We start from the raw sequence: 70749 nt of genomic DNA on the forward strand, positions 1-70749 counted from the left end.
CTCTTTTTTCAGTGTGTCATGGATTGTGTGTATGTCTGTGTGCATTTTTCAGAGATGCACAGATGTCTCTGTGTCTCAGATTATGCATGTATCTGTCATACATATCTGCTTCTGATTTTCTTTGTGTCTGGTGAAAGTGTGTGTGTGTGTGTATGTGAGTGTGTGTGTGTGTGTATGTGTGTGTGTGTGTGTGACAGTATCTGTCTCTGTGTTTCTATGTCTGATGGATGTTTTTGTACCACAGTGTGTGTGTTTTTTCTATTTTAATGAGTTGTATATGTGTTTTGCAGGCTGATAGTTCTCTATATTACTGTAGGTGGACTGGACATGTTGCATTGTGTCTCTCTGGGTGCGTGTGTGCAGTGTTAAAATGCTTCTATGAGTTGTGAATTGTGCATCTCTGTTAGAGAGTGGGTGTCCATTTCTGTCTAGTGGAGAATTGTGTGTCTAGGTACTTCTGTGTGTCAGGGAGTGTTGTGCACTGGCAAGTGCTTGTCTCTATTTTGGGGGGGTCCAATTGTGTGGGGGGTACTTGTTGCCTGGTGTATCTGTCCCTGTTTCTGGGTTCTGGTGCCTTGTGTAGCATGTGTGTGACTTTCAGGTTGAGTGCTTGAGTTGATATTTCTGTGTGTCCAGTGGTAAATGTGCATTTTTCAGGACAAGCAGCTGCTGGTTTGGCTGTGTGCATGTGCACAGCCTGGACCCTTTGTGTAACGTGTGCCGTGTCCCTGCTGGAAACCAGACTGGGCCTAGGCCCTTTTCCAGTCCCCACATTCCTTTGTGCTCTGTGCTACAAAAAAATATTTGCATTTTCCACGACTCATAATTTTTCTTCCTCAATCGCTACCAGATGTGGGTCCTGTGGTCCCCATCCCCATGGCAACGGAGGTTCCAGCAGCCGCGGTTCTCTTTTGTGGCGCCTGCCCTGGGAGCTGGCACTCCTGCAAGCCCCAAGGGGGTGGGGAGGAACCTATTGCAGTGAGGGCTGAAGACAGTTGAGGGGAACTTCCTGGGGGGCAAGGAGCAGGGGCTGCCCACTGGAAGGGGAGAGGTCCCTGCTCTGTGAGGTGCCTACAGAAGGGCTCCTGTATATTGGTCCTCAGATGCTTGGAGGCTCCTAGGGCAAGCAGAAGAGAGAGACCCCAGAAAAGTCTAATCACTGAGACACCCTGGTTTCCCCAGATCATGCTAGTTCAGGCTAGAGGGGAGGGAGAGCTTGAGATAGGGGTTGGGAGGTCAGGGAGTGGCAGGGTGCTTAGCATTATGGTTCTGGTTGAGGGCACAGCATAGGCAAGAGTGTGACCTAAACTACTGCCCTGCCCCCCTCTCACAGTCACTGTCCTGTCCTTGCTGGGCCCCACTGGGCATTTGTCCTCTCTGGTCAACTTTGAGACTGTGTTCTCAACCCCAGCAGCCAGCATGACCTGGTGCCTGAATGGGTCAGAGGCCAGCTAGCTTCAGGCCACAGCTGGGCTGGTGTCCAGCTGGACTGAAGGAAGCATTGTGGCCCAGAGACAGGGAGCCTGCATTCCACGTGTGGCCTGACCAGGTCAGACACAAGAACGGTGTTCCCATCAGCTGCTCTGGATACACGCTGGTGGCAGGAGGCCATCTCTGTTCAGGTGGCTGAGCCCCTATATGGGTGACCAGAGTTGACTTCAATGTGGTATCTGGCCAAAGGGCAAGAGTACTGCCAGAGAAAGATCCCTGCCAGCGTTAGATGAAGCCTCCTGTGGGCTGCAGGGTGGGTTCAGGGAGTTGGTTGGAGGATCTTGGCAGAATAAGAAGCCTCTGAGCTGGGCATCAAAAAATGGGGGAGAACAGGAAGAGGCCTGATAGACAGAGGCAGGGAGATGAGAGGAATCCAGAGAGACATAACTTTTAAAACTTAGGGAACACAGTAGGAACTATGGAAAAGTCAGGGTCTGTGGCTCAGGAAGGCCACCTAGAAGGCTTGCATGGAGCAGTGAAGGTGTTGGGGGGACAAATTGTTCCAGATGGAAGGCCAGGCCAGCAGGCAGAGGTCAGGAGCTCCGGGCCAGACAGCTGCCTCTCCAGCTCCCCACCACCTCTCAGGGTGGGTGGGGCAAGCGGGTGAGTTGTTTCCGGCTGAGGACAAGGAGCCCATTGAGGCGGACAGCAGGGCTCTATACAGCAGCAGACTGTCGTTTGTGCCAGAGGAGGCCCTGCTGGAGGCTGCATTAGCAGCCCACTAGCCCCTTGGCCCCAGCCTCTGGAGCACCCCAAACATCTCTGACCTTCAAGTTTAATAGCATAGGCCCGTAGAAAAGGCACGGATCAGAGGCAAGCCCTGTGATCTGACCAGTCAAGACACATACCCCATCTGTCTCTGGAGACACACACCTTGGCTCCAAGGCTTAGCTTAGGTGGAGGGGGTCCTGCCAGTGTGAGTGCAGGCTAAAAGGGGTCACATTCAATTTCTTTAGAGAAATATCTCTTTTGCTCGCGGGGATTGAACCCAGAGGCGCTTTACCACTTAGCTACATCCCTTCCTTTTTATTTTTTTAAGACAGGGCCTCACTAAGCCTCGAACTTGCAATCCTCCTGCCTCAGCCTCCAGAGCCGCTAGGATTAAAGGCCTGGGCCACCGTGTCAACCAGAGGGAGAATTTTGTCAAAGATCCGCAGACAGGAAGTAAAGCACAGGAGATGGTGGGGAAAGGCACTTTATTAAGAAAGCTTTGGCCAAGCCCCTGCCAGAAGGAACCCATCCTGGGGTTCCCAGGGCAGAGTGGGAGTAGCCCTGCCGGGGGCCTATAAATACATCTCCTCAGGCCATTGGAATCACCCCTGGGGTTCCCACAGCATGTAGGGTAGTGGGAGGCCATCAAAACCAGCTCGACAGCTCAGGGGCCAGGGTTGGGAGGCAGGAGCTGGGGGTGAACAGGGGAGCCCAACACCCTGAGGAGCAGACCAGCCCTCCCCAGCTTGGGTCAACCAGATACCCAGCAGGGGGTAGTGGAAGTGCCCTCAAGCTACCCACAAGGAAGGGAACCTTCAGCCAAAGGCTCCAGGCCCTGGCCAATGAGAAGCAGCCAAGGCAGAAGTTAATTCTGTCTTCAGCCATTTAGAAAGTACCCCCAGTTAAGTGCACTCTTGGCCAGTAAGAGGAGGTCTCCAGGCGGAATCCTCCTGGCTTTGGCCAATGAGACGCAGGTAGGTCGGAGAGCTCAATAACCCGCCAATGACGAAGGAATTGTCTTCTATGGGCTTGTCTATGGGGAACTTCGTGCCTGAGCGCTCTTCGATCGATGGGCGGCTGCTGGAGCCTGAACCAATCAGGCATAGCCTCCTGCTGTGAGGCTAGGGGGCGTGGCCAATGGGAGGCCTCGGTGCACCAGCTGGGCCGAAGAAACGGAGGGTTGGGCGGGGGACGCGGAAGGCTGGGTGGCAAGCTATGCGGCTAAACCCGGGAAGCTGCGGGTGTTGTGGGGCCGCTCCTACTACAGGGTGGGAGCTCCCACCCTGCTCAGCTCGCCCGCCGCCTCCCGGCTCTTCTTGCGTGGCGGTTTTTGGATAGGGGTCTTCTTCCGAGGGGTCTCGGGCGCCAGCGCTCCGGCCACCGCCTTCTCTGGCCCAGTTACCTCCGGCACAAGGGATCCTCGGGCCGGCGAGGCGGGCAGCACAGAGCGCTTGGCCTTCTGCGGCGGCGTCGGCTTCTCCCGGGGACTCTGTGCGCCTAGGGCCCCCTCGACGCGGCCCAAGCTTCGAGTCTTGCCACGCAGTTCTGCCGCCAGCATAGATGCGGCCTCGGGAGCGCTGCGTGGGGGACCAACGGCGTCCGTAGGCTCCAAGAGGCCGGGGCCGCGGCCCCGCGCTCGGGCCTGGGGCGGCGAGGGAGTGACTAGGGCTGAAGCCTCCTGGGTCAGCCCGGGGGGCCTTGGCGTCGGGTCGCGGGCCCGTGGGCTGCCGGGCTCTTCAGGCCGCGCCGACGTGTCGCTGGGTGTCCGTTTTCTTTTGCTGGGGCTGGGCGCAGTCTCGGGGCCCTGAGGTGGTGGCGAGGACGCTCGGGCCGCGGCGGCTGCGCCATGCTTGCGGTGGATCCAGGACACCTTGGGCTTGGTGGCGGGGTCAGGTGGCGGCGGCTTTCTGCGCTCGGGCGATGGCGACAGGGACAAGCCCCCAGCCTCGGCCCGGGCCCGGGCCGGCCGGGCCTCGCGCCGGGCCACGCGAGCGTATAGCGCCCCGCCCGGCCCTTCCACGCTGGAAGCTGACCGCTCGCTGTCGGAAGATGCAGGGAGGGGAGTTGCTTCCTCTGCTGATGCGGGAGTGCTCAAGGGTGCAGGAGAAGGTGCCAGAGCCTCGGCAGGAGCAATGGGGGCCTCTGAGTCTCGGCTGTCAGCTGCAACCTCTGACAAGAGCAGGCCTGTCACACCTCCAGAAGTAGCCAGCTGGTCCAATCTCCAGGGCATAAACCTTTCCCTTCACCTGGCCTGGGACCCTGCCTACACCGGGCTGTAGTGGTGTTGCCCTGGCATCCAGGTGTGCCCTGCACATTCATAGCACCAACCACAAACAGTTCAGAACCCTAGGATGTGTGGCTGACTACTGGAGAGTGAAGGGCATGTTTGGGGGGATTTACCCCAACTCTGGTTGGTTGTTGCCCCCCTTCCTCACCATACCCCCACACTGGGAGCCACCATCATCAAATCTGACACCCCAATATCTCTAAGGGATTCCATTATCCTTCTTGAAGAAGTAAGGCTTCTGAGGCTCAGAGGTTAGTCACCCACCCAAAGTCACCCAGGGGAATGGTCAAGGCAGAAGGGAGGCCAGCATCCCAACCATTCAGGCTCCTTCCTGCTGTCTGGGAGCCCTAGGCCCATATCCTATGAATCCTCTCTTCTGTCTCCTCTGCCTCTCCCAACCCAGGTCCAGAAATTTCCTCTGCCTGGTCCATCCTCCCCCAATCCTGGGAGGTGAACTTGCCCCACAACTTATAATAGGAGAGCCCACTGTCTCCACACCCCTTCAGCCAGCACTGATTGGCAGAGTCCACCTTTTCAGTTTCAGCTTTGTCACCAACTCCCAGTTAAATAGTGTCACTATGCATTTGCTCCCTATACTGCATGCCCCACATCTCCATTTCACTGGGCTGGAGGGACGCCCTGGCAAGACCATACTCACCCTCATGGGGTACACAGTACACAGGGCCTTCATCTGTGGTATCAAAGGAGGAGAAGGAGGCCCTGGAAGACCATGATGGTGAGGGCTGCTCCAGTCCTGAGGGAGGTTCCAGGAAGCTGCAGTTGAGGGTGTTGTCCAGGTCGTGATGGGCCACTGGGGAAGGAGTGAGGCAGAGCTGCCAGGGGCTCTCCTTTCACCCAGCCTCATTAGCCAAATGTGAAAGGAGTGATCAACACCAGCCCTATCCTAAGACTGTGGATGGGACAAGATTCAACAGGTAGAATGACACTGGACCAGCGTAGCAACGAACCCAGCAAAGAGAAACAAGAAGGAACACTATGTAAGAGATGCAAAGCAAGTGTGTATAGCCAGGGAGCTGAAAAGTTTGCCATAAAGTGTTGGGCAAGGTCAGAAAGAGATAGCTAGAGAGACCACTTTGCTGGGACAGGCCACCAGGACTTCCAAGCCATGCTTTGAACCCTACCTCATGGGACCCAGGTAGTCTTGGAGTGCTTTTGAGACCAGTGGCAAGACCACCTTTTGGCTCAGCCCATCTCAGCAACCTGTATCCCACCAGGCCTGGCCTCCAGGGATACAAGACACTACAATGGGGAATCCCAGAGACTGGCTGGCTGGTATCCATTCCACACCTGTGTCCACTGATACTATGCTGCTGCATGGACCAAAGGGTTTTCTCATATGTCTCCTTTTATCTATCAAGAATCTGATCCTCTCCCACCAATTTTTAGAAAAGAGAATTGTGTCAGCACAGGCAGATGAGCAGCAGCAGGACGTGAAACCTCCAGAGCCCTTGGGGCATTGAGGAGAGGGACCAGCCTTCTCTTTCCAGGAAGAGTGAAGGGCATTGCTGAAGATCCAAGCAGGAAGGTGGATCTTCTCCTTGGGGCAGAACATTCCCACGCCCACAGGCCCATATGTCCCCCTGCAGTTCCACATATGGACACAGTAATAGTCCAACAGACTGAGGGGCCCGACGGGCTGAGATGTCATCCATATAACCCTGATGCAATTACTCACAGGACCCAAGCCTTCCACACACGCCCCCACATCTACTCCTGCCTTCCTCACCCAAAGCAATATCCTCTTTCCTTCCCTCTGGTCGCACCTCCCTCCTCACCTCCACGCACATCAAAACTCAAAAAAAGTTTTGCACTGAGCCCTGAATGCTTTCGACCAATTTCCCCGTAGTTTCCTTTGCGAGAAAGTGTTTCTCCCAGCGACCTTGCGCCTTTATTCTTACCTACGACTTTGGGCAGTTTCTGCCTGCGGAGTGGGATCCGGGGCAGCTTCATGCTAATACGGCTGAAGCGCCCACATAGGCGTTGAGGCGCCTTCTTCCTTCCAAGCGAGAGCTCCCTGCGGGAGAGGGGCCTGAGCGAAGGGATCTGGAGGGGCGGGTAGATCTCCGCAGGAGCCGAAAGGCTGACTGGGCGTGGGGGCGTGGTGACGATCCCGGGGCGGGACTGGGCTGGGGAAGAGCTCGGGTCTAGGCCCAGGTGATCGGGACAGCGCTACAGAGGGTACGCCGGAAACACGGGGAGAGCGGGAGGGGACTCTGACCTTACCTGCGGGAGGGTTCCTTGCCTCGGCATGCGCAGCAGCAGCCTAGCAGAGAGAGCAGCAGGCCGAGGAGAAGGGCGAGCAGCGCTCCTGCGCCCATTACACCCTTGCGCTGGTTGGTCTCTATGGGGGACACTGGGTCAACGCGAATGCCCTCAGTTCCCCACGTTCTCTAACCCGACGTTCATCACCTACTCACCCAGGCGGCAGGCACCGGTAACCGGGTCACACGAGTCCTCGTGGCAGCTGCAGGCTTGGGCGCAGTCCACGCCGTGGAGCCCAGGCGGGCACGTCACATTACAGCTGCGGGGTCGTGGGATCAGGGCAGGCCACAGCAACCCTCCCTGATGCCTCTCCCTCCCTCTTCCAGGCCACCAAGATCAGAATCCAGTCCCACAGCCAGGATGTCTAGCTCAATTCTCTACAGTTTGAAGCCTACCCCACCTGTGGACAGGCACACACTGGGTGTCAATATTTTGGAACTGAACGTGTGCACCATCTGCTGAGGGGGTCTGGAGGATTCTTGTTCACTGGACCTTTTCCTGGGGCTGACTTTTGTGTGTGGGTAGGAGGAGGAGCTCCCTCCAGTAACAGACCCTTGACTGTAAATGGAGGTCCCTACACTGGCTAGGGTCACCTCGGGAACCCACTGACCACAGATTAGTTGGTGGCAAGATCCTAGTCTGAGCGCAAGCTCCACACCTGGGTACAATTCTCCTCAAAGAAGCTGTTACCACTCCCTAGCTGGAGTGAGGGGCCAAGACTGAGGTGATAGCCCAGTCTAGAGCTGAAAGACCAGCCCGGATCTTAAGACCCACCCCTGTTAGGTCTGGCTGGAGGGCCTCGTGTTGGCTACATAACCCTTTAACCCTCTCCAGGGCCCAGGGCACTCACTGGGGCCCGTGGACTCCAGGACTGCAAAGGCAGCGCCCCGACTGAAAGTCACAGTGACCGCTTCCGCAATCGGCGCACACGAAAGCACAATCCTCGCCATAAGTGCCATTGCTGCACTTGGTCTCGCACCTTGGAAAGAGGGCAGGAGGCAACAGTGGAAATGGAGTCAAATCTACACATAGCTTACAGAACACTCTGCAGAGATCCTTGAGGTGGGGGGAGTTACGACGGAGCGCTGCGTGTCTGGGCCCACGCAGGCACTGGCTGCTCACCTGTCACCTATCCAGCCCGCGTTGCAGCGCGTACACTTGCCGGTGACATGGTTGCAGGCATGGCCATCGCGGCAGGGAGGGCAGCGATGGCCGCAGCCCTCGCCATAGAAGCCCGTGGCACAAGGCTGGTCGCATTTGGTTCCATTCCAGCCGGGCTCGCACGTCAGGCAGCGGCCCTCGGCGACGGTGCATGGCTGCTGGCCCTTGCATTGGCCGCACCTAGGGAAGGGTCAGGAAACCAGGCGGAGCCAGGACCCGCCTAACCCCCGCCTCCATTAAGTGGCTCGCCCTTCTCCCTCTCCCTTCCCCTGCTCTGGCCCCGTGCTTACCGGCGGCGACAGCCCAGGCCATAGAAGCCGGCGGGGCACGGCTCGCGACAGTACTTGCCGCGGTAGCCCGGGTCGCAGGCGCACGTGCCGTCCACAGGGTGGCAGCGGCCGCGGAAGCACTGGCAATAACGATCGCAACGCGCGCCGAACGTGCGTTCGCGGCACTGGCAGCGGCCGCTCTGCTGCTCGCAGGGCGACGAGTTACAGGCGCACTGATTGTTGCAGCTGCGGCCCCACCAGCCTGCATGGCACAGGCAGGCTCCTGTCTGTGGGTCGCAGCGCGATGTGGCACTGCAGTAGCACGCACTAGCGCACTGAGAGCCCCACCAGCCGGGTTCACACCGGCACGCGCCGCTCCGCGGGTGGCACGTGCCATGCTGGCACTGACACGCATGCTCGCAGCGCGCACCCCAGCGCCGCGCGTGACACGTACACTGGCCGGTCACGTCTTCACACTGCCCATGCGGGTGGCAGCTACATCGCTCCTTGCAGTCTGGGCCCCAGAACTGGCGCGGGCACTCTGCAGGAACGAGGGGGTAGGAGGCTCGAGTGTCTGGGTGCCCACTCCCAATCCCTGCCTTAGGCGACCCATCACCTAGACTGATCCAATCTAGGATCAGACCTGGCTCCACCCCCAACTCTACTCCTGGCTTATTCCCCCCACCCCAGCTCTCCAGCTTCATCTCCTGTACCCAACCCCGCCCGCGCTCACTAGTGTCGCAGTTGGCACCGAAGTAGCCATGGCGGCAGCGGCACTCGCCCGGTCGCACGCACACCTCGTTCTCTGAACACGTGGAATTGCCTTCACAAACCGCTGCGGACAAGAGGGGCTGAGCTGCCACAACTGTTCTCTCCACTTCCGTCCCCCCACCCTCCTACCCGGACCACTGGGATGTCCCACTCACCGATCCCACATTCATCCCCCTGCTGCCTCCAGCCAGCGCAGCACGTGGGCACCTGAGAGCTGAGAGTAGAAGGACTACTGAATCTGAGGCTCCTTCCTTCATCTGCATCCCTTCCCTAATCCCTACAAGGATTCCCCAGCAGCCTCCCCTACTTCCCTGGGAAGTGGTTATTTGTTGGAAGTATGGGAGATGGCAGTGGATAAGACACAAATTCCAGCCTTTGGTAGGAAGCAAAGGGTACACCACCAACAGCTAACCTCTAAGAACTTCCCAGCCCTCCCACCCACAAGGACTCCCCCATCCCTCCCATCCCACCCTCCAATGCCCTCCTCACCAGCCACTAAGTCTGAGAAAAGAGGCCCTATGAGGTGGGGGCTAGAGCAAACCTTGGGCTTCCAGGACCCCTGCCAAGACAGGGGTCTAGGACATCTCAGGATGGAGGGCCTGGCTGGATCAGTGACAGGATCCAGATGTGATATGACTGGGCCAGCACCAAGATCAGCTGGACCAGTTGGTCACACTTGAATGCCCAGTTAGGGATAAGCACCAAGGTTGGATGCGCAGTCTCTGGGTGAAGTGGGTTGTGGACACAGGAGTCCACTTGGCAGGACTCCTAGAGGAAGGCAGGGTGGGGCCTGCCTCTCTACTAGGAGTGGAGCAGAGCACAAAGGGGGTTCTCCATGTTCATAAGAAAAGTAAAACTTCAGAGCTCTCGGATGCTGGCAAGACATGGAGTGGAGGAAGAAAACATCAGTGCATCTACTTATACTTACTGTTTTACTCATGTTTAATTTTATTTGGATTTAAAAAAGTGATTTTTTAAAACTTGGACAGTACCAGAGTTCAAACACAGGGCCTTGCACAGCTAGTGCTCCAGAACTGAGCTACACCTCCAATCCCTAGAAAGTAATTTCTTTCAGGATGGTACCTAAACCTTGGGGTGGATGGGGTGTGTGAGGACAAAGGTGTGGAGGCCCTGCCCAGGTAAAGCCATGATGACTGGAAAGGATGCTCATGACAGCTGGAGAAGATGCCTAGGGGTGCCCATAGCTGGGGGTCAGAGGAGGCCTAAAAGGAACACCCACTGAGGCTGCTGTTTCCTAGAGTCCCAGCAAACCCAGATGTTTTTTTCTCAATTCTATAGCAGAAGATGCCCCCAACCATCCCCAGTTTAAGATAACTGCAACACCATGGATAGGGCTCCAAAGTCCCAAGGGAGTCCCCTTTCACTGAAAGACTGGTTGGGACCTGAGGAACAAGACTCATAAAATCCTGAATGAGGGGAACAGGCCCAGCATATTTTACACACACACACACACAAAAAAAAAAAAAAAAAAAAAAAAAAAAATGGAAACTACAAACAGGAATGCAAAACAGGCCTAGATTTTCCTGTCCCCATTTTCTGCCCTTGGATTTTCCTCCATCATCCAGTTCTGACCCAAGGGCTCCAAGGAACCCATCTACAGGGAGACCCAAGTACACCAGCCATCCTCCTCCAATTTCTGCTTAGTTCTAAACCCTGGTCTCTAGATGGAGATTCTCTCCTGCAAGTAGCCTTATTAGAAAGCCTGCTGGGATGTCTCCAGAAACACTGACCACACCTCTGTCTAGGACAGTCTGGCATTCTGGTGGCTCTGTGGCTAGGAGCCTGGTTTTAGAGCCACACTCAACAGGAATTGATGCTGGGTCTGCCACTTGCTGTGTGACCTCAGGCAAGGAGCTTCACATCTCTGAGCAGCAGGCTTCTTAGCTATAGTATGAAGCCCTTGGGTTTGGCAGGAGGATTAAGTGGGCCAAGATGTGTGCAATACTTAGCAAATACTAAGAGCTTTGCCTTAGGCTGTGGTTTATGTCCCTGCTCTCTGGGAGTAGGTTCCAGAAAGCCTCTGAGTCTAGTTGGTCATCTCCAGCACAGTAGGCACCCGGGACACACTGCAGCAAAGCCAATACCCATTGGCAGAACAAAGTTCATTTGGATTCACGGAGAACAAGAGTCCTTCCTTCTTGGAAGGGCTAGCAGAGAGGGGCAGGCTGGTTTGGCAAGGCCACATGCTTAAGATTTTAGAAAGATGAGGTGGAGAGAGACAGTTGGTACAAGGAGCAGTTCCTTTGCTTGCTCTACAGGTGGGCAAGACCTTGGGGAGCCAGGCCCCAGCAGCAAGCATGGCAAGCTGCAGGCTGCCCCAATTGGATATCATTATTTCTGCTGTGATACAAACTCACTGTGATTTTGCCCACCTTAAAGCCCACGCATGTACCTGTGCCTGACCCTGTTCTTCCCCAAATCCAGCCAGAGAAGATTTTCTACCTGCCATGGCACTACCTAGAATCTCCTTCCCTCAAGACACCTCTCCTCTGTTTTCTGTCCCTATCCTCAGGTCTTTCCTCTTCTCTGTTCTGTCACACTAGCTCCTTCAGGTTACTAACAATGCCTTGGCCTCCTCCCTCTTAATGCCAGACTTGTTAAATCCAACTGCTCACTGGAAAATATCACTACAGGGAGAACTCTTATCCAAAACTGAACTCCTGATGTCCTCGGGTCACCCTGTCCTTCCAGGTGGAGATATTTGAGACCTGATAGGCATCCCTGACTCCTCTCTAGTGGAAAATTAGGCCTTCTCTTCCAAACTACATTTAAATTGGGACCAATTTCCATTGGCCTGTCCCAGCCTCTAGAGAGCCATCTTGATTTCTGTAGTGTCTCCTGACTTCCTAGAAGACCCCAGCTTTGGCCTTGCTACCTCCCAGTGTATCTGCCACCTGGCAGCCAAACCTTCATCAGATCCCAACCCTTCCCTGTGCAAAGTTCCCTGGGTTCCCACTGCCCTCAGGGAAGTCCAAGTCCTCAGAACAGTAGCAAACCCCTTGTGGCCTGCCCAGTTCCATTCTCAGTATCTTCTTCACCATCACCATCCTGGGCTCTGCACAACCCAAAGTCTCCTTACTGTGTTTCCAACTTAACCTCTGGGTTCTGGGTCTTACCCCAGATACCTGCCTCACTACTATCTTCTCAGTAGGTCTCCACAGATCCGTCTAAAGGAAACTACCCCTAATTCAACCCTTCCTCCCCAGCACCTGCTAGATGTCTAGACCCACTTGCTTTCTAACTGTATGTCTCCACCACGTGCACAGAGGTGGCACAAGAATACTGGTGTCCGCTGTGTCCCTGGACCATCACCAGATAGGTGTGATCTTATTGGCTGAACACATACTCCCTCTCCTGGTCCTCTTTGGAGTGTAACAAAAGAGAAGGCCCCAGACCCCAGGAGGGCAGTGTTTAGAGTGACTGCCTTCCTATGAATCCTCCACACACATGATCACAGCAACTCCCCCCCAAAACAAAACAAAACAAAACATGAGGTGGGTCCCATCATCAACCTCATTTTACAGAGGTAGAGACAGGCCTACAAAGGTTATGGATTTGCTGTCTGCACAGCTGGGGATGGCTGTCACCAGGATCTACACTCAAACTTAGGCTTTTAGTTACAGAACCAGTCAGCCTCCTGGGAAGGGGACAAGGAGATTGGGAGCCAAGCGCCTTCCTGAAGCAGCTCCACAAGACCATCCTGCCACCGGATCCCCATCCCTGGACCGGGCCCCGCGAAGGGAAGAGGACTGGGGCAGTTAGACAGAGCCAGGCGGCGATCGTGCCCTCCCCCTTTCCACGCACCGTCCCGCCTGCAGCCGCCGCCTCTGCATTCCTGGGGTCGGGGAGGCCCGGGAGGCGGCAGCGGCGGCGTCGATGCGAAGCAGATGGCGGGCCAGGCCGGTCCCCGCCCCCAAGGCGGGCCTCGCAGCTGGGAGGGATCTGCGCGCCTTCTGATTGTAGTTCGGAAACCCCGCGCAGCCCCCTACAGCCCCTTGTCTTTAGCGACCCCTGAGCCCCTGGACTCGGCCTTCACCGGACCTGAGGCTCAGGGTGTCTCCAGGAGAACCCAACCCGGAACCCCATGGCTGCTTCCCCAGCTGCTCGCCAGTGCGGCAGCCCCCAATACCAGCCCAAGCGCCCCCACACGCCCGTTCCTCGCCCCTTTGCAGAGATGCCCTTGACCCCGCGTGGCCTTAGACAAGCCATCCAGGTACCTGGACTCCTGCGCCGTTCCTAGTGTCCTGTCCTTCTCTCTTCACCTTCCGCTTTTTTTTTTTTTTTTCAGGACCACGGGCGGGGCCTGTCCCTTACCTGTCCCACAAGGGGCCAGCTCCTGTTGATGCCCCAACTCTGCGCTGCCCCTCCGCGCACCACTATCGCTACCTGGGAGTCTCCAGGAGTTCCCACATCCTTTAGTCCCCCGCGCCCGTTATTGTCCTTTGTACTGCCTTATCTAGCCACTCTGAAGCCAGCTTTTCGGTACTCACCTCCATCACCATCCTCCCACAGCGTCCGCTCTAAGACAAATCTGTCCTTTAAAGTTTTGCCTGCCTCAAGACACCCCTGGCTGGAGCGTAGCTACTTTTTCTTTCTGCGACCCTCCTCCCCACCCCAGGTTCAAACCACTTGTGCTTGGGGCCTTTGCACATGCAGTTCCTTCTGCCTGGAATGCCATTCCTCGGCTTCTCCCTTAGGAGAAGGGTCTCTTCTTCGGAACTTTTCTTAAATTTCAGACACTGTGTGTCACTCCTCTGGGCACCCAAAACACTCTGTTATCCCCTCAGGTGACTCCTGGTATGGGGTATCCTGGGATGCCCAATCGTGGCCCGGGAGGCAAGCTCGGCCTGGAACGAAGCAGGCTTCAGCGAAAGCTGCCAAAGGGGCCCGCTCATTTGGCGTAGGGAGGTTGGGGGGGGGGGCCCTCCTCCAATGCTGGGCACCCCAGCTCACAGCCCCCATCGGCCCCCTAGATCCCCTCCCCCAACCAGGCCGGGCTCCTACCCCGGCGCGCGGCACACGTTGCGACCGCGCGGGTTCAGCTCCTGGGGCGTCGCGGTACGGGGCAGCAGCCAGAGCAGCAGTAGCAGCAGCGGAGGCAGAGGCAGCAGATTCACGGATCCCCGGCGCCGCACCGGCCAGGCCCCCCGGGACCCTGCGCCCTCCATGCGGCGCGGGGCAGGCACGGGTGGGCGCGGGTGCGGCCGCGACGAGAGCGGCCGGAAGCTGAGTGCGAGGCCGGGCGGGGGGCGGCAGGAGGGGCGCCGGGCCGGGCAGGAAATTCCACATCGGCTCCCTGATCCCGGGCCAGCCGCGGGCCGGCCAGGCGGCAGCGCCCGCCCAGTGCGCCAGACCCCACCCTCCGGCCGCGCCGCCGCCCCTCTGCGCGGCCCCCGCCCCCACCTGGCCACTCACAAACTTGGGGGACTAAGTTGAAGGAGGCCCGCCGAGCATTAGGGGAGGGAAGGGCCATGGGGCCAGCCAGAGGAGTCCTCCGTTCCCCTGCCTTTCCCTCCCCTCGTCAGACATCCACGGGAGCAGCTGCCCCTGCGTGCTCACTGCACAGCCAGGCCCAGGGCGGGAAGTGGGGTGAGGGATGTACAGCGCAACGCCCCAAATCATCCCCCACTCTAGCTCCTTGGTACCGGCCAGTGGAAGGGGATCGAGAGACAGCCCTGGGCCACAAGCCGGCATCACGGTTTGGGGAACTGGAAGCCCTTGTGCTAGTGTGCTGTCAGCACCTCTCACACTCCGAGCAATCCAAGAGCGCAAGAAACGGACTAAGCAGGATGCTCGAGGCCTGTGGGTAGCCTGCGTCTGGACGAGAGGCAGCTTTGCTGGGACAGATAGAAGAGAGGGTAAAATGGTCCAGACGTGGGCTGTAATAGAATGTGGAGGTAAAGGCAGAGGGAGGCAGCATGGACATGGGAGCTGAAATCCTGCAGCCCTTATCAAGGGGTGAAAGGAACTGGGGGAGCCTAGAAGATGGATTCTGCTTGAGAAGGCTGTTAGATCCCAGAGGAAAAAGTCTAGGAGTCGGGCCTGGAGAGTGGAAACCACATCAGGCCAGTAAAACCACTGACTCTCTCACTTCTCTCCTCTTCTAAATTAACTTCTCTTCTTTACTTTGCTTCCTCTGTATCTGACTCCCTAAATAATTGACTACTAAAGTCAGCTTTATCAGGAAAAGGAGAACAAGAAAATATCAATTATAAGACCCCCTTAATCAGTAGCCTTTCTTTAGATTTATAGGAACCAAGAATGTCTGGTGACTTTAAGATAGCAAGATAACATCAAGATGCTCCTCAGAAGAGCTGCTTGATGCAAAATTAATGACCAGCCCTGGTGCTCCCTTGACTATGGTTAAAAATATACTTCCTAAAAATCCCTATATAAGCTTAGGACCTGAGACTCCAAAGCAACATGGGACTTTAGGGTGAGAGCCCTCAATCCTCCAACTTGCTGATTTGCTGCCAATAAAGCTCTTTTCTCTCCCACCACTCTGTTCTCTTGTCATTGGCCTCATTGGGCAGCAAAGAAACCAAACCTTTCAATGTTTTGAGAGCACACAGCAAAGGGACAGTGCAGGAGGGGGGCAGAATGGAGCCACAGGGAGCTATGGAAAAAGCAGGAAAACTGGGTCTGAGGAGTACAGGGACAGACCCTACTCCAGGCCCAAGGAGCAGGGAGTGTGGGCAGGAAGCACAGTTATTCCTGATGGTCAACTAGGTTCTATCAAGAAAGTGTTTATCTTTTGAGTACTTAAAGTGGGAGGGCCTGAGCAATGAGAGGGCACCTGCTTTCTCTTGGTGGCAGGCACAGCAGCAGGCCAGAAGCTCCCTGGGGAAGGAGGGAACACAGGCAGTGTGGTGGGTGGAGCTGGAGGACTGGACTCAGAAACAGTCACTGACAGGCCCAAGGCCAGAGGCATCACCAGGCTGGCAGGCAGATGGTGGAGGTTAGGATGAGGAGGAGGAGAGTGGGGAATATGGGAACTGGGGCCTCTCAGCCCTCAGCTTTGCTGGTGCAGGAGAGAAGTAGGGTGGGTTCAAGGGGAAGTGCAATTAATGTGGTCACAAATGCAAACACTTCTGGGGACAAGCAAACATGCCAACCACTTCTGGGCAGATCAGCCTAGGCACTGCCCTGACCTCAGCAATGCCTTCCCAATGCTGAATGCCTGTCCCTTAGAGGTTCCCTATTGCTGCTGCCAATAGAGGATAGTAGAGTTCCCTGTCCTTCAGTGTTTGTCCCCAGCTAACTCCTGGCTTTATAAGCAGTGACCTTCTGGGATGGAGAGGATACTCACCTCAGCTGGGCCAAATTCATGAATAGGTTTCTCCACCTCCATCAACTTCTTTCCTCTTCCCCACATCTGTAAAGGGAAAATGCCTCCACCCCACACCCATTATCAGGACCTCCTAAATGTCTCAAATCTCTACCCAGCCCTGTATATGTGCCACCCAGACAGATGAGTGTGATCTTACATTGGTTTTGGGATGACTGTTCCCCACTGCCCTCAGGACAAGGACTATCCCTAGCCTTGTCTCAGCTCCCTAGCTTCCTCCATTGCAGATACCATGCAGTGGGTAGTGACTTTGGTGTTGCAAGCAGGTCCTTCATCTGTCCCAGCCACCATGGCACCCATCCCCTCAGCAGGAGACAAAGAAATATGGTTGAAATATGATTACCTTATTGCCAGGTCTGGTGCCAGGTGAACACTAGGATAAAGACAACATAGGTTCACAGGATCCCACAGATAAGGGCCAACCAAGAAGCCCAGTTCTGGCCATCTAGCTCTGGCCAGGGTGACTTCCTGAAGGAGGTGGACCTTGAGGGAGGGTTTTTCATGAGAGCAAATTCTAAAAGAGTATGGCCACAGGAGGGCCCAGCTAGACGGCCCAAGCCCACAGGCAGGACTGCTTAGATTCAAAGGCAGGAGAATGTGGTGCCCATGTATGCCAAGTGGACCTTTGAGGAGTGACAACTGTAGACTGGGCTACCACCCAGTCTTGCCAGAGTACACTCCACCCTCTTTATACTACCCAGAACTCAGCAGGCTCTTCTTGGACTTCTGCAGATCAGATACCTACTGCAAGCTTGTGGCCATGATTAGCTCGGGTGAGGACAGTGCTAGCAGGCTGGAGACATGTTACAGAGTGGCTAAACATTTCTGGCACTCTTCCTTTTCAGAAACCTCTGGGGTCCTGCAGGAACTGCTGCCCTGGCCTGCTAAATGGTGGCAGAGATGTAGGAAGCAGGGTCCGAGATGGACAGAGTAAGTTCCCTCACTGAGCCCATGTTCTTGCATCTCACCCTCAGGAGCAGGGGAGATGACACCACATATGGCCATCCTGCCCTATTGGAAGGGACCCACTTGAGGTCAACACTGGGTATGCCACACTGAGGTGTCTATGAGTAATGTCCTGTCTTCACAGGTCCCAAGATGAAGGTTACACAGGCAGCCCTGAGAGTAAATGTCAACTCCAAGGGCCCACAGTCCTCAGGGGGATCCCAAAAGGAGAATACAGAGCAACCCATCATCTGTACCTCTGCCACAATCCTCCCATCAAGTGAAATGTATTGTTTCTCCATTCTTTCCTCTTCCATGACAGGGTACTAGTGAGATGACCTGGTCATTCCCATGCTCTGCCCAGTTGCCTGCCCAACTCATTTGCACAACAATTTCCTTCAGGGAGGCCTGCAGTATGAACTTGAACGTGTAGAAGGAAACGTGTTCAAGTGGAAGAAAGCTTTGTGTATCCTGGAAGCTGGGCAGAGTGGCAAGGTTTGTGCCAGATCCCCAGTTGATCCGTTGTGGGCACAGGATGTGTCTGATAACTCCTAGATGGGAGGAGAGGCACTGGTGAAAATAGCCCAGGGTAGGTCTCATCTGTTGTACCAGCATGGTCGTTGAAACAAGATGTCTGAGGGTCATCTAGTGAATGTCTGAGAAATGCAGTCAGGAAGTGGGGAGGAGCTAGGCATAGGTGCCTCCAATTAGGACAGTGTCTCATGGTTCTTCCCTTGATGCCACTTCCCTCCCCAAGTGCTGAGGCCAGGACTTTATCTGCCTGCCCCCCACTGTTTGTTTATTTTTGCAGTGCTAGGGATCAAACTCCCAGGACCTTGCACATGCTAGGCAAGTGCTATACCACTGAACTGCACCCCCTATCCTAAGAGATTTCTAGTTGGAGCTGGACTAAAGTTCAACAGGCCTTGGATGGTAGACTTCACTAGAGAGGTTGTTCAAGCAGGTGAAACAGTCATCTGCCACAAGAGCAGGGCAGGCTCCCGGTTCCCTGATGACCACCCTGTCAGCTTGGAGAGTTTACTATGCCTCTCTGAGGGAGGACCATGATCTCCAGGTGTTGGATGGGGCCTCATCTCTTCCATGCCACAGCCCATCCTGCAAGGTAGCTCTGACCTTGCAAATCTATGCCTCCCTGGGATGCCACTGGGACACACTGGAAAGGAATTGAGTCTGGACACAGGAAAATAGTTAACACCTTTAGTATAATGCTTTATTTCATTTATCAACAACATGGGATCAGAAAAACAGCAGTAGGGGATTTTTTCATGGCTAGAACCAGTCCCAGGCAACTTTGAATCTGCTCCTTCTCTGTCCCCTGGGAGTTCCCAACTGCTCAAGGCCCTGGTTGCTACTAGGCAGCACTCAGGACTGCTCATCAAGCCCTACCCTGTTCATGGAAAGGGCACCATGTGCCTCAGCCCCTCTCACCTGGGTTGTTAGTCCTCAGGTCCTTTTGGATAAGGGATCTTCTTAGCCCAACAGGGACCAGATCCAGGGAAAGTGGGGGAAGGCCAAGACAGCTGGTGATGCCAGTACTCACTGAGGAGAACTGGGCCTGGTCACTCCCTCAGAGGACCACAGCTTTTTGGGAGCATTTCCCATGGTAACATAAACCATAGCCACAGAGTCTGCACCAGCCCCCCAAATGCTGTATAAGTCTGTCAAGGGGCTAGAGTGAAGAAGGGCATCAGAAGCCAGTGAGCCACAGGTACCAGGAGGATGGTCCTCCACCCTGGAGCCAGGCCCTGGCTCAGGCCCTATAAGTCTTACTACTCTTACAGTCCCTGCCACCCCACCCTCTGATGCTGGGAACTGGAGCCCTAGTCCTCACTAGAGTTGTCAAACTCCTCCCAATCTGACACACTCATCACCTCAGAGGCGAAGTCCGGGTCGGCCTGGCTGCGGTCGGGGGTCCCACGGGGTGGCTCAAGGAGCAGGGAGCGGGGCAGAGTGAGCACGCAGGCCGCCAGGCCAGAGATGGAGTTGTCCAGCTGGGGCCCCTCCTCCCAGCAGTCCTTCTCCACATCGTAGATGTGCACATAGCCTGTGCGGCTGCCACGGTTGTGAGAGCGGCCACCCAGCACATAAATCCTGCTGTCCAGCACGGCAATGCCAGGCTCGCCATGTCCAGCTGGGAGTGGGCAGACAGAAGACCATTGCCCAGATGTGCAGCTGTAGCAGGCTACCTGCAAAGCCAAAGCAAGGGTCAAGCCTGGGTGCCTGCTGGGAGAGGCTGCCAACCCATCCCTGACCAGCTGACCAATGCAGCCTTAGTTACCTGTCAATCTCTGATAGACATTGGAAGAATGATGCAGTGCCAAAGCTAAAACATCCTGCCCATGGGGCAACCTGATGCTGACCTGCCCAGAGATGGCCAGGTCTGCAGGAGGCCCACTCTTGGCCCCTTGTCTGGAATAGTATTGCTCTCTCTGACCTCACTTGGATATAGGCCTTCATCCAGATTACCCAACCCATGGCCAGCTTTTGCCTACCATATGTGCAGTTGTCTCCCCTTCAGCAGGCTGTCATTTTGCACATTCTGAGGTACTGCTTCTCTTCTCTCCATAACACTGAAGCTGACTGATGACAAGGATCCCACTTCTACATCTTTACCTCTCCCTACAGTAAAAATCACTAGCAGGTAGTGCAAAGTGAAAGCAGTTGCTTACTAATCATGACCATCAACATTCTCGTCTTCAAAATTATCCAAAACAGTAAACAAAGACATAGGAAAATGTTCCACCTAATGCAAGACATGCAAAACTGAAATGTCCCCCCTTTCTAGGGCAAGAAAAACAAAATCCAATTGTGCTGAAGGTGTGGTAAAGCCATACTACTTATAAGTCAGGAAAGGAATTTGTCAATATGTATTAAGAGCCATAAAAATCTTATCTTCTTGACTAACCACTGTGATTTACTAGCTTTAGTAGGCAGAGTAACAGTCCTCCAAATACATCCAGCCCCAATCTCTGGAACCTGTGAATATGTTACCTTATGTGGCAAAAGTAACTTTGCAGATGGGGTTAAAGGTGTAAACTTCAATGTGGGATTTTTTTTTTTTTTTGGGGGGGGTAGATTTATTTACAATATCGTACAGAGTAGTTTCACTGAGTCCACCAATTTAAGACGGTTCAATTTATGATTTTTCAACTTTATGATGGAAAAGTGATACACATTCTGTAGAAATCCTTTGAACTGTGACCTTTACAGGGATGAGGCATATGTGGTATGATTCTCTTTTGCAATGCTAGGCAGAGGGAGCAAGCTTCCAGTCAGTCACTCAATAACGAGAGTAAACAACCAGGTTGCTATAGTATATTGTGTGGCTAAACTGTGATGTTTGGTAGGTTAGGTGAATTAAATGCAGTTTTGACCTAGGATATTTTCAGTTTACTATGAGTTTATCAAAGACATAACCCCACTATAAATGGAAGAGCATTTGCACAAGTCCTCAAAAGTGGAAAGGGAGGGCTGGGGATGTGGCTCCAGCAGTAGCGCGCTCGCCTGGCATGCGTGCGGCCTGGGTTCGATCCTCAGCACCACATACAAACAAAGATGTTGTGTCCGCCGAAAACTAAAAAATAAATACTAATAAATAAATAAATAAAAAAGTGGAAAGGGAAAGCCAGACAGAAGAGAGAAATGAAAAGGACTCAATCTGCCCTCACTGACTTTGAAGATGAGCGGCTTCTAGAAGTCTTTAACCAACAGTCAGCTAGTCCTATTACCACCAATGACAGAATTCTGCCAAAAGCCCAAGTAAGCAGAAAGGGATCCTTCCCTAGGGCCTCCAAGAAGGAAAGAAGCCCAATAACACCTTGACTTCTGCCTGTTAAACTTATGACCTACAGAACCATAATAATAAACTTATGTTAAGTTGCTAAGTTTGTGGAGATTTGTTATGGCAGCAATCAAAAACTAATTGTACTGGCCCAGGTTCTTACCATGAGAGGGTGTGTTAAACCCAGACAGCCAAGTCCCATCCCTAGAGCTTCTGAATGAGGAGTCTGGGGGGCTGAGCCTGAGAACCTGCCTTCTTAATGCAGCAATCCCAGGTGAGGTGGATGGAGGCTACTAGTTTGGGGACCATGCTTTGAGAACCACTGCATGAAACTAAGGAAAGAATCCAAAATGCCTGAAAAGCTGTTCAAATCAAATATTATTTATCATGTTATATAGAATGGTTAAATCTGTACGAATCCAAATGACACATCAGTTTGATAGAATGCTACAAAGCTATGAGAGGGGCAGAACAGGCTACGGTTATGAAAACTGAGTGTTAAACTGAAGAATGCCCAGAACAAATGTCAGCAAGGGAAGCATACTGGGATGCTCTCTGATGGAATTAGGTAGAAACCATTCAAAGCATTCACAGTTAGAAAAACTGAAAACCAATGATGCAGGGGCCAGTTAGGAAACTAGTTTTCCTCACCTTTATCTTTTTTATAGCCATATTCTGCAATGTGGTTATATTAACTTAATAATAAAAGTTTCTTACTTTAAGCTGGTGTTGAACTCCTGGGCTCAAGCTATCCTCATCCCAAGTAGCTAGGATTATTCATGCCACAATATCCAGCAATATAAGTTTTAAGTTTTTACTACTAATAATAAAGGCACAAGTGAAACTATTCTGTACGATACTGTAATGGTGGACACAAGTCATTATATGTTTATTTAAACCCATAGAATGTGCAAGACCAAGAGTGAAACTTCAGGGCTGGGGTTGTAGCTCAGTGGTAAAGAGCTCGTCTAGCAAGTGTGAGGTTTGATCCTCAGCACCACATAAAAAAATAAATAAATAAAATAAAGGTATTGTGTCCTACTACTACTACTAAAAAAAAAAAAAAAAAGTGAACCTTCATGTAAACTTGACTTGGGGTTTAAGATGTGCCAGTGCAGTTCTGTTTCCTTGTTGCCATGTCCTAAGCTGCTTTCTTATGCTAATTCTTTTACCATTATGTTCTGCCTCACCTTGGGCCCAGAAGTATGATGCCAGCTGTCTATGAAATGAGACCTTTGAAACTGAGCTCCCAACAAAATTTTCCTCCTTTAAAATTTTTCTTGTCAGTTCTTTTGATCATACTGATTGATCATACTGATGAATAAGTGGACTAAAACAAGCAGTATCATATCAGGCTTGGTAGAAAGGAATCCAGAAGTCACTATGGGAGCACTTGGGGCCTGGCTGCTAAGCTTGCTCTCCTGGCCCAAACTCTGTACAATGCCACACTGGTCACAGGGAATTGTTGGCCTGGGAGTGGTCACTTGAACTGATGGGAGCACACCAGCACATTACTTTTTGTCTTAGTGGTATGTATTCAGTAGCTGGTCTATGATTTAAAAAAAAAAAAAGTGAAATCAGAAGCCTTGCTTTTTGTTCTAGTTGTTCAACTTTTTGAAAGATTCAGTGAGAGATCTAAGTATCCTTCCAATAAATTCTTTTTTGTTAAAAAAAAAAAAAAAAAAAAAGAGATACGATACTGCAGGTTTACGGACTTAACACATATGGTCCTCCCCATATTTGGGCAGGCTGTGCAAGTATAGGGGCAGAAAATACATGGGAGCTATCTACATCTTCTGTTCATGTGCTATGAACTTAAAACTGCTCTGATGACCTAAGTGGGCAGCCCTGGCCCTGGCTTACCTGGTGCACGTCCCTCCTATAGCCGGCATCATTGTTGCTGCCCCCAATCACATACAGCTTGTCTAGGAGAGTGGCCATGCCATGCCAGGCTCGCCGCACAGGCCCATCTGCCAGTGTGTGCCAGGTGTTGCTGCCTGGGTCATAGCAATGTGTCTCTTTCAGGTAGTCTTCCCCTCTGCGGCCACAGGTAACATACATCTTCCCCTCCAGTGTTGCACCTGCGTGGGCATACACCTGTGTGGGGCCACCAAGAGAACCAGGGAAGGGAAGGAAGAAAAGTGCAAGAGTGAAAAGAGCAGCCAAGCAGCTTCTGCCAAAACCAATCACCACCTCACACCTGCCTGATGACGCTTCAAGGTTTCACCACTTCCTGATTTGTTCCTGACATGCTAGGGAGAATATTCCCTGGCTTCTTGCTGGACTTATACTCCTGTTCATCGACCCCTGACTTCTTCCCAATAGGGGACTCATGTACAGACCCAGAGATCAAATGTGACCTTTGTCTTTCCTGTGTCCCTAAAGTAAACATATGTGGGGGGGACTCCAAGAAAATCAAGGTATTTTTTACAGCCAGTCAGGGAGAAGGCCACAGCACAGGGAAACGATCACCCATTCTCAGTGGCCTCCATTGTACCCACTCTCACCAGCCAAGCAACCTTCCAGGCCTGCTGACCCAGCTTTCCAAATCTGTCTGGAGATCGTACCTACCAACATGAAACTTGGCATGAGGAGGAAAAGGTCAAACAAACAAACAAAAAAATCAAATATAGTTGGCCTTCCATATCTATAGGTTCTATATATATGGATTTAACCAACCATGGATTGAAAATACTTCCACCCTCACATGCCTCACACTGGCCCTACTGCCTCCAGGACTCACTCATTTACACCCAGAAGGCCAACACATAGCAAGCACTCTACCCACAGTGGGTAGAGGCTCCAGGAGAGTCAAGACCAATAGTCACTAACTTAGGCCATATGACTGGAGCAAAGAGACAGAGAGGTGGATAGAATAGTGGGCAGAAAACATACCAAGGGTTTTGGTCTTCTATCATCAATGTGGAAGTTTATTTTTTAACAAAACATTTAATTTTAAGATAAGTGTAGATGCATATGTACACGTAGTTGGAAGAAATAGAGACCCCTCCACACTTTCCTTCAATGGTGAGAGTTTGTGTATCTATATTGCAATTCCTCGATTGGGATACTGACAGTGATGCAGTCCCAGAACATTTCTATTACCACCAGGATTTCCCAGTTGCCCTTTTATGTGTAAATGGAGTCACTTATGTCAAAATGGAGCTGGAAGGGCCAGGAAGGCAGGTTCCCTCATGCACATATGACTATGTTAAGAACCATTAAAAAGTATCTCTATAACAAAAACAACTTCCAGGTAAATTACTTTTATAAGGACATTCTCTAGCAACAGCCCAACATTAATGATTAGTAATTGCCAATTCTTGAAATGAGCTCCTACTATAGTCAACGAGGTTTATTTCAAAACAGTTTTTGTTGAACTCTTTTTGTTTTTAAAGGCTTTTCCTTGCCCTACCTGTTGTAGATGGACTTATGGTCTGCCAATAGCTTGCATATTCTGGACTGCAATCCCTTACTATTCCCGAATAAATGCTTTGTTCTGGAGATGTGGTCTCTTTGTTATTCAATTTAAGTTGACAACAATCACATGCACTTTCCTGACACCCTAAACTTCTACACTTCACCCCTGGCAACCACCAATCTCTTCTTCACTTCTATAGTCTTGCTAAGTAAACTAGGTGCAGTGGCAAAATCTATAATCCCAGCAACTTGGGAGGCTAAGGGAGGAGAATCACAAGTTTGAGGACAGCTTGGGCAAGGACAATTTAGCAAGACCCTATCTCAAAATAAAAAAAGGGAGGCAGGGCTGGGAATGTAGCTCAGTGGCAGAGTGCTTACCTAGCAGATGTGAGGCACTAGGTTTGATCCTTAGCACCACATAAAACCAAAGAAAAAAAAACAAAGGCATTCTGTCTATATACAACTACCAAAAATAAATAAATAAATAAATATTTTTAAAAGGGGCTGGAAATGTAGTTCAGTGGTAAAGCACCCCTGGATTTGATATCAGTATAGTGTGTCACACACACAGTTAGAAAAATGAAACCAATATATAACCTTTTAGACTAGCTTTTTCCTGTGTGTATTGTATATTTTTGGCCTGGTACTGGGAATTGAACCCAGGAGTGCTCTGCCACTAAGGTACATTCCAGTCCTTTTAATTTTGAGACAGGGACTCTGCTAAGTTTCTGAAGCTGGCCCCAAACTTGTGGTCTCCTTGTCACACTCTTTGGAATCACTGGTATTACCAGAGTGCACTAAAGAACCTAGCTTCAGATTGGTTTTCTATGCCTATCCAGGTTCTCCCAGGTTGTTGTGTTTACCCATAGTTGGTTCCTTTTATTGCTATGTTGTCTACAACAGCTTATTTAACCATTCACCTGTTGAAGGACATTTATCTATTTACAATGAGATCCTACTATAGCCAATAAGGTTTATTTCAGAATAGTTTATGTGAACTTCTCTTTGTTTTGTAGTTCCTAGCTATTACCAATAAAGCTGCTATTAATATTTATGTACAGAGAAGTTTTTATTTCTCTGGGAAAAATCTCCAGGATGGCAATGCTGAATTGCAATGATAGTTGGAAGAAGCTGCCACATTCTTCCCAGAGGGTATACCGTCTACATCTGTTTTTTTTTTTTGCAGCACTGCAGATAAAATTTAGGGCTTCACACATGCTAGGTAAGAACTCTACCACTGAGCTACACTCCTAACCCTGTCACTTCTTTTTATTTCCATCATTATGATAAGTCATTCTCTAACTGTGGTTTTAATTTATACACTTTCTCATGTGTTTATCTACTATCTTTATAGCTTCTTCCATGAAGTCTCTTCATGTCTTTTGTACCTTCTTAATAAGATTATGTGTGTGTGTGTGTGTGTGTATGTATTTTTAGAGTTCTTTATATATTCAATACTAGTCCTTTCTCAGATATGTGGTTTACACAGATTTTTTTCTCACTCTATAGTTTCTTTTCATTCACTTAAGAGAGTCTTTCTCAAGCAAAAGTTTTTAAGAGGTCTAATATCAGTTTTTCTCTTTATGGTTCTTGCATTTGAGGTCAAGTCTAAAAACTCACCAACCCTAGATCCTGAAGATTCCTTCTTCTTTTTTTTTTTTCTAAAAATTTTATAGTTTTACATTACTTAAGTCTCTGAACCATTGTGAGTTACCTCCAAACCACAACTTAGCCCACATATTTCCTTCCACCTCAACAGTCCCAGCCCAGCACAGGCCCTAGTAAAGGACTTGCACTATTTTCCTTGCTTTTTTGTATTCATCCAGGCCTTTTTGAATTCACAAGTGCTTCCCAAGCCTCCTCCTTCTCAGGGCAGACTGTGAAGTCACTTCTGCCCTGGAAGGTTAGTCCTCCCATGAAAACAGATGCCTGTTTTCCTTTAGGCCTCAGATGGCCCCAAACAATCCATCTTCATTGTCCTGCAAGAGTCCTGCCCGCATCAAGAAATGTTCAGTTTAATTCTGTCTTCATTTCCTTCATCCCACTTTTTGGCTTAACTACATTACTGGCTGGGTAGTTAATAATGGTCTCTCTTGCAAGGCTATACATCCCTTAGGAGATAAAGTTTGTTATTTCTTACAACCATTGGATCCCCAGCATTTGGTATATGGTAGGTGGTTAGTAGTTGCAGAAGGGATGATGAGCACAGCATGAAGGTGAACTGGTCTCCAGGAAGTAGCTAGCTAAAGGCCAAGGTAGCCCCTCTGTGGCCAACTGGAGAACTGCAGCTCCCGCCCCGACCGAATCCCACTGCTCCAAAACTGCCCAAGCCCCTCCCCCACTGGCCTTCCAAGACTCTGGGAATGGAATCTGGAAGCCTTCCTCATCCATCAGGTTTCAAGGACATCTTCTCTTTTTTTTGGTACTGGAGATTGAACCAAGGGGTTCTTAACCATGGAGCCACAACCCCAGCCCTTGTTTATATTTTACTTAGAGACAGGGTCTAAGTTGTTTAGGGCCTTGGTAAATTGCTGAGGCTGGCTTTGAACTTGCGATCCTCCTACCTCAGGCTCCCAAGCAGCTGGGTTTATAGGCATCTGACACCAGGGTGGTACCTGGTGACTCCTTGATCTTTTCCATGCAAAATCTGCTCCTTTCTCCAGGGTTAGGTAAGGGAGGGTCCCTCCAAAAGACTTTCTTTCCCCAAAGAAGCTAAGGAGTAGGGAGAAGACCACAATGGGAAGAGCACAGCTGCCTGTGAGGAAGGATGATAGGAATCCACGTGGGTTGTGCTAGTGACTCTGATACAGTCACAGAGGATCTGGACCCATCAGTGAAACCCTACTGAGGTCAAAGTCTCAGTCTCAAGGGGGCTTGGCAGTGGGAGAGAAAAATGTTGGGTGGTGGAAAGAGGCTTCCAAAGGTCATAACTCCTGCCAAGGTCCCCAAGTCAGTGCTGACCAAACCTGGGGCAGAGACTATGTGAGCCTACTGTGGTGCTCCAGTGTCCCAAGAGGTGTACCCAGCCAATGGCAGGTGCTGGGTAAACAACAATGCTGGCACTAGCAGGACATATACCTTGTTCTCCAAGGCTGCAACCTGGGAAGCAGGGAACAGCAAAGCCTCTTCCTTCCTCTGGAATCCTATAGCTGGTTTTTGGGCCAGGGGATAAAGCGGTAGGATAAAAGAGAGATAGGTACCTCTGCATAATGAACATAATTTTAAACATCCTCAAATTGAAATAAATCCAGGTATTATTGTATAGAATGCACATTATTATTATTTTAAATCAAAGAATGAAACCTCAAAGGCTTTTTTTCTGGGGCGGGGGTGGGGTGGTGGTGGCTTCTGGAAAGCCCTGTCCTGTCTTCCAGGGAACCTGTGGTGAAGAAGTCTGAACACAAGCCTGTGAACCAGGCTGCTGAGAGCCCTCCTCTCTCTCAGGGTTCTTCTTGTTTGACATTTTTAGAAACATTCCAGCTCATTTCAGGTGGGCTTGGCAACAGATAAGGGTGAGGTTTCTATCTATATTAAACTACAGAGTAAAAGCAGTTTACTTGGCCAGTAGTGTGGTAAAGTCTCAGCATCTGAAAATTTGGAGGGGGAACTGGTCTGATGAATAGTATCTGAACTCTCTCACTATGCCCTCTCTCCAGGTGGCTTGGCTGAACCTCAGGGGTCCTCATCAATCAACTCAGTGAAGGATCTTGGAGTCACTGTGGGCTCTGCTCACTGGTTCTGGTTCCCTGACCTGGTACTAGCACTGACTGGCCTTGACACCTGGGCCTCTCACTCTACATCCTGGGGAAGAGAACTGGACAGAATGCCTTTCTTGGAGGGCTTCCTTACCTCCCTCTTGAGTGGGGCTACATATGTCCAAGAGTTGGTAGCAGGGTCATAGCGCTCCACAGCATTCAAGTCATTGTGGTAGTCTCGGCCTGCCACAGCATAGATGTACCTTCCCACAACACACACACACAGGTCTGCATGCTCCTGCTGCAAGGACTGGATCTGGAACCAGCGGTTGTGTCGTGGGTCATACCTTTGAGGGGACATGAGAAAAATATATCACTGATCAGTGCCCTTAGGGCCTACACTTCCTATTCCCGCCTCTTCCCCTTTGCCACAGGATGTCCTGATGGTCCCTCCACCCTGGCAGCCCCCAGTTGCTAAGAAATGCTGACCCACAGTCATGTAAACAGGTTGCTACACACCTGCACACATGTGCACCCACATACATGGCCTGGAAGGTATGACCAGGAGCCTCTGGCATTCCTGCCTATCACGGTGGTCCCTTCTAGCTGTAACCTCTGGGGTGGTTTCTAGCCCACTCAACTATCCACCCCAGGCCATCCAACAGCTATTCCCACAGCCACCTCCATCTCACCTGTCCCCATTTAGTAAGGCTCCCAGTTACAGCCTCTCAACTAGATGCTCAAGTATACCCTGCACACAGTCTCCATCATACCCTCAGCCTTGCAATATCTAGCATGTGCCAGGCTCCTGTCTGCCACTTTTCATGCATCTGAAATATTTATCTTGTTCCCTGAACTCATGGCTTTCCTGACATCCCCAGCTGGAGATTTCTAGTGGGGGCACTAACTTCTGCCATGAACTATGGTCAATGGGAAAGGTCCTGTGGGTTTCTGGGAACCCACCCAAGAAGACAGACACAGGGCTGGCTGCAAGAAGCCCATAAGGCTGGAGAAGTCTGGTCCTAGGAAGTTTTTTGTCCTGAGAATACCTGGGAGTGTGATCTGCAATGTTAAGCATTCCAAGTTCGAGGTGTATGGAGAAGGCAGGGGGTTCAGTATAAGGAGGAAGGGATGCTAACCTCCTGCTGAGCCTAGCACGATTCCAGCATTGTCACTGTAGTTCCCTCTCCTGATACGGGGTCTAGCTCATGTCCCATTCACAGGTAGTATAGCTGTACCCAAGGCACAACCCTTCCTTTCTCTTTCCCTACCAACTGTCATAAAAATGTCTAATTCCCAAACAGTAAGCATTGTTCTCCTCCCCTACATGGGATCAATCACTTCCATATTGCCCACCCCCACTATCCTCTCAGGTTTCCTCTCCTCTCCTTTGCTGTGATTCCCCTTCTGCCTGTCTGGGGTTTCTGACTCTTCACTGGGGTAATTTCAGTCACCCAGGACTGCCAACTGTTATCCACTGCTTTCTCTTACACTTTGGACCCATTCTGCAAACACCTCTCAGTCATCTCCACCTGGCTGCTCCCCTGTCCATGCTCCTGTCCACACCACCAAAGTGCCTGCTCACACCTCCAAAGCCAAACGCGCAAGCTTAGCACCAAGGCCCTTCATTGTACACAGTCTACCTTTCCAGCACCTGCTGCTCTGGGGTTGCCCCAATTCCTGAAAGTCTCTACCCTTTCTCTCCACAACCAGTCCTGCCACTCTGCTGTGCCTATATGGAACACACAGATAGGTGTAGTGCTGGGTGAGAAAAAGATGAAACCTGAGCCACCAAGGGCCAGGACTTGTGAGCCTTAAGCCCCCCAACTCTATTCCTGACCCATGGCTGGCCCTTTCCCCAGAGGCAACCACAGCATCTATCAGCTGGCACTAGCATCTACCCAGCTCTGTTTCTGAAGCCTCCTTGCCCAAGTACCCAGGGAGTTATGGCCTCTTTCAAATAAGTGTTTTATTTCTCCAGAGGAAGACCAATTCCAAGGAGAACAAGTCTTACTTCAACTGACTTTGAAAATAATAAACTAAGTTTTATTTGGCCTTTATCTTATGCTGGCTAGTGAAGAACTCAGTTTCATTCATTACCAAAACCAAAAGTTAGGGGCCAGGGATGTGGTGCAGTGATAGTGCACTTTGCCTAGCACGTGTAAGGCCTTAAATTCAAAAAACAAAAACCACAAGTTAGATGTACTCTATAGCTACTCTTCCAGGACCTGTCCCCTGGCCAGCTCTTCCCCTCTAAACAGGAATATAGGAAAGAGGTACCTCAGGAGGTGGGGCAACCAGGAGAGAAGAAATACATCTGGATCGTACCAACCTGTCCCTGTCTAGCTGGGTATACCAATGCTTTTTTTTTTTTTTTGGACTGGAGATTGAACCCAGAGGTGCTTTACCACTGAGCCACATTCCTATTCTCCCCTTGTTCTAATTTGTTTTTAGTTGTTGATGGACTTAAAAAAAATTATTTATATGTGGTGCTGAGAATTGAACCAAGTGCCTCACACACGCTAGGCAAGCGCTACCACTGAGCCACAGTCCCAGGCCACATTCCCTTCCCTTTTTATTTTTCAGACAGGGTCTCATTAAGTTGCTTAGGGCCTCACTAAGTTGCTGAGGCTGTCCTCAAACTTGTGATTCTTCTGACTAAGCCTCCTAAGTCACACCTCCCAAGCACACCACTGTGTCTGGCCTAAGGCATCACTTTTAATCTCTTGGCATTCACTCAGTTTTCATACCTACCCAAAGGAGTGATATCACCTGCCTAGAAAGCTATCATAAGGGATCATAAAGTACAAGTCTTTGTTAACTTGTGAGGAGCGTATAAAGGACTGGACTTCATTTTTTAACTCCTAGATCTCTGAACAGCATTTGGCTTGGGGTAAACATGCACTGTCTGTTGACTAGAAAATGAAAGGGTACTACCATTAAGGAAATCATTCATTCGTTCTACAAATACTCACTTGCTACAGCTCCTGGCATGGGGAATTCAGAGAGGCCAGGGCCTGCCTTCTACTGCAAAAGGGGAAATAGGTTAAACAGAGCAAACCAGTGCTCAATATAATGCCAGATCCCTTGGGGCGGGGGAGTAAGCTAGGTGGAGAGAGTGGGTTATCAATCAGGGAGGGTGAGGGAGGGTACAGATCTCTTCCAGTGACTAGGAAAGGCTCCCTGAGAAGGCATTGTCTGAGATCTGAATGACAGAGGTACAAGCCAGGGAAAGGTCTGGCTGGGCCTGGCAGTTCAGGCTCATGGAGGACCTGTTAATTGACTAGATAGGGCTGTTCCTGTACATTGTGCTCCCTTAAGCACATGCCTCTCCTGCTCTTATTTTGGAACAGGCCACATCAGCATCTGCTTCTCCCACCAGAGACAAGACCCTCTGGATACCTCTATTTGCTTCCTTCTGCTCTCCTATCTTCTCAGTTTCTTAGACTAAGTTCATTTGGATTTTATGACTTCAGATTTAAGAAAATGTGTATGTGTACACTCACACACACTCAATCACACTGACACAATAGGTCAAAAATTTAGACATAACCAAACTTTTGTGGATTTTTTTTTCTTTTTTGTGTCCTGTCTTTTAAGTGCTAAGGATTGAGCCCAGGGTCTCACCCATGTTAGGAAAGGGACTATCACTGAGCTGTATAGCTCCTCTTTATTGGATTAATTTTTCACTTTGTCAGAACAGATCCTCAAATATTTTTCCTAATAAAAAAATCTTTACTATTGCATAAAAAGATGTAGTTTTAGTCACTGCTATGGATTATGTTTGGGTCCTCCCAAATTCTTATGTTTAAGCCCTAATACCTTATGTGATGGTACTTGGAGACAGGGAAGTAATAAGGTCACAACAATAGGGATTCCATGATGCTATTAGTACCCTTATAAAAGGGAGAGGATAGTGCTGGCTCTCTCTACCATGTGAAGACATAGCAAATCAGAGCCCTCACCAGGACCAACCAGCATCATAATCTTGTATTTCCTAGGATCCAATTGTGAGAAATATATGTTTGTGTTTAAGATATTCAGTCTGTGGTATTGGTTATAGCACCCTTTATTGACTAAGTAACTCTAATCCAGATTTTTTGGAATGCAAAACTATTGCAAACTCAGAGGTGAAATCTAGAGCTGGTACAAAAATTTAACAAGGGAGGGTCCTTGTTAAATTTAGTAGGTTGTTTTTCCTCTGTATTTCTATGACTTAAGCATTTCCCTGACTATTAATGTTTTAAAATCTATCAAAAAAATTCTAAATTTAAATATACTTTAAAATATTAACAGCCATGGCAATGCAAAAGGAGAAAAAAAAAAAAAACCTAAATTATTATTTTAGGTAAAGTCAGGGCACATGACAACATGGGAAAGGCTACTACTAAGTGTTAAGTAGTAGGGGTACTGGTACCCAGAAGGAAAAGTATAAGAACAACATGGGCAATTGCTGTGGTTTGGATGACTGTCTGAGGTTTACATATGAAGAGTTGGTCCTCAAGGTGGCAATACTGGGAGTGCTATAGACCTTTAAGATGCTAGGCCTAATGGGAGGTCCTCAGGTCACTAAGAAGACTGTGGGACAGTGGTCTCTTCCTCTCTTTCTGCATCCTAGTTCGAGGTGTGACTACTTGGTCCAGCATACATGCTCCCACTATTACCATCTGCCCTCACAGAGGCCAAATCAATGGGTACCCACACACACACGACTTGATCTTAGAACTTGAACCTCCCAAACTATGAAATAAATAAACCTTTTCTCTTTATAAATTAGTTGCCTCAGGTATTTCATTATGGTAAGGTGATGCAATCAAATAAATATAGATGCAATCAAAGAAAGAAGAGAAAATGTATCATCATGGAGGCAAATACAATTTGCTTTAAGAAAGGTAAATTTTCACATGCAGTTTATGTATCCATGCCGGGGAATGAACCCAGGGAACTCTACCATTGAGCTATATACCAGCCCTTTTTATTATTTTTAAAATTTTGAGACAGGGTAAAGTTGCCCAGGCTGGCCTCAAACTTGCCATCCTCCTGCCTGAACCACCATGCCCTGTTTGTATCGGAGCTTAAGGCTATAACCTGGCAAGTACTAACTCCTTAGAATGCAAATTCTAACCTACCGCAAAATATTTCTTTTTTATATTCTAAGGCTTGTGAACTATGAAGGGGGAAAATGGAGAAAGAGCCAATCTCTTAGAACATTCAAATTAAGAAAATCAGGGTTGCTCTCTACTTCCTGTTTGCCATGTCCTAAACCACTTTCCTCCTCCATGCCCTTCTGTCATGATGTTCTGCTTCATCTTGGACCCAATGCAAAGGAGTCAACCATCTATGAACTGAGACTTCTGAAACTGGCCTTGGGTATGCTAGCAAGTGCTCTACCACTGAACTATACCTCCAGCCCTGTTTTTAAAAATACCTTTATTTTATTTATTTACTTTTATGTGGTGCTGAAGATCAAACCCAGTGCCTCACATGTGCCAGGCAAGCACTCTACCACTGAGCTACAACCCCAGTCTGGTCTGGTTTTTTAAAGAATGCTGTGGGGCCTGTTGCTCCATGCTGTCTACAAAGGTAGCAGCCATCTCCTATTTGGCATCATGGCTCCCCTCAGACCTCTGGTGAAACCCAAAATTGTCAAAAAGAGGACCAAGAAGTTCATCTGGCACCTGGTCAGACCAATATGCCAAAAGTAAGCACAACTGGTAGAAACCCAGAGATACTGACAAAAGGGTACAGAGAAGATTAAGGGCTAGATCCTTATGACAAACATTGGTATGAGAGCAGCAGGAAAACAAAGCATGTGTTGCCCAGAGGCCTCCAGAAGTTCCTGATCCACATTATCAAGGAGCTGGAAGTGCTATTAATGTGCAACAAACCTTCCTGTACTATGACTGCTCACCATGTTTCCTTCAAGAACCTTAAAGTCAGCATGGAACAGCCCAGCAGGCCATCAGATTGACCAATTCCAATACCAGACTGAGTAGGAAAGAAAATGAACAGGTGGCTCATGTGCACATTTTTATGTATGCTTAAATAAACTATAAAAACTGCCAAAAAAGAAAAGAAAACCAACCTTGACTATTCTTGCATGTACACCTTTCCCAATTCGTTTTGAAATTATATTATCTTGTCCTAGAAAAAAATCTGTTTATATTTTGTGTTTCATTACATTTAGTATAATAATTTGCAGAGGACTTGGTATAACTCTGTTTATGTAGGTCCTATATGCTCTTAAGTAAAGTAGTATAGGTTATCCATATAAATCTTACACATTTTATAGTTATTCTTAGATATTTTATAATTTCCCTGCTTTGTATGGGATCCTTTTTTGTTATTTTTTAAAATTTTTTCATCTCTATTATTAAAGCTATTGATGTTCTTATATTGATCTTCTAACTAGCTATTTTATTAATGTTTTCATAAATTTTTACTTGATATTCTAGGATTTTGCAGGGTAGTTTTCTCTTTCTAATCCACTTACCCCATATTTCTTTCTTTTTGTCTTATTGTTTAGAGCTTCAAATACCATGCTGACTATTAACAACATTATGATGGATATATCTTCCCTGTCTTATTTCTAATTTCTATTTTAGAGAAATTGTTTCCAGAATAAGATGTTTCCCTATTTTTCTTACTAGATATTCTTTATTAAGTTAAGAAAATATATTTTTCTGACCTGAGAGGACGTTTTATCACATGTGCCTGTTGAACTTAACAACTGATTGGCATTTGTCAGCTCTACAGTTTTTCTCCATATATATGCACAATATGTATGTGTCATGAATCACATTCAAATACTTTATAATGTTTAATGATCTTTACATTCCTGTAATTAAAACCATAAATCAGGAAAAATAAAATTAAAAAAGAAATTCAGGGCTAAAGTGGTAGAATGTTCAGCATACATGAGGCCCCAGGTTCAATGTCCAGGAATACACACATACACACAAAAGATGCATTTGGTAGTTTGGAGACCACTGGGAGATGAAGGAAGTTTCTCATTTTGTAGAAACGATAGAAAAACAAGTTAGCTGGTAGGCAGGTCAGCATGCCATGGCCCTCCCCATCACCTCAACCCTGTGAGTGCCTACTCTTTTCAAGGCATGTCTCACCAACTCTACCTACCATTGTGATCCAGTTCCCAGTCTGGAGTTTGAGACTGTGGTTATTGATTACAGGGGTTAATATTAGCTTCAGCCAGAGTTGGGCTTTGGTTTTATAGCACATGTCCACCAGAAGTGAATCTGGACTATTGTCTTGAGCAAAACTGAGATCAACGGCCCCATTACAGGAGGACAGGGTACAGGGTCAGGCAGACTACCTAGCTGTCACCCCCAGGGAATGGACGCAGAGTTGTCTACAACTTCTATCTACAGAGATTTGCTTTACAGATTTGTGGGTTGCTTTAGGCAAGGAGGCTTGGCCTTGGTCCCACAGCTGCAAAACTGAAGGAAGTTTTGAGGCTTGGCCAGAGGGAAGCCTGAACCTGGGGCAGTCACACCCATTAGGGACAGATAGCATTTGGTTAGAGAGAAAATAAAGGTAGTTATTTCCTTCTTTCTGAACTCTGTCATTCCTCATATTTAATCACAACATATTACTGGCAAGTTTTAGGTCACATTGGTATAACAAAGGTGACCGATTGCTTCCTGGGGCTTTGAAAGCAGAAGTGGATGAGGAATGGCTGTCTCTTTCTTAGGATCACTACGCTTGTATCCAAGTGGCACAGCCAAGCCAGACCCCATCCCCACCCTTACCGCAGAAAACAGAACATGAACATAAAACTGTGTCAGTGCCTAGCTAAGGGCTGCCAAAAGCAGTTAGCACTCTGCAGCACTCTCAGCCAGCAGGGTGGGGTGACTCCACATGCACCAAAGTATGGTAGAGGGTCCCCTGGAAACCCACTGGTAGCTGACATTATGGTATCCTGACCTATTATCTCTTGCTCTGTGCAAAGAAATGGATCTCTGAGATCACAGCCTTCTGACTGATAGAGCTAGAAGCATCCTATAGAACATAGCAACCCACAAAACCTCCTAAGAAAATTGCCTCCTCCCAGGAGGACCTTGTACCTAGCACTCAGATGTATACTGGGACAAAGAGAATTTAGCAGAAGGCTCAATATTGTTTGTTGGCCCTTCCTGATCCTCAGGCTGAGCATATTCTCAGGTGGGCATGGCAGCAGGAAGTCATCCTCTACCATGTGGGACAGTTAAAAGAGAAGTAAGAGCAGAGAAGACCAGCAAGGAAGCTGAAATAAAAAACAGCAAAGCTTAAGAGAGAACAAGATGAAAGAAGTAGCTACCCTGTCCAGAATTCTTCAGCTTCTTCCTGCCATGGCTTCCCACTCCTTAGGTTGAGCCAGTCAGGCTCCTCCATGGCAAAGCTGAGATCCAAGGTAAGGAGGTTTCTGAGAAGCAGGGGAGGAGGGGAAAAAGAAAAGAAAGCAATCCTGGTGCCCCTTTTCCTTGTATTGCTATAGTCCACATTCTCTGAATTCACCTGGATTTTATTCTACAAAACAAGTATATCTCTGACAAGCTGCAACCTTCATGTAAAAAGCAAACTGAAGAACTAAGTCTGTGGTGACATGCCCTTCACATGTCTGCTGATCAGGCTTCTTAATACATGACTCCTGCACTTCAGTGTTACCTGAACATAAAGGTACCAACAAGTGGCCTTTCCTACCTCCAGCATCGGGACTCAGCTCGGAATCCTTGGACATTGTTGTCCCCTCCAATCAAATACACGAAGTTGTTGAGAACTGCAATGCCCTGGTTGGACATGCGGGGGGCCAGAGATGCAGTGAAGTGTTTCCATTCTCCTAGCAGGGGGTTCAGGTACTTGGCCTGGTCACTGAGGACTGTGGATGGTGTGGAGTGAATGCCCCCAAACCCTACAACACACTGGAAGTCTGAACGAAGCTCCGTCTGGGGGCTCTGCAGGCTGGGCTGCAGGCTCTCATTCCGATGATACATAAGGGCACTGGCCACTGTGTCCCTCAGTGGGCTGGGGTCCAGCTTGTCATGTAGCCGCTGAAGGACCTCGGCTTCCATCAGAGGAAACCGCACTGTTTCAAGGAGCTTGGGAGGTTCATGCAGGGAGATCTGGTCAGCCTGCACCTGCTCCAAGGTGTAATGGTAGAGCAGGGCCCCCTCATACACCTCAGTCTCACAGGATACCTCCAGGCGATTGCTGCTGAGGAGGGAGTAGACCTTCTCCAAGGGAAGCTGGCGATACTTGTCAGTCCGCGAGAAGGCTACAAAGTTTTTGAGGATGTAGGTGTCCAGCTGCTCCGTCAGGCGGCTCAAGTCAAAAAGCTCTGCCAGCCGGTAGACATCAAGGATGTTCTCCTCATCCACCCAGGACATGAGGAAATCACAGCAGAAATGGATAATTTCTGGGATCTGCAAAGAGAAGGACACCCACTTAAGCCTGGGTTGGCCAACAGCATTGAGGAGTGGGATAGAGTGATGGCAGAAATAAAGCTTACACAGCCCCTCTCAACTGTCCCTAACCTTTCCAGACACACTAGAGATATTTGGGGATTACAACAGACTGACTGGAAAACATACCAAATGGGCCAAATGTGGCATATTCTTAATCCCCAAGCCTCAGTTTCCTTATTTATAAAACAGGAATAGTTAAAGTTGAGAGGAATATGTTGACAAATGCACAGGAACTAGCTGGCACAGAGGGGATCCTTCATATATGCCAACTATCTTTTTACATCAAAAGTACAGGCTCTCCAGAGAAGAATGAAGCAACATAAACTGTCACTGTGTCAGGCATCCCTGATTGGGAAGGTGCCCTGGACTACTCCCTGACCCCACCTAGGGCTTTTTATAAGAGTCTGCCTCTCCAAAGTACAGGGACTGAAAACATATATCCAGTTCTTTTCTCCTGCTAGACTCTCACTATAGGCAGCTCAGTCAAAGCTGCAGGCCCAGAGATCCCACCAGAGCCCATGAGGCCTAGGCCCAGGCCCAATGTCACACACAATCAAAACTTCCAGCAGAGCATCTCCAGATACCTGCCCAGCATTCACCTCAAGACCATGACTTGGCTTTCTTGAAAATCTGGCAAGCCATCCTGAGACTCCTGCCTGAGTCAAGAGACCTATTTGACTCCAGTGAGAGCAGAGTCCCCAAGTGTCTGAATGACCTATTCTCAACTGCATAGAAGCACTGATGGATGGGAAGGAAAACAACTGAGAGAATGGCAATTGGATGAGAAGGAGCCAAGAACTGATCTATAACCTGACCTGCTCTCTGCCAATGCTGTTCAAGGATACCCTGGGCTCTGATAGGCAAAGCATGGCAGAAGACAAGACATAAGGATGTGCTCTAGTGAAAAATACCTGGGATGACAAACCAGGTGCTGATAAATTCTTTAGGAAATGGGATTTTAGAGTTTCTTTAAAAATGGAAATATAGTCAGAAATGGTGGTGCATGCCTATAATCCCAGTGACACAGAAGGCTGAGGCAGGAGGATCATAAATATGAGGCCAGCCTTAGCAATTTAACAAGATCTTCAACAACTTAGCAAGACCCTGTCTCAAAATAAAAAAATAGGTCTGGGGTTGTAACTCAGTGATAGAGTGCTTGCTTTCCTTGCATGTGTTAGACACTGGGTTCAATCCTCAGCACCACATAAAAAATATCAATACCAATAAAATAAAGGTATTGTGTCCACTACAAAGGAAAAAAATATTTTTTAAAAATAAATAAATAGATAAATGAAAAGTAAGTTTACTGGTAAAGACTTCAGCTCTTGGGTTCAATTCCTAGTACCAATAAATAAATAAAAATAAAAATGGGAGTATAGCTAGACTTCTCTATTTGCAGGTTCTACTTGTGAAGAAACCAACTATAGGTAAAAAAAAAATATTCAAGGGCTGGGGATGTGGCTCAAGCGGTAGCGCGCACGCCTGGCATGCGTGCGGCCCAGGTTCGATCCTCAGCACCATATACAAACAAAGATGTTGTGTCCACCGAAAACTAAAAAATAAATATTAAAATTCTCTCTCTCTCTCTCTCTTAAAAAAAAAAATTCAAGGCAGGTACAGTGTGCACACCTGTAAATCTAGTGGCTTGGGAAGCTGAGACAGGAGGAATGTGAGTTCAAAGCCAGCCTCAACAACAGCGAGGGGCAAAAAAACTCAGTGAGACCTTGTCTCTAAATAAAATATAACATAGGACTGGGGGTGTGGCTCAGTGGTTGAGAGTGCCCCTGAGTTCAATGCCTGGTACTCCGCTCCCAAAAAATTTGAAAAAACAAATTGCATCTGTACTGAACACATACAGACTTTTTCTTGTTATTATTCCCTAAAGAATACAGCATAACACCCTATTTACATACCATTTACATTGGATTAGATACTTCAGTAATCTAAAGATAATTTATGACAGGAGGATGTGCATAGGTTATATACAAATATCATACCATTTTATAAGGGACTTGAACATCCTTAGAATTTGGTATCTGCAGGGGATCCTAGAACAAATTCCCCAAGGATACAGAGGGAGGACTGTACCTGATCAATAAATTAACTATTGCACATAGTGGAATTTTACTGGTATTTGAAGCTTATTAATAAACATTTAACTCTTTTTTAAAATTCAAAAGAAAGCTCAGGCTTGCTTACCAGGTGATATGCTAAGGGCTAAATAGACACCTGCAAACTGTTAGGGAGGTATGTGCTCCACATGAGATATCCCCATGGTGCTGTGTTAGGTTCTGAAAGTCTTCATTTGACCACTTGTTTTATACCTTAGCAGGCACTTCTGCTTTGCATCTTTCTTCTAAACTACTACTTCTGTCATAGGCCTGGGTCCTGAAGACCAGGTTTTGAGGAGAATGTGAGAGCCAGCTCTAGATGAGCTTGAGAAGCAATTCCCTGGAAAGAACCCGCTCTCCTACACCTGAACCTCTCTGCTTCCCATCCTATCCTTCCTATGCTGTTTTCAGAGCCCTGTGATAGATGGAATTTCATGGGGGATACAGCCGAGGCACACCCATGCAGAGGCCCACAAAAGGCACAGAGAAGGGAAGCATTTGCATGGGGTGACCCAGAAAGAACAGTTTTGTTGAGCCAAGCATGGTAGTGCATGACTGTAATCCCAGTGGCTCAGGAGGCTGAGACAGGAGGATCAAAAGTTCAAAGCAAGTCTCATCAATGGCAAGGTGCCAAGCAACTCAGTGAGACCCTGTCTCTAAATAAAATACAAAATAGGGCTGGGATGTGGCTCAGTGGTCAAGTGCCCCTTAGTTCAATCCCTGGTACAAAAAAATAAAATAAAATAAATAAATAAATAGAAGAGTTTTGTTGGAATTCAGACCCAGGTCTCTGGGGACACTATGAAGTCAGATCCTGGAATAGCACAGAGCACAGCATACAGGGGCAAGCTACCAGTAGTCACTTGCTATAGTAACAAATGGTCTCCATGCTGTTATGCCAGGTAAAACTACTTTACAGGCTGGGGCTGTAGCTCAGTGGCAGAGTGCTTGCATAGCATGTGTGAGGCACTGGGTTCAATCCTTAGCACCACATAAAAATAAAAACAAATAAAATAAAGGCATTCTGTCCATCTACAACTACAAAAAAAAAAAAATTTAAAAACTTGCTTTATACAACACTGATTTGTAAAAAATACACTAAAAACAAAGTCAGTTGCTGCCCCCAAGATGGCCTCGGGCTCTCAGGAGCAATGGTCAAACCAACAGAGACTGCGGTGTCTGTGCTGAGAGGTGAGAAGGAAAGTAGTGTTAGGGAGGATAATTTGGTATCCATATGCATGAGCAATGCATGGAGGAGGAGAGGGCAGAAACCAGCTAGGAGGAGGATAGAGAGAGACGGAAACCTGAACAAATGTGAAAGAAATGGAAACAGAACAGAGACAGTTACAAGCATGATTAAAGAGGATGGACTTATCCAAACCTGAATAAAGTGAATGAAAAAGATGGAAAGTCTCAAGGAGTCTGAAGTTCTGGGCCCAGGGTGCTGGTACAGTGGTCAAAGGACTCAGATCAAGGAGACTAAGGGGAACTTCAGGAGGGTGCACAACATGGAAAAGGAGACGGACAGGAGGATCTCAGTCACACTGTGGGGAGATTTTCTGAGCCAGCTGAGGAGGAAAGGGCAGTGCTGGGAGGTTGGAGAACCAGATGAATGTTCCCATGCAACCATGACAGGGAGGTAGGAATAAGAGAGATCTCTCAATGAAAGAACACAAGGAAAATCTTCTGCTATAAAGGCCACACTGGCTCAACTCCACCCACCCCTCATGCAAGTACTGTAAGGCAAATCATGCTTCGATCAGCCTAACAAGTATGTATGGAACACCTCATACCCAACCAGAGAGCAAGCAGGGTGTGGGAGGCTACCACAGCCTTGGTGTGCCAGGTAGGGCCTCCAGATACCCACAAGACAGGTTGAGTTTTTCCTAACTGGCCCAAACAAGCTCTAAACTGAGTAAAAAGTCAAGCGTGACAAACTCAGTGTAACATTTCATTTCACTTTCTAGAAAAGTGGGAAGAAGTGACTCAACCTAGACTGAGCTTCTGACTAACACCTGAAGGTCCAGCCCTGTGTAATTGCTCCCACACTACTGAGTCAATGAAATCTTATGAAACTTAAGATACACCACCAAACCTTCAGAAATTTCTATACTTCTATAGGAAACAAGTATCTGAAAACAATTTTAAAGAGATGGGAGTGGCTGAACATAGAAAGCAGGCAGAAAAGGCCTGCACGTGCTGGGCTGGGGACACTGACACCATGGCACAAAGATCCTTACACACACAAGCCTCAGGGTCACCCCACTTGCCTTTCTGCAAGATCTTTTTCCTGGCAGGGAGACCAAGTCAGGGAGAAGGAGCAGCAAAAGAGTAAAGGGCAGAGGCATAAAACAAGGTTGCCCAGGGGTGTTGGAAGTCACTCTGCTTTAGCTTCTTCACTGCCTGGTGTCCTGACCCTTCTGACCCACATTATACCAATGCCACTACCCAGTGGGCACCATGGGTATCTGGAGAAACCCCAAGGGGATACAGATCTGCTTTGCTTGATGAGGTGAGCCTTACCTGAAGCTGGCAGGCAGCGACCAGTGTCTCCTGAACGTTGCTCAGGCTGAGCTCTAGTTCAGAGGTATATATGAAATGCAGGATTTGGCACATGGCATTGTAGGATACACCATGGATCAGGACCTCTTCCTGTTCCATCTCTTTCAATCCCCCAGCAAACATTCCTCTGCAAAGTTAAGAGAAAAGACCATAATTATAATAGTCAGATACCAGTCCAAGCCACAAAGAACATTTAGAAAGGAGAATCAAGTACCCAACAATAGGGTAACAGAGAGTGGGCTGCCTGGCAGTGTGCATAGTAGAATGCTGACCACTCTATGCTCCGAGTAAGCAGCATGCACATGGAAGTCAACCTATGGAAGGAGCCTGAGAGTCTGGGCAGCCATTCTAGAAATCACTTGTCTCCCTTTCCATGGGCTTTCAGGTGCCCCATATACACTTCATGAAGGCAAGCCCATGCCTGCTTGTTTTTTGCTTCATTCACTAGTGCAGTTCTCAGGTCAGAGCAGCAGCTACTCCAGAGTATGTTTGGAAAGAATATGTTAATTAGTGGGAAATAAGTAATAAAAATAAGAGTCATTGCATTCAACATATGTTTATTAAGCTCCTACCAAATGCTAATAACAATTTCCAGAGAAGAAGCGATAATCATGAAGTACATTGGAAAGATTCCTATGTACAAGTTTAATGCTAGCAAAGGACAAACAAGAAAAGTTTAAAAAAAAGAAAGAAAGAAAAGAAAAAAGTAAAAGAAGCATGGTATTTTGGATTTGGAAATGCTGGGAAGGAACTCAACAGGGCATCTGATCTGGGTGTAACTCACTGGAGCACTGAGATGAAGCAGGGATAGGCTCCTCCAAGGAACTGAGACCTAAGAGTAGGTTGGTAGCAGTACATGCCAGGCAGTGGAGGGCATCCCAGGTAAGGAGACAGGTGTTCAGATTCTGGGGCAAGGAAAAGCTTAGGGCAGCCAAGACAGGGGGAAATAAGTAGGAGGTGAGTCAGGACCAGGCAGGGTGGCAGGCCTCGTTACCTCTAGGGAAGGGTAGACTGTGCACTAAAATCTGAGTTTAATGAGACACTGCTGTGTGGGAATTTTACAGAGTGGCATAAACGAACAGTCTGGAAGCCTAAAGCAAAGGGCCTAAAGAAGGGCTGGAGGGGTAAGAAGATCAGTTAGACAGGAGGCTCCTACAGGTGACCTAGGCCCTGGACAGGTTGGTGTGGCTGCAGTCACAGCTGAGAGTTCTGAAGAGCTCTACTGGGGCACAGGAGAGAGAATCTACTGACAGACTGATTTCAGGAAATGCAGGGAGGACTCAGGGACTTTGCCGGGTGACGCTGCTGGGTAGATGGGGACACTCTTACCAATGGGTAAAAATTCAGGAGGAACTAGTTTAGGAAGAATAGTCATTGTCCTGTCATTGACATGGTCAACGTGAGATGCCTGTGAGATAACAAAGTAAGGACATGTGATTAGGTACTGAGAAGTAAAAAGCTGGCAGCCAAGGCTGGAGTGTTTTTGTTGTTATTGTTTGATTTATTTTGTTTTGCTATGCTGGGGATGGAACTCAGGGCCTTGCGCATGTTAAGCAAGTGTTCTATTACTGAGTTACAGACCCAGCCCAGGACTGAAGATTTAAATGTGACAGTCAGCAACTTGAAGATAGTAGAGACCCTATTTCAAAACAAAAATAGATAGATTTTTGTGTTTCAACTGGGTAACATACATGGCTCAAGATTTAAAATCTACTGAAAATCTGCTGGTACCTCATGTCCCAGCTTCCAATTGGTTCCCCTCCCAAGGGTAGCACTCACTATTCCTGAGGCAGTTCATATTCAGCACCTTAGTTTTTACTTAACTAAACATCTTGTAAACTGATCCTTATCTATGTGTATAAGGTTCTACATTTAGATTAGTTAGAATCTTCTTGCTATTTCGCATAATGGATAGTCTCCCGGCCCCACAGCATTCTGCATCTATATATGCCAGGATTAATTACCACAAAAGCAGCTGATGGGACATACAATCACACTTTGCTCTTCTTACATCATTCCCTACAGTGGAGCCAAGTGCCTCCTCTGCACCCACAACCTAGGAAGCTCTAACTCTGCTACAATGAGAGGGAGAAATCTTACAATGAATGAGACAGAAAACTCTCATCATGTGTCTAAGAACCTTTTTTTAAATTTTTTTCTGAATAGAAAAAATTTTTGCCAATTTTCTATTAGTTGAATTTTGTTCCTACCTTTTCATTTTTGTTTTTGTAGTGCTGGGGGTTGAATACAGAATCTCATGCATGCTAGGCAATCCCAGCCCCTATCTTTTGGTTTTATGATGCTTTCTGAATGCATAAATTTGTATTTTGCGGGGAGGTAGTGTTGGGGATTTGACGTAGGGCCTCACACTTGTTAGGCAAGCCCTCTATCATAGCCTTTTAAAATTTTTGTTTTGAAATAGGGTCTCACTGAATTGCCCAGGCTGCATCTAACATGTGATCTTCTCACCTCAGCCTCCCTAGTAGCTGAGATAACAGGAATGTGCCCAGCAGTCTTTGTATTTTGTGGTACTGGGGACTAAACCCATTGGCACTTTGCTACTGAGCTATACCCCAGGCTTTTTTATTTTTGTGACAGGGTCTAAGTTGCCAAGGTCAGCCTCAATCCTGCAATTCTCCTACTTCAGCATTCCAAATTGCTGGGATTATAGGTGTGTCCCATCACACGTGTTTTGTTTTTAATGTAGTCAAATTTATCATTTTCTTTCTTGTGTCTGAGTTTTACGTCAAACTTAGAAGGACTTTTTCCCTCTGGGTTGATTATATTAGAAAACATTTCCCTATATCTTCCTCTAATTTTTTTAAAATTGTTTAATACTTCACACTTAAAACTGTTGATCTGGCTAAGATTTAAGTCAATGGTAGAGTACTTTCCAAGCATGTACAAGGCTCCTGAATTTGAACTCAAGCACTGAAAAAACGAAAACAACTGTTGATCCATGTGGAATTAATTTTGGTATAAGGTGTAAAACAAAGGTCTGACTTAATGCTTTTCTACTTGGTAACACTGATGTCTGTCTACCCCTTCCTGATTTATGATGCCTTTTTATCACCTACAAAGTTCCTGTGTGCTCGTGACATTTCCAAAATTCCTAGACTTTTTCTATAATCTTTCCTCTCTTTACCCACCAGAAGCCATTTCAAATACTTCAGCTTCATAATATGTCCAGGTTAGAGCTGGTCTCCTTTCATTACCTTTGCTTTCAACAATTTCTTAACTACTGCTTGCTTTTTTTCACTTGACCTTTATAATTAGCTTGTGCACCTCCTCCCAATAAACCCTCTTGGGAAGAAACACATTAAACGTCTAGGTTAACAAAGAGAGAGCTAGCATCTTTGCAATGAACACAGTGGACGTTCTTATGTGTCCAGTCACCCTTGTGGTCTCTTTTAAGGTCTTACAAGTCATCTTCCTACAGACCTGGCACATGCCTGGTAAGTTGATTCCCAAACATTTTACTCCACGTGTAGTCAGCCTCTTGAAGCACTTCCCCATGCACTTTGTAGTGGTCTGCACTTTTCAGAACTGTGCCATTGCATGCACTTCCCTTGTCTGATTCCTCTGCCCAGCACCTCCAAGATCATGATGTCAACACTGATCACTATCCCCTGAGGAGGTACACTGGCACTTAGACTGACAGATTTCATCATCTTAAGAAAGGATCCACTGCATGAACCTTGACTGGACCCTGAATGGAGGGAGGAAGGAGGAAATATAAAACATTTTAAAGACAGTTAGGAAAATCTGAATATGGACTCAAATATCAGATGAAATTATGTAATGATTATAAATTTTCTTAGACTTTATAATAGGTATATCAGAATTCCCCTAAAGAGACACACTGAAGTATTTAGGGATAAAATGTCACAATGTCTTCAATTCCTCTGAAGTGAATCTTACAAAATGTTAGTAAGTGATGAATCTAGGCCAAAGGCACAGATGGTCACTGAACTTGTCTTTCTATCATTCTGTAGGATCAACATCTTTCAAGATAAAAATCAGGTAGGAAAAAAATCCCAAAATAAAAATTACATACATATCCATTCCCTTTTATATATATTTTTTAACCAAAAATTGATATTTATTTCTTTAGTATATACTTACTACATTTTAATAACTCAGAAATTGTGTCAAAATTGTTGGGTTGGGTATGGTGGTACATGCCTATGCTCAGGAGGCTAAGGCAGGAAGATCGCAAGTTCAAAGCCAGCCTTAGCAAAAGTGAGGCACTAAGCAACTCATTGAGACCCTGTCTCTAAATAAAATACAAAACAGGGTTGGGGATGTAGCTCAGTGATTAAGTACCCCTAAGTTCAATCCCTGGTACAAAAAAAAAGATGGGAGTGCAGTGTGGTGGCACATACCTGTAATCCCAGTGACTCTAGAAGCTGAGGCAGGAGGATCACAAGTTCAAGGATAGCCTAGGCAATTTAGCATGTTCTTGTGTTATAGTTTGGATGTGAAGTGTCCCATCAAAGCTCTTATTAACACAGGAATATTCAGAGGTAAAATTATTATATTATGAGAGCTGTTCACTAATCAGTTCATTCTAGTTTGAAGGGTGGTAACTGTAGTCAGGTGGGGCAGGGCTAGAGGAGTTGGGTCACTGGGGACACTCCCTAGAAGAGTGCATCTTTCCTGTAGCTCTTCCCCTCATTCTCTTTCTGCTTCCTGACCTTATTATGAGCTTTCATCCACTGGGCCCTTTCCTTATGATGTGTTGCCTCACCTTAGGCCCAGAGCAATGGAGTTGGCCATCTATGGACTGAGACCTCTGAAACCATGGGCCCTAAGTAAACTTTTCCTTCCTGCCAGATATTTTCATCATGGTGACACAAAAGCTGACACCCTTCTTCAAAATTAAAAAGGGCTGGGGACGGGCTGAGGCTGTGGCTCAGCAGGTAGCATGCTTGTCTGGAATGCATGAGGCACTGGGTTTGATCCTCGGCACCACATATAAATAAATAAATGTCCATTGACAACTAAAAATATATATATTAAAAAAAAAAAAGGGCTGGGGACATAGCTCAGGGGTAGAACACTCCTGATTCAAGTACCAATATTAAAAAAAAAAGTTAAAATAAAAATGTTCATACCTCATGCCCAATAGGATGACCCCTATTTAAAAAACAAACAAAGAGAAAATAATGAGTTGGTAATGATATGGAGAAATTGGAAACCTTGTGCACAGCTGGTGGCAATGTAAAATGGTACAACTGCTATAGTGATTCCTCAAAAACTTAAAATTAGAATTACCATATAATTCAGCTATCTCACTTCTGGGGATACAGCCAAAAGAACTGAAAACAGAGTCTTAAAGAGATATTTATATACCCATGTTAATGATAATATTATTTACAATAGCCAAAAGGGGGAAGCAGCCCCCAAATCCATGAACAGATGAATGGATAAGCAAAATATAGCATTTCCATACCATGGGATTCATTCAGTCTTAAAAAAAGGAAACTTTGTCTTATGCTACAACATGGATAGACCTTGAGGTCATTATGCTAAGCAAAATAAAACAGTCACAAAAGGATAAATACTAAATGATCCCATTTATGAGGTACCTAGAGTAGTCAAATTTGAAGAAAAAGGAAGTAGAATGGTTTTGTCAGGGTTGGTGGAGAGGAGATAAAGAAGAAATAGAGCTTGGTGGGTACAGAGTTTCAGATTTATAACATGAAATCTTCTGATTTTTTTTAACAACAATATAAATATACTTAATACTATTGAGCTGCACAGTTAAAAAAATGGAGATGAAATTTTATGTGATTGTTGGTGCATGTGTGTGTGTGTCTGTGTGTGTGTGTGTGTTTACTAGGGGTTGAACCCGGGGGCATTTTGCCACTGAACTAAGTCTCTAGTCCTTTATATTTTTAATTTTAAGATAGGGTCTCACTAAATTGTTGAGGCTGACCTCAAATTACAATCCTCCTGCCTCCGCCTCCCAAGTCTCTGTGATTACAGGCATGCACCCACCATGCCTGGCATGTGTGTTTTTAAAATCATAATTTTAAAAAGGATGTTCAAGGGCTAGGGATGTAACTCAGTGGTAGAGTACTTGCCTAGCATGTGCAAGGCACTGAGTTTGATCCCCAGCAATGATGAAAAGATGTTCACCAAGTTCCCAGCAGTTAGTGATCAACCAAAAAAGTAAGGGATATGAATACCACAGAACATTCTGCAGCAGAAAGAATGAAGCCACCTCTACTGTTGGTACCTGGAATTTCCAGGATATCCCAAAGCGCAGAACCCTAACCCAGTGTGCTGTCTCTGATATGATGTGGAGGAGAAAATTTCCTGCAATGGCTCCTTTTGGTCCTAATCCTCATCCAACACTGTGAAGACAGAATGTTCAGAATTCAAGTTTTAACTGAGAAATACTGTGCATGCTGGGCATGGTAGTATACGCCTATAATCCCAGCTATATGGGAGTTTAAGTAAGAAGATTACAAGTTCAAGGCCAGTCTCTTCAACTTAATGGGACCCTGTCTCAAAGTAAAATAAAATAAAAAGAGTAGGGATGTTGGGGATGTAACATAACTTAGCAGTAGAAAAAGAAACACTACATGGGGCTGGGGTTGTAGCTCAGTGGTTCAATCCTCAGTACCACATAAAAAAATAAATAAAGATATTTATATTTTTTAACAACAACAAAAAAAGAAATACTATACATATGCCATACAGGAGGTTACACCAAGTGGGATCTGGATTAATACCTCATATTCAAATACCTTAGTATTTCCAAAGTAAAATTCATAGACTCACACTAAGCAGGACAAAATTATATATATATATATATATATATAGTTTTGTGGTTTAATGAATTTGAATTTCAGAACTTTTGGGGTTTTAGAATCGTGTATTAGTGTTTGCAAAAAGAAAGTGTATGGACGTTAAAAAAAAGAGAGAGAGACAACGTGTGTAGATATATAGAAACATTTAAAAACAGGTTATAAACTAGGGGTGTAACTCAGTGGTAGAGTGCTTGCCTAGCATGTGCAAGGCTCTGAATTAAATTCCAAGTACCTGCCAACATATATACACACATACACATAAAGTATTTTGCTCTATAATTCCTAAAACTAAAAATAGAGAGCAAAAGGGAAAACTACCATCAAGCATGGAAGATAAAAATGATCAAACAGAATCAGAGGTGGAATGGAATGACCATGGAAAAACTGGGGTGTGAGTCCCACTCTCAGTTGGAAGCCCTTCCTCCTTCTGAGCTTCATTCCCATCAGCAAGAAAGGAGGGTAGTGGCACCCAACTTCTTAGGGTACAGAGCCATGCAGACAAGAGAGGAAATGAAATACAGAAATGTATTTGTTTAAGTCATAGGTACTGTTTGGCTCTCCAAGTGACAAATGCTTGTGATGGTTAATTTTAGGTATCAATTTTGCTAGATTAAGGAGTACCTAGAAACTGAAAAAGCATTATTATTAGTGCCTCCAGAAGAGAGTGATTTGGGTTGGTGGACTGAATGGAGAAGATCAGCTAGGGCCCACACAGAACAAATATGGCAGAGAAAGGGTGATCTCCCTTATCTGATGTTGGCACACTCTTGTCTCCTGTCCTTGGACATCAGAACTCCAGGTTCTCTGGCCTTTGGACTCCAGGATTCATCAATTGTTCCCCAGGGTTCTCAAGCCTTTAGCCTCAGACTGAGATTTATATCATCAGTTTTAATTCTGAGGCTTTCAGACTTGTTTTGAGCCATGCTAGTGGCATCCCAAGGTCTCCAGCTTGCAGAAAGTCTTTCATGAGACTTCTTAGCCACCACAACCAAATGAATCAATTCTTCTAATAACTCTCCTTTCATGTATGTATATCATGTTGGTTCTGGTTCTGTCTGTAGAACCCTAATACATGTTAGGCACTCATAGGACTAAGAGGCAGATTCCAGCTCAAGAGTGTGAGACAGACAAGCTACTGGTTCTTCCCAATGTGCTTACGGCTGACATGGGATCATACAAGAAGTCATGAAAAATGCTGGAGGAGCCAGAGAGACTACTGGGAGGGCCAGAGGCTGATACTTGAGGAGGAGAGGTGTGAGCCAGAAGGTGAGTGCCATGGAAAGGGTACCTCTAAACATTATGTATTTGTGTAGACAATGTGTACACAGTAATAATCACCCAGCTTTAGGCTTTAGCACCTACAGGGTGCCAAAAGAGTGACCAGGGCTCATATGCACCTCTCAGCTAGCATTATGATAATGAGAGGAGTACTAAAAGACTTAAGGGTAGGTGTTATAATGTCTTTTTAAAAAAAGTATGTGTACGCTGGATATGGTAGTGCTTGCCTATAATCCTAGCAACTTGGGAGGCTGAGGCAGGTGGACTGCAGGTTCAGATTCAGCCTTGGCAACTTAGCAATTGGTAAAGTGCCGCTAGGCTCAATCTAAATACAAAAAAAAAAAAAAAAAAAGTATATATAGCTGGGTGCAGTGGTGCATGCCTGTAATTCCAGCTACTGAGAAGACTGAGGCAGGAGGATTACAAGTTTGAAGCTAGCCTGGGAAACTTAGCAAGACCCTATCTCAAAATTAGAAGGGCTGGGAATATAGTTAAGTGGTAGAATGTTTGCTTAGCATGCAGAAGGCCTTAGATTCAATTGCAGGAGGCCCTAGGTTCAATTCCTACTGCCTAAAAACAGTATGGCCAGCCAGTCACAGTGGCACACACCTGTAATCCCAGCGGCCAGGGAGGCTCAGACAGGAGGACCATGAGTTCAAAGCCAGCCTCAGCAATGGCAAAGTGCTAAGCAACTCAGTGAGAGCAAATAAAATATAAAATAAGGCTGGGACTATGGCTCAGTGGCCGAGTGCTCCTGAGTTCAATCTCTGGTACAAAAAAAAAAAAAAGTATGCCTATACAAAGACAGGAAAGCAATGTGGCAAAAGTGTTAACTGACATGTATTCAGATGTCCATCATATTATTCTTTTAACTTTTCCTCAGTTTTTCAAATTTTTCCAAAAGAAGATGATGGGGATAGGGATGGAAACCAGAGTAAAATAAAAGGCAAATCTGTTTTACCCCAAGGTATTGTACTTGAAACAGAAGATTAATTTTATAAAAGGCAACATTATAAGTAAATCCAAGCATGACTATCTTAATAAAGAGAACATGACCAAGAAATGGGATGGCTAAAAGAACAAACTTTAAGGCTCCTTCTGTGTCACACTTGTTGACTGAATCTCCACAGCAGGCAGTGGAATGGCTCTGATGTAAACAAGAGACAGGAATGGAATGGCTCTGGGATGAATAGGAGACACTGTTAGTGCCAGGATGCCTGCATATTAGAGCCAGGATCACCTGTATTATTGTCCTTGTAAAAACAGGTGTAACTTACCTGAAGTAATCACAAGATGCAGCCAGCAGGATGCGATGGGCTTCAATGTGTCTCCCCTCCACCACCAGGACGACATCGAAGAGGATCCCACTGTCCCGGAGAGCCAGCAGGCCCCGGAGCAGGGCCTGAGAGTGCTGTGTGCTGCGGTAGGTGTTGTTGATGCAGTGTGAGTGGGAGGGCTGTGTGGGCAACTTGCACAGCTGGGTGAATTCCTGCTCCTCCGCCATTCTGACAGCCACACCAACCCTCACCACTGTGGCCTGTCTGCTGAAGACAGAGGGGACAGGGAATGAGCAGGTAAGTGGAACCCTTGCCATGCATGAACTGGCCAGCTCTGTACCTGAGGCACCTGCTGTTCATTCTTGCTCCTGTGCCTCCCTCACTTGGGTGTTCCCTATGATTCCAAGCCCTCTGGTTCCCTGTTTCCTCCCACCTCTGGTTCAACTTTTCTTTTTTCCTGATGACCTGTGTTCCTTCATCCATAAGGTTCTTCATCTCATTTTGTCTCCTTCAGTAATATAGTAATATAGAAGGTGTTTGGGAAACCTGGGTAAAAGTTTTCCCAAATCTGGTGAGCCCGCCCCACCAAGGACTTGTGACATGGCCGCCCTGAGCCTTAGGTTCCTCAACTATAAAAGGAGAGATAAAAGTATCTCCCCCCCCCCCACCTGTCTGGGTATTAGCTCAATGGTAGAGCACTTGCCAGGCACGCATGTGTGAGACCTTGAGCTTGATCCCCAGAACTATCCCCCCAAAAAGGCAAGGCCTGAGAAGTGGTCTGGAAACCCAAATGCAGTGTCCCTGAATTGGAAATCCTCTCCTGGAAGGTGAGGACCAAGATACCATTTCCAGGACCTGCCTTCTTTTACTAAGAGTCTAAAAGTCAAGCATAGTAACTTGGACTAGACATGGCGCATTAGAGATCATCTGCAACACATTTTAAATTTGAGGTTACTTTCTAATAATTGAATTGGTATACTCGAAACCTACACACTGATTTGAATGGGAGCCTCAGAATCCCAACCAGAAATACAAACCTATTGCAACACACTTTTGCCATACAGACTGTGAAAAACTAGAAATGACTGTAGACAGCCAGCTGCTCCAGACCAAGGAATAAGTGGTCTGCATGGTGAGCAAAAGCTGCATGGTTTCTAGGCTATACAGTGGCCAATCAGTCACAAGGCCATGAATATTTGCTCTTTGTACCTCAAGTTACCCTACTTTCCCCTCCCCAAATACGTATCTTCTTAAATTCCCTGCTATATCCCTTTTTTTTTTCCCCCAGTGCTAGGGATTAAATCCAGGACTTCACACATGCTAGGCCAGGTTTCTACCAATGTAGCTACATCCCCAGTCCCCCTACATTATTTTTAAAATCAAAAATGAAAAAGAGATTCTAATATAAAACTGTCCAAAAAGAGGTATCCTTACTCACTACTGAGGTCTAGGAGCACATACCTCCCTGCTGCCCACGTCTCCCTCCTCCTGAACTTGTGTGCTCTAATGCCTCCCATCAGACACACTCAACTCTCCAGTCTGTATCCTGAATTTAGGACTTCTGCCCACCCCTACTCCCCAACTCACTCCTTCCTCCCACTGTGGATTGGCTCATCTTTCTCACCAAGGCCCCAGAGATGGCCAAAGCTAAGGCATATCCTCACTGATTACCTCCGGCTTAGGAGTATCTCCTGCCTGGAAACTGCCCTATGGCAAGTCCCCTTTTCCTGATCTCTTCCTTTCATCTCACCCACCCTGCTCTAGCCCACACTTTTCCCCAGAACCTGCATTCCCAATCACCTCTCCAGTTCAGTGCCTAATCCAGCCAGAAGTCCTCTCGACCCATCTATTTTTGTCACTGGTACTGCTTCTGTTTCCATATGGAAACCACATGGTCTCAATAAGCTCTCTTTTAAGTCTTGTGCCCTATCAGACCCTCAGGTTGATTTTTTTCCCTTTCTCCTGTCTCAGAGAGTTACCCTTTTATTCCTCCACAGCCCTTACTCAGGATCAGATCAAGGGAATGATGCCCCGACTGATTTTCCTACCTCTTGCCTCATCTTCCCTAGCTCCTCTGTCCAGGCCACAAGAAGGTACTAAAATGCCCTGAGTTTACCATATGATTTCTTAAATGATAATTCCTTACTGCTTCCCACCTGGGGCTCCCTGTGACCTGGTTCAAAATCCTCCTTCAGGTCTTCCTTCCTTTTCCTGGCCAAAAGAAAAAACTGTCATCCTCTCAACACTTTCAGTCTCTCTCCTAGACCCCCTCATAATCCTATATTGGTTGTGGTCTAGCTCAATCATTTGTACCTTTATTTCCTTATCATAAATATGATAAACATGCCCAACCACTGGAACCTGTCATATCTATTCACCATTAGGAGATGTAGTATTCTGGAGGGATCTATCTCACAAGCATCTCAAAGTGCCTGTGGACATACTTGCTAACCACAGACTCTGGGCACTTGGCTCCTATTTCCAAATCTTAACTTCCTCATCACCACTGTGACCACCATACATTCAAGAGGCCTCCTTCTCAAGGGGTGATCATGATGACTGACTGTCTTAACAAACATCAACCTCTCAGACAGGGTTGCCATAGCTTTGAGCGCAGCAGCTCATCTTCCCTTTTAGTATACATGTAGCTATTCCCTAAACATCCACCATAAGAACAAGCATAATAAAACAGGAAGATTTCCGTGTACAGGCAAAGCGTGTTTATCAAGCACAATTAAAGGAACTCAGTTAGGTGCTGAGTGGAGAGTGAAAAACAATTCCCTGCTATGAAGAAGCACAGCCTGAAATGCAACATTGAAGACCATGTATTTGCAGAAGCACTAGCCATTACCAAAACATCACCTTGAGGAGAACAGGTGTTGGGGCACAGGAATTCAACAGAACCACAGCCAATAGTTAAAATGAGCAAATTAGAACTTAAGATACAGTTACCAAAATTGTAAAATCTCAAGGTCATACAGAAAGAAAACAGCAAATTGCAGAATCACTATAGTACAACTTGGTTTACAAAAAGTTTGAAGACATACAAAATGATACTATCCAATATTGCTTATAGATAGATAGTATGGCATAAAACACTATAAACACATTTATAAGACAAGAGCCAGGCATGGTGGCACACACCTGTAATCTCAGTGGCACGGGAGGCTAAGGCAGGAGGATTGCGAGTTCAAAGCCAGCCTCAGCAACTTAGCGAGACTCTAAGCAACCTAGCGAGAACTTGTCCCTAAATTAAAAAGGGCTGGGGATGTGGCTCAGTGGCTTAGCGGTTGAGTGCCCCTGAGTTTAATCCCCAGTACCAAAAACAAAACAAAACAAACCAAGAAACGTCAAATTCAGGATGAGCATTTTCTCTAGGAAGAAAAAAGGGAATGTTTTGCTTCTTAAAAAAACAAGAAAAAACATGTAAGACAAAACATTAGAATTTGACAGTAATATTATTCCTGCTATGTACTTATCCTATTTGAGATGTTTAATAGTGAAATTCTCAAATATTCTTTCGAATATGTAATACATTAATGTTTCAAATTCAAAAGGCCCTTCCATGTATGCACTAACCAGATCTCCTCTCAGAGGAAACTTTTATTTCACTTTCCTGCATACCCTTCCAGAAGACATCTGTGGGTTTTTTTCCACAGCACAGGGGATGAAACCCAGGGCCTCATGTACACTAGGCAAGTGCTCTACCACTGAGCTACATTCTCAACCCCTGCCCAGCTGACCCCCAATACTGGTGAAACATATGGGCTTTCTCCCATTGTTTGCTATTGCAAACAGTTGTGCATTGAGTCATTTAGATGTGCCATACGTGCAGCAGATATCTGAGGAATATTTCCTAGATACAGAACTGCTGGGTCATTTTATTTTTAGAGTACACTTGTCATTTTAATGAACATTGCCAAATTGCCCTCCATAGAGGTTGTACCAATTTATTCTCCCCACCAACAAAGAATGAAAACCTGATTCAGGCCACTGTCCAGCTTTTACACTTTTGCTGATTTAAATTAAAAAGAACAGTAATTCTGACTATAACCACATTTTTGTAATCGGTAGTACTTTTTAAAGTAAAGAATTAGGTGGAGCTGGGCGTGGTGGTACATGCCTGTAACCTCAGTGGCTCAGAAGGCTGAGGTAGGAGGACCACAAGTTCAAAGCCAACCTCAGTAATAAAATAAAAAACAAAAAGGGCTGGGGCTGTGGCTCAGGGGTTAAGCACTCCTGGGTTCAATCTCTGGTACGAAAAAAAAAATTAGATGAAAATGTGACTCATTCTTTGTTAATCATTTCTGATACTTTTCTATAATAAATAAATGTTCCTGGAGATGGGTGTTGGTGGTGCACGCTTACACCAGCTACTTGGGAGGCTGAGGTGGGAGGATGGCAAATTAGAAGCCAGCCTGAGCAACTTGGCCAGATCCTGTCTCAAAACCCAATGTATGTGTGTGTCTGTCTGTCCTGGGGATGGAGCTCTGTGGCAGAGCTCTTGCCTTGCATGTCTGCGGCCCTGGGTTCAAACCCCAGTACCACAGTGGTGTTGGTGAGAGGACTTGTGGAAACTCAAGACACTGGCATCCATCTCACCCTTTCCATTTGACAGAGGGTTACCCTAACCTGAAGCCCTCCACTAGCCCTCCCCTTACCCCACTCCCATAACATCCCCAATTCTAGTCATCCCAAGCAAGGTTCCTCCATTTCATGCTATTCAAAGTTTTAGGAGGAAGCAGAGAGGAAACTAGAAAGTCCCAAACAGGTACAAACTGAAGGACATAAAACGAATTTTCATGAATTTATGGATGAGACAGCCAAAAGCATTTCAGAGGAATATTCAACCCAATTCCAAACATCATTTACTGAGTAGACATCCTCAGTCTTCTGTACCGCCCCCAAACAAGCAGTGTCTGCCCTCACCGAACCCCAATCCTTAGCAGTATGAAGCAAATCTGCAACAAAAGCAAAGCGGACAGCTTGCAGAGAACAGAGAAGGGAGTGGGTTCTAATTTCCAGAAGGGAAGCTTTCAAACGGTACCCATTTGTGCTCCAGAATGAGTTTTTCCCAGCTCAAGGCCCAGCCTCAACGACAAGGCCCAGAGCTAGGGGCCCCCTGGGGAGGAGCCCGGGGCTTAAGGTGGTGGCGTCCCCGCTGCGCAGGCCCAGATCCGTTCTGTTTCCCCTGCCCACTATCTAAAATAGTGGGACCCGAGAATTTTGCACAGAGAGCGCGATCCCCGGCTTCTCAGGAAATCCCTTAACCTGATGAGGATGAGCACCCGCGGCTGCAGCCTCTGCCACCCTCCCACCCCGCCCAGACCTGGACGCGCGGCAGAGCAAACTAAGGCCTGGCAAACCTAGATCACACCAGGTGGCATCGGCCAGACCCGGACCTGCCCGCCTGTTGCAAGTCCAGCTCCGTGCAGCGCCGAGCGTCGCGGCTGAGGAAGGCCACACTTGGACTTGCCTGGGCGACAGGGCTGGCCAGCAGATTAGGAAGTCAGACGGCCTACAGCTGCGCGGAGGCCCATATCCTCTGCCAGCAAAGAGCCTGCTCTCAATCTCTCCGCACCCGGGGGTCCCGCCCGCCGCGCCCCCGCCACGTCAGGCCGCGGGCTCGCCTCAGGCAGCCGCCCCCGCGCCTCCGGCCGCGCCCTCCCTCACGTTCCCGCGCAGATCGCTCGACCCTGCCCTGCGCAGGTACCTCACAGCCTGCGCTCCCCGCAGCCTGCCCGCCGGGCCCGCACGGCCCACGCCTCGCAGCTGACCTGGTGCCGCCGCAAGCTGAGGCCGCACTTGCAGGGGGCGGGGCGGGATCTTTGGTCATCACGTGGGTCCTCCGCGCAAGCGTAGTGCGGTGAGGACGGAGGCCTGGGGGCGTCGGCTGAGGCGGGGGAGTCACTCTGCGGCTCGCTGCCGGAAGCGGGTGCCCGAAAGGGCTACACTGCAGCCGAAGGGCCTGTTTTTCTTTGAAAAGGGCCGCAACTGCGGAGGTGGCCTCCGCCGCTGACACTGCTTTTGGCACCTGGTGGAGCGGAACGAGTGAATGAAGGAACAAACACCTATTGGCGAGGGTCACGCGGTGTAAAACCATTTCCTTCTCTTTTCCCTCCCTCCCTCGCTCTGTCATTCACTATCCCTCCTTCACTCACTCTGTCTCCTTCACTCCCTCTGTCCCTCATATTCATTCATCCATCATTCCCTCCTTCATCTCTTCCTCCCTCACTGACTCACTCATTCCCTCCTTCATTCTCTCATCTTCCTCATTTATTTCTCCTTTCCTTCACTCATTCCATTATTTACTCAGTCATTCCCTTCCTTATTTCTTCTCTTTCTCTCACTCCCTTCCTCATTCTCGCCTTCCCTCATTCATACACACACACGATGGTGTCTCGCTATGCTGCCCAGCTGCCTAGACTGGTCTAGTATTCCTGGGCAAAAGCGATGGTCCTACATCAGCCTCCAGAGTAGCTGGGACTATAGGGGTGTGCCTCTGATCGCCAGCACACTTCTCTTAAAGTAGATAAGGCCTCTGAAGGTCGCACGCCCCCTGCCGGGTGTAGGGAAAATATACAAAGCCAGTTTGAACAGGTGTTGATTTTGTTTTTTGTACATTCTGGAGTAAATGGCTGCTCTCAATCCTGAAGCCTGTCCCCAGCCATCCTGAGTAACCTGTTGACATTGATTTTTCTTTCTTTATTTTTTAAGGTAATATAATTTTTGTGTTGGATGAATAGGTTTCAGCTACTTTTGCAACAAAAATGAACACAAAGGTATCTATCTGGGCTTAATGGTGCACACCTGCATCTTTGGTAGAAGAAATTTTTAAGCAAGTGTTGAAGGTGTGGCATGGTTTCCCTTGACCACTTATAGTAAAATGTGAGAAGACAGAAATGATTAAGGACAGAATTTATAATAATAATAATAATAATAAAGCAGGACTGGAATTGTGGTGGAGTGCTTGCCTAGCATGTGTGAGGCACTGGGTTCGATCCCCATACCACATAAAAATAAAATAAAGGTCCATCAACAACTTAAAAAAAAATTTAAAAATTAAGAAAAAAAAAGACTTGGAAAACTGGGCTTGGGTATAACTCAGTAGTGTGTGTGAGGCCCTTGCATCCATACTATATTAAGCCAAGAATTTTAAAAAGCTATTTAGATTCATAGAGAAACTAAGGCAAGAGTGTTCCACCCATCTGTGCATTCATGGTGGGTAGAGCTGACAGAACCAAAGTCATGCCCAGATCAGTGAAGGGCATGTCTCATGGCCTTCCCCACAGGAAAGGGCCCAGTACTGGATTTGATCCACAGTACCACAAGATAATTTTTTAAAAAGATTTATGAGCAAGGGCTGTAGTTCAGTGGTAGAGCGCTGGCCTTACACGTGTAAGGCACTGGGTTTGATCCACAGCACTGCATAAAAATAAATAAGTAAATATGTTTTTTTTATAAAGATTCATTTCAGAAATTCTTAGTCTGGCCATGTTGTAAAGAATGAAATAAGCACATCCGGAAAAGAACTCCAAGGTATGGCCAAACAATCTTATGATAAGGAGATCAGTATGGAACCATAGAAACCAGGTGCTATTCATCAGGACAGTGGAAAAATGACCCCAGAGGCATTTTAGAAATTATTAATGCTGCCTTTAGCATCACAGGCCCAGAATGTCAAGGCCTCAGGAATAGAAAGATGTCAGAAGAGGAACCTCACCCATCTATTGGCTCCCCAATTTCTGTCATAGCACTCCTTGCCTGCCCCAGGTGTGGTGCCATCTTCACCACAATCTAGAGTGCATAAATTGTGAGGTGCAGCTACCTCCATGTAGATTTCAAAGAATGCCTAGAAAAGCCTCGGCTACCAGACAGAGAACTGCCACAAGGACCACTGTAAAAAACTACCAGAGAACTGCCACAAGGGCCACTGTAAAAAGTCCTTACCTAGGGCAGTGCCTGGCACAGCCATGGGGCAGGACTGCTTCTGAAACTGCAGACCAGTGGAGCTTACCAGTATGCAATTCCAAATTGTGACTCCAGCAAATGGGAGCTGCTGCCTGGGCTATACCCAGTAAAGCCATGAGGACAAGACCACAGATCTTGGGGACTCAAACCCTGCCCCAGTGTATCTAGAAAGTGGGATATGGAATCAAAGATGATTATTCTTTTTTTAAATACCTTTATTCTATTTATTTTTATGTGGTGCTAAGGATTGAACCCAGGGCCTCACAAGTGCCAGGCAAGCACTCTACCACTGAGCCACAGCCTCAGTCCAAGAAAATTATTCTTGAGGCTTCAGATTTAATGTTATGTGCTGGGGTTGTGGCTCAGTGGTAGAGTGCTTGCCTGGCACACATGAGGTACTGGGTTTGATCCTCAGCACCTACAACTAATATAATATAATATATATATATATATATATATATATACACATATATATATATATTAAAAATTTAATGTTATTAGGCTGGAGACATAGATCAGTAGTAGAGTACATACTTAGCATATATGAGGCCTTGGGTTCAGTCCTTAGCATCAAGAAAAAGGAAGGTGGGGAGATGATTTCATGTTTTTTACTTTGTTGTGTTTTAGATTTTCTTGGGACCTATTTCTTTTTTCTAATTTCTCCCTTTTGATTATCCTATCCTATCACTGTTCCACCATCATATTTTGGAAGTATATACTTTGATCAAACAGGTTTGCAGATGCAAAGTAGTTTGCCTCAGGAGGAATCATACTTGAGTCTCACCTTTATCTATTTGATTTAGGTGAGATTCTAGACTTTTTAGAGTTGATGCAGGGAAAAATGAAGAGTTTGGGGGCTATTGGGATGGAATGAATGTATTTTGCATGTTAAAGCAACATGAATTTGGGGGACAAGGGGCAGAATGCTATAATGTTGGTGCCTCCCTACTACTATAGTTGGATCTTAAGTGTCCCACAGGCCCATATGTTAAAGACATAGTCCCCGATCTTTGGTAATCCTAGAAGGTAGTAGAACCTTTAAGAAGTTGAAGAAGGTAGATAATTGGGGGCATGCCCTTGAAGGGGATTGTGAAACCCTGGCCCTTTCCTCTCTCTCTTTGCTTCTCATCAACCATTAAGTGAAGAGACCTCCTCTTCCATACCCTCCCTAAGTGATGTATTGTGTTGCCACAGGCTCAGATCAATAGGGCTAAATGATCATTAACTGAAATCTCTGAAACCTTGAGGCTAAATAAACCTTTCCTCTGTGTAAGTTGGTTATCTCAGGCATTTTGTCACAGTAATATAAAGCTAATACATACCCCAAACTTATATATTAGAATCGTAATTAAGAAGTAGAGCACTTAGAAGGTCATTAAATCATAAGGTTGGGGCCCTCACAAATGGGATTAGTGCCCTTATAAAAGAGACATTAGAGCACTCATCTAGCATGTGCGAGACACTGGTTTCAATCCTCGGCACCACATAAAAATAAATAAATAAAACAAAGGTATGTGTCCAAATACAACTGAAAAAAAAAATTTTTTTAAAGAGACATCAGGGAGGGGCTGGGGATGTGGCTCAAGCAGTAACACGCTCGCCGGTATGCGCAGGGCGCTGGGTTCAATCCTCAGCACCACATAAAATAAAAATAAAGATGTTGTGTCCGCCAAAAAACTGAAGAAAAAAAAAGAGACATCAGAGAGCTAGTCACCCCATCTGCCATGTAAGAAAGCCATGAGAGGTGCCATTTTTGAGGCAGAGCCAGCCCTCATTAGGCACTGAGTCTGCTGGCACCTTGATCTTGGACTTCCTAGGCTCCAGAACTGAGAGAAACATATTTCTGTTGTTTATAAATTACCCAGTCTAAGGTATATCATTATAGCAGTAGAAACAGGCTTAAATGGAAGCCTTTGGCGGGATTCACAGAAGCCCTTCCCTCAGAGTGACAGGAGTTGGCATGCAGTGACTGAGGTGAAGACAGTAGGAGTACATGGACAGCCCGGATTCTGAGATGAGTACAGATGGGACCCTAGCTTGAAGGGAGAGAGTAGAGGCAGTGTCTTCACTGTGGAGTAAGGAGCTAATAGATAGAAAGTTCTCTACCACCGAGTTATATCTCTACTCACCTCTTAAAGCTTCCACCTCTCAAAACTTTTGCATTGGGGATTAAGTTTCCAACACAAGAACTTTGAGGAACATATTCAAACAACAGTAGCAGAGAGCCTCCATTCCTTGAGGACGAGACCCTCATCTGTTCCTTCATGGCTGTACCTTTAATGCCTAGAATATGGTCTGGAACTTGGTGGGTATAGAAAGTGCTACCCCCAAATATGACCTCTTATTACCTTTAAAGATGAAGGAAATTGAGAAACCCATAGAAAAGAAAGTTTCTCTGATCATCTTCTACCCCTTCTCCGGAGGACACTTAAGGGATAGGTGTCCTGACCTACACCTGGAAGGAAGGAATGTTACACAGGAAGTGGAGAAGAATCTAACCAAAAAAGCCAATTTTATAAGGATGACAGACATATGTTGGCATAGTGTTTGTTTGCAGGTCCAGGTCCTCATGTATGCTAGGCAAGTGCTCTACCACTGAGCTACATCTCTAGCCCTTTTAATTTTATTTTTGAGACAGGGTCTAAGTTGTCCAGGCTAGCCCCTCTAAACTTGCAGCCCTGCCTTCACCTCCCATTGCTGAAATTACAGGTATGGACCATGGCACTTGGCTTTTTAAAATTTTTAAATTGTTTGGGCTGGCCTTGAATTTATGATCCTCCTGCCTTAGCCTCCCATGTAGTCAGGATTACAGGTGTACGCTACCATAGCCAGCTAGAGGTAGCATAATTTTTGCTAATATGGGCACTTCATTGGCTTCTTTGGGAAACTTAAAATCTCCCAAACAGGCCCTTCTAAGACCTTTTTCTATTTGCTTCTGCCCCTCCTTCATCCTTTTGATCTACCATATGGTTCCCAGATTCTTTTGTTATGTTCCTGCATCAAGCCCCTACCTCCTCATCCCTCTGCCCTTGGCAGAACTTTTTCACCAGCAGTCTCTTAAACTTTAGGGTTCCTTACTCTCAAGGGACTCAAAGTCCTCCAAAAGTAACCACCCAATGCTGAAAAAGGGAAAAAGAACTATTTGGATATTGGGCAAACGAAAAATCCTAAAAAAGTCTTTTTTTACCAATGTTAGTAAAAAGCTTTAGGCATATAAACATGTAACCTTGTCTCATTTTTGTCGGAAACACTATAGGGATAATAATGTAAGTAGTTCTTTGGGTAGTGCACCACATCGGTAGGCACTTCCTCTTGGCTGTGATGCATACTACTTTCTGCTAACTGGGACACTAGTTTTTTTTCTGTACTTGAATCAATAAATAAGAGGAGTATATTCCTAGCCTTGTATTTGTATACATGACCAGGATAACCCCACATCATGTGTGACCACAAGAGTAGGACCTAATAAAATAAGTTATACTTTATGTGTATATATTATGCCAAAAATACATTGTACGAGGGGAATACCTGGGCATGGTGCCATGTGCCTATAGTCTCAGCTTATTGGGAGGCTAAGGCTAGAGGATAACTTGAACCCACGAATTCAAGGCCAGCCTAGGCAACACAGGGAGACCCCATTTTAATAATAATGTTATTATTATTGTTGTTGTTAGGTACTGGGGATTGAACCCAGAAGCACTCTACCACTGAACTACATCTTCAGTCCCTTTTATTTTTTATTTTGTGTCAGGGTCTTGCTAAGTTGCCCAGGCTGATCTGGAACTTGAGGTCCTCCTGCTTTAGCCTCCCAAGTTCCTGAGATTACAGGCACTATGCCTGGTGGGAGACCCCCATCTCAAGAATAAATAAATAAATAAAGACAAGGGAAAGTCTTAGATTGAGGCCACCACGGCACTAAGCCCAGTGACTCCCCTGGGGACAAACTGAGAAGTGGCAGGCTACTCACCTAGGGTCCTGGGCCCATCTTTGGTGATGGGATCATATCAGGCTCCACATCTCCAGATCCAGGGGTTTCTTCCCTCACCTTATGATTCTGCCTATCAAAGATGGCTCTCATAGATGAAGCAAAAATTTTCCCAGAACTGTTATTATGAACATCTATCTTCCTTCCTTCCTTCCTTCCTTTCATTGTTTCTTTTTCTTTCTTCCTTTCTCTCTTTTCTTTCTTTCCCTTCCCTTCCCTTCCTCTCCCTCCCTCTCTCCTTCCCTTCCTTCCTTGGCGGTGCTGGGGATTGAACCCACGGCCTCCCTACAGAAGTGCTCTACCTCTGAGCTACACCCATAGCCCATGTACTAGATTATTTTTACAGTACTGGGGATTGAATGCAAGGACTCTCTACCACTGAGCTATATCCCCAACATTTTTTATTTTGAGATAGGGTCTTACTAAATTGCTGAGGCTGGCCTCAAAATTGCAATTCTCATGCCTCACACTCTCTCTTTTTCTGTATCCTCAAATTCCTATCTCAACACGACTCAATTTTCACATTCCCAGGCAGCAGTTTGAAATGCGCATAAGGCCTACTTCCTTAATGACCACCAGTCTTCATTTTGAAAAGTTCTTTTAAGGTTGCTTTCATTGTGTTTTTCCCTTTATTTTCACACCAGCTATGAGTAAGCTACCTTGGAAGCAGATATTCTAGCCTAGCAAAGACTTCTGATGACTAATAGACCATCTATCTAGAATTTCACAAGCATCTCTGAGCCACGACTAACCAGTTGAACCTCACCTGAATCCTGAAGCCATAGTAACTTTGAAAGATAAGAAATATTTATTATTAATTTAGGTTGCTTAGCTGCAGTGCAATTTATTATGTTTAGATAACTAATAGAGAGCTGGATATGGTGGTACTCACCTATAGTCCCAGCTCCTAGGAAGTGTTAGAATCACTTGAGCCCAGGAGTTTGAGACCAGCCTGGGCAACATATCAAGACACTGTATGACAAGAACAAAACAAAATGAAAATATTTCAAAAGATTCAGGGGATACTTGGCAGTAGCAATTCAGAGGACATTGGGCAATAGCAACATTTAAATGAAATGTAAAGTGCCAGGCTGGGGTTGTGGCTCAGCAGTAGAGCACTCACCTAGCATGTGCGAGGCCCTGGGTTTGATCCTCAGCACCACATAAAAAATAAATAAATAAAATAAAGGTATTGTGTCCAACTACAACTAATAGATAAATATTTTTAAAAAATGTAAAGTGCCTCTCTACAATCCAGTAGTTTAGAATATCAATATTGGAGAAATATCCCACATGGAAACAAGACAACATAGTGGAGGATATTTATTGCAGTATGTGTGTGTGTGTGTGATATATTAGTAATGGAACTCAGGGCCTTGTGCATGCTAAGAAAAGTGATCTACTAGGGAGCTACATCCCCAGCCCTTTTATTCTTTATTTAAATTTATTATTTATTAGGGCTGGGGATTGTGGCTCAGCGGTAGAGTGCTCACCTAGCATGGGCGGGACCCAGGTTTGATTCTCAGCACCACATAAAAATAAAGGCATTGTGTTGTGTCCAACTACACCTAAAAATAAATATTTTAAAAAATTATTATTTATTTACCTTTTGATACTAGAGAATGAACTTAGGGGCATTCTACTACTGAGTTACATCCCCAAACCTTTTTATTATGTTTTGAGACAGGGTCTTGCTAAGTTGCCAAGGCTGGCTTTGAACTTTCAATTCTCCTACATTAGTCTCCCAAGTCACTGATGTGAGAAAAAGTTTGGCAGCCCATTTTCAGAATATAGTATTTAGCCTTGATTGGGATGTAAGATCAAATCATAGCCATTTTGAGATCTAGTCATAGCCATTTTAACTCTAGCCCTTCCTTTGTCCGCCCTAATTTTAAAGTTAGCCAATTGTATAGAATGTAACCCTGAGCTCCTCCTATCAGAGCAAGGGACAGTGCTGCATTAGAGGTGAAAACAGGCAACTGCCAGCCAAGTGTGCCTGCTTGCGGTAATGTTCAGTAGTATACCCTTCTGCAGAGGTAAAGTTTGCTTTGCTGAGCTACTTTTGAGCACATGTTGGATTCCTTGTGGCACCCTGGTATTTCTGACACTGAGATTATAGCTATGCATCACCATACTGAAATATATGCAATTAATTTTTTAATGTGAAAAAGTGAACATGCACAAATAAAATGTAAGTGTTATCTGGTAGCACTAGATCCCATGCAGGGAGGAGAAAGGTTTGGCCATAATTCTTGCTGCTCCAGAAATATTTGGAAATATTTTGATTCACATTAGTAGGAAAATAAATTTTATTCAAAGCCAACTTCTTAGAACAATGGAAGAAACAATGGTTTCAAAAGTTCCATTTTCAGGGCTAGGGTTGTGGCTCAGTGGTAAAGCACTTGCTTAGTATGTGTGAGCACTGGATTCAATTCTTAGCACCACATATAAATAAATGAATAAAATAAAGTTACATGAACAAATAAAAAATATATTTTTTAAAAAGTTTCATCTTCAGCAGGGTACAGGTAGCTTGTGTCTGTAATTCCAGAAACTTGGGAGGCTGAGGCAGGAGGAGTGCAAGTCAAAGGCCACACTCAGCAATTTAGTGAGACCCTCATCAACTCAACAAGAACTTGCCTCAAAATAAAAAAGACTAGGGGTATAGTTCATGAAAAAGTACCCCTGGGTTCAGTCCCCAGTACTTAAAAAAATACATCTCTGAAATCCCTAAAAATTAGAATTAGCATAACTTTTAATGGAGAAGAGGCAGGGCCAGAAATACATACACAGATCAATTATCATGCATTAGACAGGCCTGAGCAGGCAATCTCTGCTCTCTCACTTCTTTAGCACCTGTGAGGGTGGAGTCTGGTTGCAGCCAGACTTATCTTCCTTCTCTCAGCAAGAAAGTTCCTCTTAATTGGGTGGGGACATCAAATTCAGTATGTTTCACATGGTTACTGTAAATTGACCTGCAAAGGCTCTGGGTAGAACTAAACACAAACTATTAAGTCACAAAAACAAATTGCAAAGATATACCATACAGTTTATGTAACCCAAAGTTTGCATTCCATTTAATCTTCATTGAGATAAACTATCATTACTGAAAGGAAAGCAAGGAACCAGGAGTTGGGAGAATGAGAAATAAAAGACAGAGACGAGGTAGAGATACACACGAGAGTTTATTTGTCAGAGCTGACAAATAAAGACATCTCTCCATAGATGGAGAGAGGCAAAACAGTCTTGGGGTTGTGGACTTTTATGGGACAGGCTCAGGGATTAGAGCTAGGTGGATCCTAATGCAGGTGGTGAAGGTTTCGGTTGGTATGAGGGGGTGGTGAGCCTTCTCAGAAATGCCCTGGGGTGGGAAAGCAAACTTTTTCTTAAAATGGCAGCTGTCACTTAAGATGGCCATCCAGATGCTAAGCAAAGACCTTACAATTATGCCATGCTCAGCAAACAGGATTTGACTATTGGGGATGAGGAGGTTGCAAGTTACTATATTGTTTCTTTCAGGAACCTCCTAAGAATCTATTTATCTGAACAATAGCTATTCAACTAGCCCTCTTGAGAGGAAACAGTTATATCTCAGAGCAACAGTTAACTTAACTGGACTTCTTCAAGGCTGGCTTATTCTTCAGAATTACTGTAATTTTTTTTTTTCTCCAGATCTGGGGCCTAAACCCAGAGCATCATGCAAATACTCTGCCCCTGAGCTAAACCCCTAGAACTTCAGGGCTGCTTTCAAATCCTCTTCTATCTGTGTCCACCACACCTGAACTATGATCCCAGGAACTCTGCCCGAATTTCTCAGGCTCAGAAATTTAAATAGCTGTCAGAAAATCTATCAATATCCTCTCTTTGACCTCCTCTTCCTCCTAGATAATTTTGTTACTGATTGGGAAAAGGGGTTGTTCTGCTCTTTCTAAGAAAGAAAGTCTGGTGGTCCATTCAGAATACAGTATTTAGCCTTAAATGTAAAATTACTTGAAGTGTAAGAAAAATAGCATAAGGTGAGATGGCAAAACAAAACCCAGTTGTAAAATGAAATTACAACAACATTATCTTGAGTAAGAACTGCCTGTGGAAAGAGACAGTTCCTCTCTCCTTCTGAGAACCTTTCTTCAGGATACCCAATTAACCAGGAGTCCCAACCTTTTGGATTGTAAATAACTATCTGACTTCACCCTTTTGAAATTTAAACACCCCTGTGGGAGGTTTTCAGGCACAAAGGTTAGAGATTTATGGGATGCCTGTGAAAAGTGCCAGTTTCTCTTATCATTGTTTGCTTCAGTAAACACACTTCCAACTAGAAACCGTACTGCAAGGCCTTCAGTCACATAGATTAGAAATTTTAGGACACCAGAAAGCCTATAAATGTTGTGAGAAACTGTAGATCAGGGATCAGAATTTGGAGCAGAGACTCCTCTGGGCCTGGTGGCCCAATAAACTTTAGTTCTCTCACTCTCTGAGTGTGGCTAGGTGCTTCCCCAGTCAGCTTCCCACAACAAAGGGAAGAGCAGAATGAAAAGCAGTTAATGTCAGGTCATTAGAGAGGGTAAGAATTAAAGGCAGAAGGAGACGAATGGTGGTACTTTTGGGGTGCAGTTGGAGGGTGGCTCCTAGTAACTGGAGAACATCTCTGCCTAGGAGAGGAACTGGACAAGATGGAATGACCAAAAAAGAGTGAGTGAATGGGTGTCCCTCCAGGGCACAGGCCAGCTTAGCAGTTCAGTTTGGGGAGGAAGGTTTGCCATCAATCCCCATAACTGAGACCTGGGAAGGAAACAGAGGCCCAGAGTGGGCAGGCAAGTCAGAATAGATAGCCCCCGTGTCCACAAGGAAGGTTATGGACTTACCCGCTACCTGGAGCATTACCCTGGGCTCGGCGAGGGTGATAGGGGTCCTCGAGTCCGGGCTTCCTCAGTCTTCTGCGAACCCCAATAGTTCAAGAGAAGGGACCGCCTGACTGGTCATACCCCTGCGTAGAGGCGTGGAGGAAGGGCCAGCCATAGGGCAGTTGCTCTTCCAATGTCCTGTCTGGTTACAGGTGGGACATGGCCTGGAAGGAGGCCGTGGGTTTGGGCATTGGCGAGCCCAGTGACCTTCGCATCCACATTTGAAGCAAGCCCCTGACGGAGAGGAATGCTGGATCCTCCGAAAAGCCCTCGTTTGAGCCGTAGGCCTCAGGGCCGCTGCCAAGGCTTGGGTCTGGAGTGTAATTCTGTAATTGAGCCTGCCTAGCTAACTCAGCCGACTCCTCTCAGGCATTATAAACTTTAAAGGCCATTTTCACCAGGTCTTGGATGGGGGTCTGAGGGCCCTCCTCAGCTCGTTTGAGCTTTTTTCTAATATCATGGGTTCATTGAGTAATGAAATGAGTTGCTAACACTGTAGCCCCAGAGGGAGACTCAGGATCCAGCTTAGTATATTTGATGAGAGCCTCTGTAAGGCGGGTTGAGAAATAAGGCTGGATTTTCATCAGGATTCTGGGTAATTTCCTTCAGTTTATCGAAGTTAACTACCTTATTAGAAACTGCTTGCATGCCTGCTATAAGATATTGGACCATGCGAGCACAGTGACGGCGACCTTGTTGGCCATCTTGATAGTCCCAGTTAGGTTCGGTTAGGGGAACAGCTGCTTCACCTGTGGGGAAGGGCGCACGTGCCTGGTGGCCAGGCAGACTGGAAGGCGCAGAAAGGGCTGCAGGCTGCAGAGGTGGCAGCAGGGAGGGGAGGGGACCAGGTACCCCTGGGAGGGAGAGCAGACGTGAAGAGCAGAGGGAAGGAGGCAGAGGGCAGGTCGGGAGCAGAGAGCAGAGGGCAGGACGGGAGCGAATCTCAAAAAACCTGATCGTTGTTTCCCACTTCCCTGTCTGGTGACAGAAATTGTCCAATTCAGTGAGGGTTTAAAATCAACAGTTCCTTCTGGGGGCCATTGTGACCCATTGTCTCAGTGCAGTAAAATACCAGGCGGTTCTTGAATGAGGCCTAACTTGGCAAAATTTGAATATAGACACCCAAGGACTTTGGGGTCTAAGGAGAGGACTCTGCATTTCCCATGACCTTCCGGCACCCTCGGGGGTGAGTGAGAGCAGAAGAAGGCATCCCAAATTCTGTCCGCACTCACCTACGGACAGATACGGGCCAGGGCGGAGGTTGAGGCGTCCCTACAGCCTCTGCAGGCCCCAGCGGTTGGCCAACCTGGTTGGCGGGGGACTCTCAGGAGGACTGTGACGTCTCCACAGTCCCCGGAGCCCTGAACAGAAGGGGCAGGGCCTATGGCACGCGCATGACTTACGGATAGACCCTGCGGACAGACAGAAAGGGTTTGGAAGGTCAGGGGAAAGGAGGAACTTACCCCACTCCTGTGGGCCTGGATGAAGGAAGAGGGAAAGAGCTGCTTAGAAATTTCCTGGTTCGTTTCAAGGGGGAAGGGATGGGCTTCAATCCCCTGAGGGAGAAGCCCGGGTGTCGGCACCAAGATGTCAGATCAGTCGGGGCAGGCAATGGCCAAAGGAGACAGATTTAAAAGGGCCGCTGAACAGGCTTTATTGAGATATCACTCCCCGGCGGAAACCGCGTGGAAGCTCGACCATACTGGACTTTTATGGGGCTTACAGCAGGAAGGGAAGGGCTTGGGACAGGAAAAGGTGTTTCTAGGGTCCCTTGCACCCTTGGAGTTGGTCAGGGGAGTTGGCTGAACTCTGGATTGGCCAGGGGGTCCTGCTGATTGACAGGCGTTAGTCAGGAGATCTGGCTGATTGATAGGCGTTTCTGCTGGCATCTGATTGATGTTCTTTTCCGGTGTGGGCTGCTTTGTTCTAAGTTGCCATTAAGTCGCCACCAAGTCGCCACCGACCTAACAGTTAACACCAGACTGTGACAAATTCATAGCTCCTTGATGAACAGGAGGTGAGGGAAAAGGGGCTAGCCTAACTGTGAGAAACATACTCAACTGTCCAAACGCAAAGAATGAACTAAGATACATAAGGTATAGAAAAAACAAGCCTTGGGGTTGGGGTTATAGCTCAGTGATTGAGTACTTGCCTCACATGCCTGAGGCACTGGGTTCG

The 70749-nt window shown here is 46.9% G+C and overlaps 2 protein-coding genes and 1 pseudogene across 7 annotated transcripts; 1 reads left to right on the forward strand and 2 right to left on the reverse strand.

Moving 5' to 3' along the window:
- Positions 1-2710: 2710 nt before the first annotated feature.
- On the reverse strand, positions 2711-14162 carry Scarf2 (scavenger receptor class F member 2). The gene is made up of 11 exons (XM_027924205.2): positions 13999-14162; positions 9129-9187; positions 8936-9037; positions 8224-8743; positions 7895-8113; positions 7623-7751; positions 6928-7031; positions 6734-6851; positions 6409-6524; positions 5148-5300; positions 2711-4371 (listed from the first exon to the last, which is right to left on the reverse strand). Exons 1-11 carry the CDS (start codon positions 14160-14162, stop codon positions 3464-3466), a joined length of 2592 nt encoding a protein of 863 aa, XP_027780006.2. The 3' UTR covers positions 2711-3463.
- A 4329-nt stretch (positions 14163-18491) lies between these two features.
- On the reverse strand, positions 18492-57560 carry Klhl22 (kelch like family member 22). Of its 6 annotated transcripts, XM_071618028.1 has the most exons (8): positions 57428-57445; positions 53871-53925; positions 51715-51978; positions 42300-42465; positions 36905-37623; positions 28359-28551; positions 22953-23186; positions 18492-19494 (listed from the first exon to the last, which is right to left on the reverse strand). In XM_071618028.1, the coding sequence occupies exons 3-8, from the start codon at positions 51939-51941 to the stop codon at positions 19129-19131; spliced, it is 1905 nt and encodes a 634-aa protein (XP_071474129.1). In that variant the 5' UTR covers positions 51942-51978; positions 53871-53925; positions 57428-57445; the 3' UTR covers positions 18492-19128. The 6 variants fall into 6 exon arrangements, with proteins under 6 accessions (XP_071474129.1, XP_027780099.2, XP_027780102.2 ...); XM_027924298.2 differs by lacking the exons at positions 53871-53925; positions 57428-57445 and adding an exon at positions 57492-57560 and having other exon boundaries at positions 51715-51981; XM_027924301.2 differs by lacking the exons at positions 53871-53925; positions 57428-57445 and adding an exon at positions 57492-57538.
- Positions 33814-34249, forward strand: LOC114083128 (large ribosomal subunit protein eL32 pseudogene; annotated as a pseudogene).
- Positions 57561-70749: the final 13189 nt, after the last annotated feature.

The sequence above is a fragment of the Marmota flaviventris genome, chromosome 1, assembly GCF_047511675.1.
Source record: "Marmota flaviventris isolate mMarFla1 chromosome 1, mMarFla1.hap1, whole genome shotgun sequence".
Classification (NCBI taxonomy): Eukaryota; Metazoa; Chordata; class Mammalia; order Rodentia; family Sciuridae; genus Marmota; species Marmota flaviventris.

Coding starts and splice junctions, on each gene's coding strand:
- Scarf2 (XM_027924205.2), bottom strand. CDS start 14,162: ATGGAGGGCGCAGGGTCCCGGGGGGCCTGGCCGGTGCGGCGCCGGGGA. Junction 8,114..8,223: donor GGCCTGGGCTGTCGCCGCCG/GTAAGCACGGGG, acceptor ACCCTTCCCTAG/GTGCGGCCAATGCAAGGGCC. Junction 6,852..6,927: donor TACCGGTGCCTGCCGCCTGG/GTGAGTAGGTGA, acceptor TGTCCCCCATAG/AGACCAACCAGCGCAAGGGT.
- Klhl22 (XM_027924298.2), bottom strand. CDS start 57,550: ATGACCAAAGATCCCGCCCCGCCCCCTGCAAGTGCGGCCTCAGCTTGC. Junction 51,982..57,491: donor TCAGCTTGCGGCGGCACCAG/GTCAGCTGCGAG, acceptor CTCTGTCTTCAG/CAGACAGGCCACAGTGGTGA. Junction 28,552..36,904: donor GCTGAGTCCCGATGCTGGAG/GTAGGAAAGGCC, acceptor GTCCCCTCAAAG/GTATGACCCACGACACAACC.